The sequence below is a fragment of the Suncus etruscus genome, chromosome 1 (assembly GCF_024139225.1).
Source record: "Suncus etruscus isolate mSunEtr1 chromosome 1, mSunEtr1.pri.cur, whole genome shotgun sequence".
NCBI lineage: Eukaryota > Metazoa > Chordata > Mammalia > Eulipotyphla > Soricidae > Suncus > Suncus etruscus.
In genome coordinates this window covers 75,476,730-75,548,818 of record NC_064848.1, presented here as the reverse complement: position 1 = coordinate 75,548,818, position 72,089 = coordinate 75,476,730, and positions in this window count along the sequence as shown.

The following is a 72,089-nucleotide window of genomic DNA, read 5'->3' as shown; positions in this document are numbered from 1 at the left end:
ATAATACCTACTAAAGGTTTAACCAAAGGTATAAAGGTATAAGTTTTATTTACCAAAATAGAGTTCTCTTCCTCAATGAAGTATGACTCTTTAACATAATAAAGATGATATATTCAACGAGTGATAATTTAAACATGGTTAAATATAACTAAATTTTGACACTTAAAAAATAATTCACAATAATTACATATACATATGTATGCACATATTACAAACCAAAGAATATATGGTTGTTAGAGCTATTAACAGCTATTTTTAAATATAACATAAAGTATAACTTTTTCTATTTCAGGATGTTTACCAGGTATATTTATATATACTAAGAACAAATTAGCTTCTGCCATCCATTTTTATATCCACACTTTAGGCCCCCAAGTAGAAGGCAATGCTAAGTCAAACAACATCAGAAGAGTACAACATCTCAAGTATATGAGTTTCTTTCAAACTTATCTGGTAAGGTGTGGGGGACACAATTTGTAGAATTTCTTGATGTCCATAGTATATATTCCCAGATACAAATTTAGTACTTCCAAATCATTTAGTTACTGTAAGTAATAGTTCAGAATACTTCAATGTCAATTCTTGTGAGCCAGTAGAAAATGACAGGAGCCATACAGAATACAGAACGGCATTTTATCAAACTATGTATGGAACGGTCTGGGGTATCCAAAATATAGACCATATCCCTACTTATTATTGTATCAGTTATATTTTTCACTATAGATGGAGGAAATACACTTTTAGTTGAATTTCGATCTTTTCCTGTACTGACTTATATGACGTTTATAATCTCTCATGGTGCTGGAGACATGGGTTCCAATCAACATCTTGCAAGATTGAACAACCAACAGTACACTGCAAAGAATAGTTTAATGTCATAGAACTTTCATAGGACTGATAAAATAGCAGCCTACTGCATAGTTTATTATAGGGTCAGCATCTTTTTACTCTGAATACTTCAAATTTATGATGGGTTTATTGGGAAGTAATGTCATTGAAAACTGAGGAAAAAACTGTAGTAAATTTTAAGAAGACAAATTGAAGGAGCACCAGGTCAGAATTAAAAGTACTTTTGGCAAACTCATTGAGGAGGATATTTGTTACATGAAGTGCCATTTGTTTGCTAAAATATAATACTATGTACATGATTCTAAAAGATACTTAGAATGAAGTTATTGCTATATAGAACGATAATTTATGAATGTTCTGTGGCATACAGTGATTCTAGAAGCAGAAGACAACTTAAGTGACTTCAAACATGGTGAAATACATATTTTAAAATCCCATCAGAATGTACAAAAATAAGTAGTTTTGCATCATTTTTTCACATCATGAGCTCACAAATTCATTGTGTTATAATAATCTATTAATTCTCATACTCCCATATTATGGGAAACAACTGAAGAAAAATAGATTTATTTAGATGTAGTGACAAGGAATTTGACTAATTAGCAAAGACAATAACATTAATATGTAAGAATTGCAATCTAAAAAGACTTTAGAATAAGGTGAGGAGGAACTCTCCATGATGGTTATATAGCAAAAATGTGTGTAAACTTTGAAATTTTCACTAAGAACTTTACAGGGGTATAATTATTAGGTCTTATACTAGGTTTAAATTTTAATTCTATATTTCAGATTTATTATGGAAAGAAAATAATCTATTAATTACAATAAAAAGGGGCTCAGTAATACCCATAGGATAGTTAGCAGAGTGACATTCAGTGGTATAATCATAATAAAGCATTTCATGTTGAGAATCAGCAATATAATACTGGTGTACATATACTCAATGCTTGAACTCAGGGTTAAGCAAAGTATGCTCATTGGGAACATTTGTACAAGTGATACTAGTTTAAGAATGTTTTGATTTTCTTTTATTTTAATATATTTTGTTTTGTGGCCACACTACATTGTGCTTAGAATTTACCTGTGGCCCTAAACTCAGGGATCAGTACAAATGGAGCTTGAGGTTTGCTGTTCTATGCTGGGATCAACTCTGTGCTGACAGTATTCAAAGCAAGTACCCTACTCATTGTACTTTCTTTTAGCCTAAAAACAAAGTCCTTGGTTGATTAATGTAACTGTCTTGTTAAAAGAAAGATGTTTAGTTTAACACAAAAGAATCAAATTACTTACTAGGATATCACAGGTGTAAATCTTTAGATGAAACTAAGGAGAAAGATTTTCACTATTACTGTTTTTTGTATTTTTTTTTTTAGCCTTCTGTCTTGTTTTCAGGCCTAGGTAGTTTACATATTTATTTTAAATGTGTTTTGTTTCATAACTCTGAATTAGATACAGGAGGAAGAGAAAATAAAGAGTACCCAATCTGCTGTCTTAAAGCAGGAATCCCTTCAAAGTTTTTAAGCTATCTCAGTCAAGTGAAAACTTTCTGTACACAGGCACATAGACTTATTAGTGATCAAAGGCCAGATCACTCAGTGCAGGGGCGTGCTCCTTAGCGGGGACTGTTATAGAAAAACCACAGTGTTTGTTAGCTGTATTGAAGAGTCACGTTCTAGGAGATTGCTTAAGGTTTTATTTCCACCAAGCTCCCAAACAGGAAAGGCAGTTTCCATTCCCTTGTCCAATTAGGACAGGGTGAAAAATTCCAGTTTTAGAGATGCACAGGAAATAATTCACACAGTGAAGAGGTACAAGAATACGTTCAGGAAATCCAGTTCTCAAGCAAGGAATTCAAACCACCCAAGATTTCTGCTCCTAAGATGGAGTGCAGCTCAGTGGAAGAAGACCGAAGAATGAGCCATGATTACTGTTTTGAAATTGTAAATCATTAGAAATTGTTCCACCCAAGGAAAGAAATATCACTTATTAGACATTTTAGATTGTGTATCTTTTTTATGTGCTTCCAAAGAGAATTTGTAAAAGAAATATGCTTTACCATGACATACTAAGTTTGTAATTATTAGAAAATCTTAAATTCATGAGCATAAATGAATAAATATATCAGCACTATGAAGCATTTGATAAGAAATTTTAAAATTATTTCAAATGTCTGTTACATGGCAAAATGTAAGTCAATAGTTCTAATTTAATTATAAATGGGCTTTTGAGTAATTTTAATGTCGTATTAAAATTGAAATATAACAATCATAAATGAATATTTTTGTGGTGACTAAAAATAAGACTTTTAAAAATAGAGTTATATATATTATTCACAATCTGCAGAGATATTGAAAAAGTGGTTGGATATTTGTTTGTTTGTTTGTTTAGGACCACATTCAGTGATTCTTAGGGCTTACTTCTAACTCTTTACTAGAGATTGCTTCTGGGAAACTTGTAAGATCATATAGATCAAACCTTTGCAACTACATACAAGACTAGTGCCCTCCCTAGCTTCTGTGCTGTTATTGAGCCAGCCCCAGAATAAACTATTTGTTTTATTGAATTAAATATATTAATTGAAGTTATTTATTATTTCTAAATTAAGCTATTTTAACTATAAGTTTAGTTAAACTATATAACTATAACTATAGTTCTGATAAATATTAGTGAAGGTCTTATAATTTTTATATTTAAGTGCTATTTTGAGCAGATGAGTGACAGATAATTCTGTATGTGTGTCACTATGTAGCTAATCATAATTTTTCATTATTAAATTCATTTTATAGGCTACAGTGATAAAGTTACTTGGAGTCTTTGGCACATTGGTGGTGAATAACCCAATAGTTTACACCAAATCTATATTCACAGTATTAGAAAAATATAATTCAAACTATCATACCTAATTTGTGTAAAACTAAGTGATTAAAGTTTATAATTAGTAGACATACATTGGAAATGTAGTGCATATTTTTCTATCATTTTAAGATCATTAGAAAAATTCCAGTTCTGATATTATGGACTTCATTTGTTGGCAGAACATATATTACAAAGTCAAATAATGAGAAAGGGCTCACTCTAGTACTAGGCTTCAGGCTTGAATGAAAAGTGTAGTTTTGTACAACTTTTGTACAGTTTTACTATACAGGAAAAGAAAATGCAAGAATCTGATCTCAACTATAATTTCAGATTTGTAGATTTCCTCTTTTTTACACTGGAATTTAGCTTTCTTTAACTGGAACTTGAGTGTCATTTTAGTCTTAGTTTTTTAAAGACACCCTCATTAAAACAATGAAGACTGCTTAAAACTCTACTACAGAAGTTTATAGTTTGTCGTACTTTTCCCTTTCCTTTGCAGTATGTAACATAATTTAAATTAGTAAAGTATAGTTTAAAAAATGAAAAATGTTTTAAAATTAATTTAATTTAATTTAATTAATTTTAAATTTTACTTTTACATTAATTTTAAAAGTTAAAAAATGAAATGCAATTTATTTAGTGTGATTATTAATTTATTTCCTATGGCTGAATAGACATTGATGATTGATGGATGAATAGAGATATGGGTATAGGGGTAGAAAGACAGACCCATGAAGGTATACTATGAAAACTAGAGGAAGTTTGAAATCATAAAGTTTGCTGCCTTTTGGATTCAATTGGAGTGTATAATGTAATTTCAAGTAACATGAAGAGAAATACCTAGACTACTGTTATTTATGGTATGTAGAGTAATAATTCCAGGGAATTGAAGTATCAACATATCAAATTCTTTGTCCTAGATAACAAAACTAGAGTGGCAAGTGATGGTGATGCTATGGAAGAAAGGAAGAAGTTAAGCTCTCACTGTTTGGAGATGGCATGATAATATATTTAGAAAATTCTAAAGACTGAGCCCAAAACCTTTTAGAAACAATAGATTCATATAGCAAAGTGGCAGGATACAAAATTAATACACAAAAATAAATGGCCTTCTTCTATACCAAGTATGATAGAGAAGAAATGGACTTTAAAAAATCCCATTCACATTAGTGTCACACAAACTCAAATATCTTGGAGTCAACTTAACTAAAGTGGTGAAAGACCTATACAAAGAAAACTACAAAAACCTGCTTCAAGAAATGAGAGGACACAGGAAATGGAGCATAAAATTTCATAGTTTATTTATAAAGTAGTGCTTTAATCAACATAAAACTGGTCAGTTTACTACCAGTTTAAGGGAACAATTGTCTTACACAGTAGATATACATATTATTTATTTATTTGTTTGTTTTTTTTTGTTTTAGGGCCACACCTGACACTGCATTCAGAATTTACTGTTGGCAGGCTTGGAGGACCATATGGGATGCCGAGTAGTCCCAGGTCAGCTGCATGCAATACAAACGCCCAACTGCTGTGCTTTCACTCCAGCCCCAGTAGATATACATATTTTGATGGTTCAACTGAACAAATAAGCTTCCTTAAAAATAATTAAATAATTGTTGGCAGTTGTAAACTTCAATGTTGAATATTATTACTCCAGGATATTAAAGCCCTATATTATTATCACATTAATTCTAGACATAAAAATTATAAATAATGAAAAAATGCACAATTTTAACTTTTTACAATTTCTTCATTTTAATTTGCAATATTTTGAGTCAATGTCCAATATAATCCAATAATCATAAAACTATGTGTCTGAATTCTAAACTTTTTCTTTTTATCTGGCTTATTTAATAAATAGTTCAAAATTTAAAATCACAAATAAATTAGTTTTTTAGCATCACCAATTGTAATAGACTAAATGAATTAAAAGTAGAGGAAGGCCCGGAGAGATAGCACAGCAGTGTTTGCCTTGCAAGAAGCCGATCCAGGACCTAAGGTGGTTGGTTCGAATCCTGGTGTCCCATATGGTCCCCTGTGCCTGCCAGGAGCTATTTCTGAGCAGCCAGCCAGGAGTAACCCCTGAGCACTGCCGGGTGTGACCCAAAAACAAAAACAAAAAACAAACAAACAAAAAAAAAGTAGAGGGAAATATAAGGAAGAAAATTAAATAAGAAAGGAAAAAATGAACAAATAACAGGTAAATGAGTGGGAAGGAATATGTAAAGAAAAAATTGCAAGAAATATGGAATAAGAGAAAATAGAAGGAAAAAGTCTAAAGCAAAGGAGCAAGAAGTGTAGAAAGAAGGAATAAATTAAAGAAGTGAGGATGAATAAAAAGCTTCAAATTATTTATCATGATGATCCATATAAATATTATTATGCTTAGTTATATTTTATTTTATTTTAATTTTTTTGTTTTTGGGTCACACCCTGTGACACTCAGCGGTGACTCCTGGCTATGTGCTCAGAAATAGCTCCTGGATTCGGAGACCATATGGAATGCTGAGGATCAAACCAAGGTCTGTCCTGGGTCAGCTGCGTACAAAGCAAACACCCTACCACTGCGCTATCATTTTAGCCCTGTTAGTATTATTTTATTTTTATCTAAGACTAAATAAAATTTAGCCAGCCTTTAGTTTTTGATAGGTGTATTATATGTTTTATGCAATGTAAACAAAATTATTTTCTTTTTACTTTCTTAGAAAAGAGATGTAATGAGGTCTGTGCATTCCGTTATACTCTGTAGTATGTCCTGTGTGTACCATTACAAGTGAAAGTCAATTATTTTAGGAGGAAACAAAGAATCTCCTGTGTATGATATGCTATTTGGTCTCTGAATGTATTGAGAATAAGATAATATGTGGTTTATGCATCCTTTATATGAAATACAATCTATCACAGACATCAATAACTTTTCTTCAACTCTGTTTTGTGACAGCCCAAGTACCACAGGCTCATAAACAAGCAAACTGTATTGGATGAATATATGAATAGATAGCACTGACCTTTGCTGAGTAACTAACAACTAGATCTCAATTTGCCTTAGGAATACAAAAAGATATGCATTTTATTTTTAAATGTATTCATCATAGGTGTAAATAAATTGTCTTGTCTATAAACCTTCTGTATTTGCTACCTGGAGGCCTGACCAATATTGCTACCAGGGGTCCTGACCAATAGCACAGCACATAGGGCATTTACCTTGCAAGCAACTGATCTGAGTTTGATTACCAGCATCCCATATGGTCCCCTGAGCCTGCCAGGAGTAATTTCTGAGCACAGAGCCATGAGTACCTCCTAAGCATTGCCAGGTGTGGCAAAAAAAAAAAAATCAGTGTCTGGATAGATAGTTAAGTAGATAGGGCATTTTCCTGTCACGAGACAGATCTGGGTTATATCTCTGCCATTCATGTGGTCCCCAAACACCACCAGGAGTAATATCTGAGTGTAAAATCAGGAGTAACCTCTGAACATCACTCTGAAAAGCAAAGAAAAACAAATGAACAAACAAAATGGCAAAAACATTACAATATAAAATAATATGATCACCAGAATATGAATATAATGGCATGACTATGAAATGCTTTCAGGATACCAGTGTTTATAGTGAATTTATTTAAATATAGAGCTCCATTGTGGAAAATGATAAGAGGACTGTTTTGTTATATTAGTTATGTTTGTTCAAGAATAGTCGGGAAAATGGAGTGGCATGAATTACTGGTATGTTAGAAATGTTTTATTTGGTGAACAAACTGAAAAGCAATTCATATACTGTTGCTTATTTTTCAACTTACAAGAAATCTAAATTGAAACCATTGACTCTACTTACTAGAACTAAAATATATCACTACAATAGGCTTAATTAATTAATGTCTAATGAATAACAGGTTGATGAGAAAAGTATTTCTAATTTTCAATTAAGTGATGCCTAAAGAGGGAGCTTTGTCAATTTAATTCCTATTTTACAGAAGATAGTTAACAAAGATCATAATTTTAGACATTAGGGTGTACCTCTTAGCTCCCACACTGAAGAAAACATAATTGACCCATGACCCTGCCTGTTGTGCTCTAAAATGCAGCTCTTCATTTGGATTTTGTCAAGGCCCCGGTTTTTATTTGATTCTCTCAGCGATGGCTAAAAACAGAAGGGGTGGAATGCTAGAAGCAAGTCTGTTGCTGGGAGACACAAAATATTTCTGATTGTACCAAAACTCTGTGGTAACTGCAACAAACTTGCTTTGTGACTGCAGCACAATCTCGGATGCTCCTATCACTTTCCCTTTCCTCCTTCAGCCATGTCTGCCTAGAGTATATGCTAATAGCTCTCTTAATTCTTAAGCACCCTCTTCTTTTTCCTTTTAAACATATTCTCATTAATAATTCTTTCACTTTAAATGGTGTCTTAGTCCCTGCTTCCTAATAGCCTGCATTGTTAAATAAGATATTTCACATATTTTTAAATTATCCTTGTACATTAAACCACATGTGGTACAAACTGTAACTGTCAGAAACCAACAATGCTGTTGCTCTCAGAATTATTTTGTCTTTTTGTTTAATTCCTGTTGCTTTATTCTGCCACTGATCAAAGAAAAGCTAAACAGTAGTGTGTTTACTCAAAAGACAGGTATCAATTTTTATGTAATTTAATAATAACTAGGACCTTGACGACTCTGATGCTACAGCAATTTGGAATAATAACAGACTATAATTTTTTACTTTTGAACTCAGTTATGATAAAAAATTCACAGAACAATCATATTGCTTTTTTTTAAAAGTATGAAAGTCTAAAAGGATCAAATATGGCAGAGCTCATTACAGCATATCTAAATGATCAGTATGTAGGAAAAACTATACAGCAATCTTGATCCAAACAATTTTAGCTGGGTCATAAATTATTATAGGCCCCTGCCATCATTTTATGCACTTTAAAATATTTTCTTATTGACAGTATTGATACACATATTATAATTTATTTACTACTTAATTTGTTGTTCCATGCTGGATAAATGATCTGAATCATACTATTTAAATAGTAATATTTGTATCTGTAAACAGTTACTTTAATTTGAATGATTCTTATTTTGTTAGCTCAAAACAAGATAATAGAAATATGATGAATTAGTAAGAAATCATTGCTTCTTCTTTGTTTTGGCTACATATTGGGAAGAGATAAAAATACTGAAGATAACCAATCATTGAAATTATCTTACTTTGTTTTAATGTCAGCTATTTGTGGAACTGTATTTCTGTGAGGATAAAAAGTCATATACTTATCTTACCTGACACAGAAGTCCATTTATTCATGCATTAATTAATTACTCAAAATACTAATTTGCTAAGAGCTCTAGTGAAGATTAAAACTCATCACTATGTACAAACGTATACATATATACACACATTATACACATATATATATATATATATATATATATATATATATTATAGTAGTCACCCAGAGTTTACCATTCCTAGAGAAGAGTACTGAATTGGCAACTAAAATTGCAAAACTTTAAACAGAAAGGATAAATACAACTTTCAATTATCCCAGTCATTTTAGCAGTCATAAAATATAGTAGCAATACATAATCAAATGTAGTATATTTTATCAGTTAAGATAGGTTTTCAGGGTCTAGAGAGATAGCACAGCAGTAAGGCATTTTTGCCTTGCATGCAGAAGGATGGTGGTTCAAATCCCGGCATCCCATATGGTCCTCCGAGCCTGCCGGGGGTTGATTTCTGAGTGTAGAGCCAGGAGAGCCCCTGAGAGATGCCGGGTATGACCCAAAACCAAAAACAAACAATCAAACAAACAAAAAATATAGTTTATTTTACAAAAATTCCAGTTATGGCAAAGGTACATAATTTTGAATGCACTGATTGTACTCCTTGGGATAAATTTTAAAAAATGCTTCAAAATTTAAGAGGTAGAATTCATTTCTATCTGCTAAATTGGATGCTACTTGATTCATTTGTTGCTTAAAAAAATAAATGGACATAAGATCTTTAAGGTTTACTCAATCAGGAGTACCATAAGCATTGTAGCATTCAAATGGGAGTCCCTTAAGTATCTTCTAAAATCCAAGTAATTGATTAACTACAAGTGCAATTCTCCTGTTCATCACCTCAAGCTCCATTTATCTGTACATCTAGAGGATGTAAAACAGGGTTTGACAACAAACATGTTATTGGTTTTAGAAAGAGAAATTAAGACATAGCAAAAAAATTTAATAACTTAATCTGAATGTGATATCCAGGTTACAAAGAGAGGAGAGGGACAGGTTCTGGGGACCCAGCATACAAAGGTAGCATAGAAAGTTTGAAGAACTCAATTTTCTCTTTTATTGATCCCCAAAACATAAAAGCTAACAGACGGGTTTTTCTGAAACCTCAGTTTAAGTTATGGACACCATGGAGGAAGGAAGGCAAAGGGGCAGAACAGGTGAATCATTCCCACCTTCCAACCTTCCTTAATATCCCAAGGCTGCAAATGCATCCTACCTCAAATCCCCAGAGGTGGAACCAGAACTCAGTAGCTATAGAAACTATCATTCATAGAAAATACACATGCATGGCTAGTGTTATAACTGCATAAACAAAAATAATCAGCAGAGATAAAAAATTAACAGCATATACTTGTAAGTGGGCTCTGCAGTTTAGCAGTAATACAATACCATGCAGAGCTGCAGAACCCTCTGGACTACAAATTACCCAAGGATCATACTATCCTGGGAGCAAAATAAATTTTCAATAACAAGGAATTTATATATCTTAAGTGCTATCCTATTTTAATGGCCCCACAACTAAGTTGTGTTAGTGGACATTTTATTCAGATACAAAATCAATAAACTTTAGCATAATAGAAAATTAATAAACAGTGCCCTGATTGACAAATTCATAATTAGATTAGACATAAACTTAGATGAGACAAATTTAATTGTCATTAATAGAGTGATCAAAAGTATCATAATACATATTATTTTCAAGAATATTTAGGGTTAGAATATGATTTGAAACAAATAGAATTGTGAATACAACTTGTTGATATTAATTTTTTTTATTTTTAATGTAATTTTTATTTTGATCATAGTGGCTTACATATTGTTGACAATAATATTTTAGGTACATGTTAACTTAATATCAGGGGGATTTCCATCACCAAATTGTTCTCCCTACACATCCGTTTCCATCCTACCTTCCATGTCTTCCTCCCTCACCCCCAGGGCTGCGAGAATACTGGTCTCCTCTGTGCCTAACTTGCTACTTAGTGGTCTTACACCTGTTTGGTCTTGGAAGCTCCCTTATTTTCTCCTGTAACTGGGAGGCGGGACTAGATAGATAAAGTTACACGGTTTTGTTTGAAGAAGAGAAAAGTAATAAACTGGGGTATAAATCAAATACCCCGAATTTAGGCGGAGTCCTTCTAGGCTCTCATAATGGGTTTGAGAGACGAAGGGGAAAAAGGTGAATCACTCTAACAGTACAAAAAGAAGTGTCAAATAAAATATCCAGTGAGCACTCCAACAATAAAGGTAAGCACCACATAAAAGCCATGATCTTGAAATAAAAACATGGCAGAGCACATTAAGAAAGAAAAGAAAGGAAGAAAATAAATATATAAATATAAATGGAGACAACAACTTCAATAACCACATAAAACAATGAAATCGACAAAAACTAGATAGATAAATAAAAAAAAGAAAAATTATTTTGTCCTATTTTTCCCTCCTGCACAGGCACAGTAAATATTGGGGTCATTCGAAAAAGAATTCCCTTGGCCTAAGAGCTACAGGGTTTCTCCACCCTTGGAGTATATTGTCATGGGATTAACTATAGACTCCGTAGAGGTTCATTTACTCTCCCCTTGGTGCTTTCGTGCTGTTTGGAAGACTTCTGCTCCATCCTGGGTGATAAAGTCAGACCTCTGTATCTAAAGACCTTGGTATCTACACAAGTCAAGGGGTGGAACTTATGATGAAGTCTTTCTTTGTGGTTCTAGAAGTTCTGCTCCCTCAGTGTCATTTTAATCTGTCTTCTGTGGCTGGTGGTCTTGGTCTTTGCGTTGATCCTAGAATATTTCCAGAAGACCCATTCCATTGCAATTGTCTCAGACAGACCTTTGGAACTGGAGATCATGGTTGTTGTGCAGGCCATAGCTCAAACTCTAGACTAGGGCTTTATTATTGGTCTCAGGATACATAGAGTCCAGTCATGGTTCTATCAGCCAGTCACCTGTAGGTCGCAATCTTGGCTTTTGGGCAGACCAAAGTCTGTCTGACAAGTCTTCTGATTTTGTCTTATAGTTAGCTGGTGAGGTAGGATAACCTGCTCTTAAGTCAAGTTGTTCCCATTTTCCTCGTTGTCAGGTTATCATTTTAGAGCTGGCACTTGATGGTGTCCCAGCAGTATTAAGGATGTCCCAGATAGGATTTGTTTCCTGTAGCCATCGTGAAGAAATGTGTCATTTCTATGTCTAGGATCCAGGGTTCAAGGCTTGACGAATGATATCAAATCACCTGGGTCTAAGTTGGGTCCACGTGACATATTTTCAGGGTGGAAGATGTCCCTGTATTGTAAACAAGTATGAGTTTTTATCCCTAGTAGATAAGAGCTCATTTTTATATGTAAGATTTTCCCTTTATTTAGTGTGCCTTTGCAGGGGGAAATGGTGCTACATTATATTGCTGGTGCATTTGGTGATGGAAAGAGAAGAAAATAGGTCACACTCCCAAAAAATATAAAAATAGAAATAAAACTATATATGCTCACATAAATATATAAAAATGAAATAACAAGGTAATTAAAGGAACAAAATGATGCAATAGACTATCTTACATTTGGGGGGAAGCAGGTAAAGAGGTACTGTGTACAGGTCTTATACTTATGATGGAAGTATAGGTTTCCCCATTGTCTTTTGGGATTTTCTTGTGGTGTGTGGGGTTTCTGAGCACCTTTTCATCACTCACCCTGACCTTCTTCAGATTGGTAAGAGAATCGCGGCAGGAAAGTCTTGGGAAAAGTTCTTGCTTTTGGGGTACTTTTAAAGCTAAGTTCGTTTTCAAGTAACAGGCCATATTAAGGAGAGTTGGTTAGGAGGGATGCGCAGCATGAGTCAGCAGGGGAGTTGGTTGGCTCTTCTTGCTGGGGATCAGGTGTGGGTTTGACTGGGTGTTCCTTCACTTGGGTGCTGGGTACTAGTTCGTTGGGGTAGAAGGCTAGTCTTGATGCCTAATGGATTAAGAACTGAGGGTGAAGAGTTTTAATAAGGTGGGGAATCTGGATGGAGTTGGGGGTGCAGGGATAGTCAGATATCCAAAGGGGGGAAAGAGGAAAATATATAGAAGGGGCAGGAAAGAAGAAAAGAGAAAATACATTAAAAAGAAAAGGAGAAAAGAAGAAAAAGAAGAAAGTAGTGAGAAGAGAGGAGAGAAGAGCAAGGGAATTCTAGTTTGTTTGAATGTGTTCGATGAGTAGGGACTGTAGTATAAGTCTGTAGGTTACTGTTGCTGCTTCGGTGGTCTGACTCATCATGTGCTTCAAGTCCTAAAAGAAGGTATAACCTAGAGATAAAGTGCATGTTAAAGAGTTTTCTTGGGACATTTTCATAGTGCCAGCCAGGTATGGTATCTCGTGTGACTGAGTCCCGAAATACCATGTTAGTTTCTCCATCCTTTGTATCCAAGAATGCCTGTAGACAGAAAAGCTGAGAGGTTATTTTAAATATAGTAAGATTAAGGCATTAAGACATATTGTTATGAGATGTTTCAGTCGGAGTCATTGATTTCCCATGGTATTCTTTACCTGTATTTCTGTATAAGATCCCTAATGGGATATTATGGGCCTTTGTGGTAGAAGGCTGATTACATTCCTATTCAGTCTATGCTGCTGTTTCTGCTGTTACTGGTTTCTTTGTGGTATAATGTTCAGTCAAAGGTTTGTGTTGTTCTTTCATATGTTTTGGCCACTACTTTCCGGTATTTGTTGACTGTTACAGTGTTTGGAGTTTCTGCCCTGTTAAACCCTGTTATTTTATTGTTGAGTATTAGTTGTATATAGGGTGTATGTTCTACATGCTTCAGAATAGTGCTATCATTATGTATTTATCTTTCGTCTTCTGATTTTGTTTAACATAATATGTTCTAGATCCAGCCACGTTGTTGCAAGGTCTGTGATTGTACCATTTCTGACTGCCATGTAGTATTTCATTGTGTATAGATACCACATCTTAATGATTCATTCATCTGTTGTTGGACATCGAGGCTGGTTCCAAGACTTGGTTATTATACTGAGTGCTGCAATAAATAGTGGGGTGCACACATACTTTGGGATGAATGTCCTTCCGACTTGGGGGTAGATACCTAGGAGAGCAATTGCTGGGTCAAAAAGCAGCTCAATTCTCAGTTCCTTGAACACTCTCCAGACTGTTCTCCATAAAGGTTGGACTAGGGGGCATTCCCACCAGCAGTGGATGAGAGTGCTTTTCGTACCGCATCTCCGCCAACAGAGACTGTTCCCATTGTTTTTAATGTGAGCCATTCTCTCTGGTGTGAGGTGGTACCTCATTGTTGTTTTGATTTGAATTTCTCTGATGATAAGTGAAGGTGAGCATGTTTTCATGTGTTTATTGGCCATCTTTCTGTCTTCTTCAGAGAAGTGTCTATTCATTTCGTCTTCCGATTTTTTTAATGACTTTATTAGGTTTTGTGGGGCTCAGCTTTCTGAGTGCTTTGTATATTCTGGATATCAGCCCTTTATCTGATATGTTGAGTGAAAAGAATTTTTTCCCAGTCAGTTAACTGTCTTCTTGTGTTAAGGAGGGTTTCTTTTTCCATGCAGAAGCTTTTTAGTTTGATGTAGTCCCATTTGTTTACGTTTGACACTAAAGTTCTTGCCATTGGTGCTCCATTCTTGAAGACCTTTTTGTTATATAGGTCTTCGAGTGTTCTGCCTAATTTATTCTTTATAAACTTTATAGATTCAGGTCTGATTTCAAGGTCTTTGATCAATTTTTAGTTGACTTTTTTTATAAGGACTAAGGTATGGGTCAATTTTCAGTTTCTTACATGTGGTTTTCCAGTTGTACCAACACCATTTGTTGAAGAGACTTTCTTTGTTCCATTTCAAGTCCTTGGCTCTTTTGTCAAGTATTAGTTGACTGTATATCTGGGGGTGTATGTCTGGAAATTCTATTCTAACCCACTGGTCTAAGGTACTGTCTCTGTACCAGTACCATACTGTTTTGATCACTATGGCTTTATAATATAGTTTCAAGTTAGGTAAAGAGATGCCACCCAGCTTCTTGTTTTTCAATATGTGTGTGGCTAACCTGGGTCTTTTGTGGTTCCAGATGAATTTTATGATTGGTTGTTCTAGTACTTTAAAGAATGATGTCTGAATTTGGATTGGTATTACATTAAATCTATATAGTAGTTTTGGTAGGATAGTCATTTTGACTATGTTGATTCTACCTACCCATGAGCATGGGATGTTCTTCCATTTCCTTAGATCCTCTTCAATTTCTTTCTGGAGTGTTTTGAAGTTTCCCTGGTATAGGTCCTTCACTTCCCTTGTAAGATTAATTCCTAGGTACTTTATATTTTTTTGATACTATTTTAAATGGCGTTGTATTTTTGATCTTTCTCTCCTCAACTTCATTATTTGTATAGAGATATGCTACTGTATTTTGTGTATTGACTTTGTAGCCAGCCACTTCACTGTATTGGTTAATTGTTTCTAGGAGTTTTACTGTGGACTCTAGGATTTTCGATGTATATCATCATATCGTCTACAAAACAAGATAGTTTTAATTCCTTTTTCTCAACTCGGATTTCTTTAATTCCCATCTCTTGTCTGATTGCTATTGCTAGGACTTCTAATACTATGTTGAATAAGAGTGGAGAGAGTGGGCAACCTTGCCTAGTTTCTGACTTTAGTAGAAATGCTCCTAGTTTTTCGCCATTAAGGATAATGTTGGCTGTGGGCTTTTCATAGATAGCTGTAACTTGAAAAAGGTTCCTTCTGATCTTAATTTGCTGAGTGTCTTCAACGTGAAAAGGGGTTGAATTTTGTCAAACGCCTTCTCTGCATCGACTAATAAATATGATCATGTAATTTTTGTCTTTCTTGTTGTTGATGTGATATATGATGTTGATTGATTTGTGTATGTTGAACCAACCTTGCCTTCCTGGGATGAAGCCCACTTGGTCATGATGTATGATCTTTTTGATATAGTGCTGGATTCGGTTTGATAAAATTTTGTTTAGAATTTTTGCATCTTTGTTCATTAGTGAGATTGTTCTGTAATTTTCTTTCTTGGTGATGTCCTTGCCACCTTTGGGATTGAGTGTGATATTAGCTTCATAAAAGGAGTTGGGAAGGATTCCTGTTTCTTCGATGGTTTGGAAGAGCCTGTGGAAAAGTGGTAGTAAGTCTTCTCGGAATGTTTGATAGAATTCGCCTGTAAATCCATCTGGACCTGGACTTTTGTTCTTTGGGAGTTTCTTGATTACATCTTTAATTTTCTCTGAAGTTATTGATCTGTTTAGGCTTTCTAGGTCTTCCTTATCCAGTCTCAGAATGGTATTTTTCCAGGAATCTGTCAATTTCTACTGGGTTCTCTAGCCTAACTGAGTATAGTTGTTCATAATATGATCTCATGATATGTTGTATATTTTGGGGTTCTGTTGTAATCTCTCCCCTTTCATTTGTGATCCTACTGATTTGGGTGTTTTCCCTTTTTTGTTGAGTTTTGCCAGTGGTTTGTTTATCTTGTTTATATTTTCAAAAAACCAACTCCTGGTCTCATTTATTTTTTGTATTATTTTCTTAGTTTCTATGTTGTTTATTTCTGCTCTGGTTTTTATTATTTCTTGCCTTCTGGCTATGGTTGAATTTCTTTGCTATTGTTCCAATTCCTTGAGGTGATCCTTTAAACTGTTGATTTTGTCATTTTCCTGTTTCTTGACATAAACCTGTATTGCTAATAGTTTCCCCTAATTACTGCTTTTGCTGTGTCCCAAAGATTTTGACAGGTTGTCTCTTCATTATCATTTGTCTCAAGGAATCTTTTTATTTCTTCCGTGATTTGCTTTTTGATCAGCTGTTGTTGAGCAGCATGTTGTTTAATCTCCAGTTATTAGTTTTTCTCTATTGCTTCTTCTTGTAGTCAATTTTGACCTCTGTTTCATAGTGATTTAAAGGGTGCTTCTAATGATCTTTACATTTGTGGTATTATATAGGTTAGTTTTGTATCCTAGGACATGGTCTATTCTGGAGAAGGTTCCATGTCGACTTGAGAAGAATATGTATTCTGCTTTCTGGGGATGGAGGTTCCTATAAAAGTCTATTAGCCCCAGATCTTCTAATTTTTCATTTAGGTCTCTTATTTCTCTGCTGTTTTTCTGTTTGGTGGATCTATCTAGTGCTGATAGAGGAGTATTGAAATCTCCTACAATTATCATATTTCCCTTCATGTGTTTCTCCAGGCTTGTGATCAGTTGTCTCACATATTTTGCTGGTTCTACATTAGGTGCATAAATATTGACTAGGGTTAATATTTCTTGGTCTAGTGTTCCCCTGATCAGTATGTAATGTGCCTGTTTGTCCCTGATCACTTTATTGAGGTTGAATGGAATTTGGTCTGATATAAGAATGGCTGTCCCTGCTCTTTTTTGTTTTCTATTAGCCTGAATAATTAATTTCTATCTTTTTATTCTAAGCCTGTGTTTGTCCTGTGGTTGTAGGTTTGTTTCCTGCAGGCAGCAGAAGTCGGTTTATGTTTTCTAATCCAATTCTCAACTACCTGTCTCTTAATGGGAGAGTTTAGCCCGTTAACATTTAGGAAGATTATTGACAGAGATGACTGTTGTGCAGTTGTGTTGTGTAGGGTGATTGTTGTTACAACATTCTCAAACAAAAACGATCTTGCAATGTTTTGCAATGTCCCTTCCTTTGTATTTGAGGGTTTTTTTCTCCCTTATTGTTTTAAGATCATCTTTCTCTTTGATTTTTGTCATTTGCATTACTATATGATTTGATTGGTTTATTAGGGTCTATTTTGTTAGGGACTCTCTTCACTTCCTTGATTTTCACTTTTCTTTCCAGAGGGTGGAAAAGTTTTCTGTTATTATGTCTCTGACTACTTGTTCTTCCCCTTTCCCTATTTCCTTCCCTTCTGTTATACCCATATTTCTTAGGTTATTTATTTTGTCCTTGTTTATTAGATACTGGACTTCGAGTTCTTCAATATGCTTCTCCATCTGTGTGATCATGCTCATTTGGCTTGTTATGGTGTCTTTTAACTCCTTTATTTTCCTTTGTATGGAATCTTTCATATTCTTTGACAGTTCTTCTTTAATTTGGCTGATTTGTTCCTTCATGGATTTCTCGTATTCGGTGGCTAGCGTTTCCTTCAATTTTTTTTTATCAATTCTTGCATTTCCTTTCTCATGGCTGCTTTTGGGTCTTCTTACAATGGATCTTTGCATTTTGGTGTTCTTAGAAACTTGCTAGGGTTTGTCTCCGTGTCTCCATATGTTAGAGTTCTCCTTCATTTACCCATATTTCTTTACATTTATTGGTGTGGCTTGTAGTGCAGTGCCTTCTGAATTCAGCCTGCTTTGACCCCCTGTGATATGGGAATGGGTCTCCTCCCTGAACATGGTTCTAGAGGGGTCTGTTGGGTGAGCTCGCTGATGTTCTGCTCCTCCTGTGCTCTCTAAGTGGCTTGATCCATTGCTTTTCCCTTTTGTTGCCAGCTAGTGCAGTTCCGCTCCTGGTCACTATATTGGAGGGTGCTGTTGGGCCTAGCTCCTTCGCCCCCCTCTCCCCTACCTGGGAATCACCTCTGCCACTTCCTTCAGTGGGTCTAGTCTATTCTCTTTCCCTATTCTTACCAGCCAGTGCAGTTCCGCTCCTGGCCAAAATGGTTGAGGGCACTGTTGGGCCTAGCCCTCTGTCCTCCCTCCCCTATCTGGAAGTCAATGGAGTTCCACCCCACTCAGGGCCTCAGCCAAAGGAATTCCCTCAGCCAAACTCACCTGGATGCTGCCCTCAGCCCTTGGAGAGTCCCAGGTCCACTCTGGGGCTCAGGGGGGTAGGCTGCTCTAGGTCACCCAAAGGTCCAGGTGGCAGGCCCAATCTCACCCAGTCTAATGGTCCTAGCCTGTCCCTGCAGCAGAGTGAGTCAGGTGCAGGTTTCTCCTCATCCCTCCTACACTCCACTCGGGCTTGGCGACTCTGGAGAGGGACGCTCAAGGTGGCAGTGGGATGAGGGTCTCGGGTGCCCACGCGGGGAGTGGGGCACTCACCAGGTCCGCTCTCTGCTTGGGCCTGGGGTCCCTGGGGCAGGGCACTTGGAGTGGCAGTGAGCACGGGTTTAGGGTGCCCACGTGGGAAGTGGGACACTCACCCGGTCTGCTCTGTGCTTGGGCCTGGGGTCCCTGGGGCGGGGTGCTCGGGGTGGCCTGTTGATATTAAATTTTTATCAAGTAACTTTAGAGTCTCAATTATATAAAATGAGAAACATAAGAAATAAACTGAAGAAATCTCTGAAAGTACAAATATGTAGAAACTAAACAATGTGCAATTGAATCAACTATTAATTCAATATAAAATTAAAGTAGAAATAAAAGTATACCTTAAGAAAAATAAAGTAAGACTTGTCAGAATTATGTAACAGAGCAAAAGTGGTACTAGGAAAAGTTTTATAGATCTACCTAAGTGAAATGATAATTCACATATTTTTATGTCATTGTTTACATATTTATTCTTTCATTTTGAGGTGCTCAGGGTTTATTCTAAGGTCCAAAATCTGTGCTAAGCAGTTTGCTCCTTGCATGTAAGTCAAGCACTTTTATGTTTATATTCTCTCATAATTAGTTGTTTATTTTTGTTTGTTTGTTTTTGGGTCACACTCAATGATGCACAGGGGTTACTCCTGGTTATTAGCTCAGAAATTGCTCCTGGCTTGGGGGACCATATGAGACACCTGGGAATCAAACTGCGGTCTGTCCTAGGCTAGTGCAGACGGCAACACCTTACTGCTTGCACCACTCTCCAGCCCCTAGTTGTCATTATTTTATCTGAAGGATGTCATTTAAGTAAAAAAAAATAGGTAATTAAAACTTAAAGATAATAAGAAGAGAAATTTGTATTATACTTTAAATGAATAGAGTTAAAATAATGTTAATGTCTGTGATTTTGATATGCAAAATTTCTCTACCTTCAATGCACTAAACTGTCCAAGGACCATTACACGGTCCTATATTATTTATAGGCCGCCTATTCCTTGGCCACCTACAGCCCTCTTTCCTCATTACTGGTGAATCTCATTTTTTACAAAGGACATTATTATCTATTTATTATTATATTTTACAAAGAAAAGTTTCAAAGACACCTATTAAATTGTTATTTCAATAAAAAGATCTGAGGAGGTTCTTGGGGTCTCCTAGAACTACTGCTTGTGCTCAGGAGCTTCTAGAAGTGCACCCTGTGATGTTTGTGTAAGCAATTGGTGCTAGGGTTTGTTGGTTGCATGCAACGCATGCACCTTTAAATATGTATTGTTTCTCTGGCCTGAAAGTAATGTATCTTAATATTTGTTGATATCTTAATATTTGTTGTAAATATTGTTTCACAATAATTAAAGTTGATTAATGATTTTACATAAATGAGGTATTTTTTGAGTTCTCAGTATGTGACACATTAAAAAGTGATTCCATTAACAATTGTACCTCAGAAAAAAAAGTACCTAGGAGTCAGTCAACTTAACTAAAGAGGTGAAAAACATATACAAAGAAAACTATAAAAGACTGCATTAAGAACCAAAAGGGACACAAGGAAATTGAAACATATATCCTGATCATGGATCTGGAGAGTTAATATGATTAAAATGGTAATACTTCCCAAAGCATTGTACAGATTAAATGCAGTCTCTATGAGAATACCCATAACTTTTTTTTCCAAAGAAGTTCCTGAATTTTATATTAAGCAATAAAAATCCATAAATGGTAAAGCAATCCTTGGCAAAAAAAGATGGGAAGCATCACTTTCCCCAACTTCAAATTGTTCTATAAAGCAGTAGTCACTGAAGCAGCATAGGTTTAGAATAAAACAGACCCTCAGATCAATGTAATATGATTGAATATTTGAGATGGACCCACATATTATCTATCAATTAATCTTTGATAAAGAGAGAGAGAGAGAGAAATACCTGCCTCGGAGGGAAACAAGGGGGACAGGGGGAGAAAAAGGGAGGGAAACATAAGACATTGGTGGTGGAAGATGGACACTAGTAAAGAGTGGTATACATTGTATGACTAAAACTCAATCATGCTCAAATAATGTAATATATAAAAGAGAAAGAACAAATAAAAGATGAAAGAAAAATTAAGAAGAAATAAATGGCAGATGACATTCTCACATCTCCTAGGCATTCTTACATTGTACAAATATTATATATAATTAAAATATAAAAATATGTATAATTCACAGTGGGTATCTTGTAGTGATAGCACAACTAAATATAATAGCACAACTAATTTATAACTGATAGTAAGTAGTACCTTAAATTGTGTATCTATTTTCTTTATCACTAGACTTCAGCTAATAACCCATATGATATTCAGTAAATGCACACATAGCTGGGTGATATATATGAACCACTTTGTAAATTTTAAGTTCTATTAGATTGTAGTTATTTTATTATTTTCTCTTCTCAGAATTTTTTAAATAAGGGAGAATAAAAGAAAAAGATTAAAATGAGAAGGAAGAAACAGAGACAGAAACTGAATTATATGTTGGTACTCTGGTCACAGAGGAGATAATAAAAGTTGAGGCTGGCTTTGTAAACTATGTAAGCAAGCCACATTAAAAGAAAGTCATAAGTAGAGGAAATTGCCTCAAAAATGCCTTACATATGGGGAATATGCAAAAATATATTGACCGATAAATATCAGGCCATACTATCTAAAGGGCAGTGAGGTAAAGAGGAGTAAATGTAACTATAGCATTGATTCTGAGATGATCCGCAATCCAACTTGTAAAGGTAAACCACTATCAGATTGTACAATGGGTAGTGGTTTATGAATGATATGGCTGATTTTTTCTGAACAATATAAAGCTACATATAAATCAGTAATTACTAATGAAGATCTCATAAACAGCACTGCATATGTGTATGGAAGAAGAGACAAATTTATTACATTTATTAAAGAAGAAAAAATACGTTGAGAAATATGGTAGAAGATTTTATATAAAAAATAAGTAAGGGAAGGACTGGAGCAGTGACGCAAGCTGTAGGGCATTTGCCTTGCATGCGCTGACCCAGGACAGACCATGGTTCCTTCCCCTAGCATCCCATATGGTTCCCTCAAGGCAGGAGCGATTTCTGAGTGCATAGCCAAGAGTAACCCCTGAGATTCATCGAGTGTGGCCCCAAAACAAAAAAAAGTAAGTAGGGATATGATTTTCTTTTTCTTTTTATCTACATAGCTATATTTAGCTTTCATCTAGTTAAAGAGTTAATACTACTAAACCATCAAAGAATCTTTGAGGGCTTCCTGACTTTAATCCATTACATAAAAAATTACATTGAACTGAAATTATAAAATTTATTGCTAAGGCATCATTTTCATAAAAACATTTCTTATAAAATTTTATCACTGAAGGCAAGGTCATTCTGAATATCCATTATAAGTTTCACTTGTCAGTGCTTTATAGAATATTTCAAATAAAAGAAATTTATTTTTTATTATATGCCAAAACAAATTTTTGCTGTTGTTGCTGTTGTTGTTTTGGTTTGGATTTTGGGCCACATCTGTACTCATGTGCTCAAGGATCTCTGCTGGTGGGCACAGGTACTATAGGTAATACTGAAGATTGAACCTGGGTTGGCCACTGTACTATTTGACACCAACAAACATTTTGATTGGACTTTTAATAAATACTGAAACATACTCTGTTAAACATCAAAATTGGATTAAAAAACCTTTGGAAAATTCTCAAAACAAAGTTGTAGAGTTTGATAAAAACACTACCACACAGAAACCCCATTAATTTTATTCAAGAACATTATTAAAGATAAAAATTACTTAATCAAACTTATTTCCTTAACCACTCATATATTAATACCTATAGTAGGCAAATATATTCTCAAGCAGTATTTACCAAACTCAGTTTTGCTTTAATCATAATTCTCACTCTGACCAGACCCCCAAGCATTTCCAGCAATTAGAGGAAGGGTAACAATAGATGATATATGGATGACTTTTTTTTATTAGAAAGTAAAAAAAAATATGTAACAGAACACCAATAGTAGAAATAAAAATAATCTCATTATTGTTTTGACAACACCCAGCCATTTTAGGCACTACTCCAAGCTTAATTTTTGGGGCACTAAGCCTGGACTTTCTGCATACAAGGAATGAAAGTCTGTTAAAAATTAAATAAAGGAGGGTACAGAATGCTAGTACAGTAGACATTGTCTTGCATGCAACCAACTGGGGTTGTATACTCAGCAACAAATATGGTCCTCTATCCAGCCCACCAGGAATGACTCCAAAGTGTAGATCCAGGAGTAAACCCTGAGCAAAGCCAACTGTGGACCCAAACCCAAAATAAATAAATAAGTGATTGGAAGATTGAAACTTAGATATTCTTCCTACTCTGAAACCTCCATAATACATAAATCACAATTAGAAAGTTAACAATGAGACTTTGTACCATAAGAAATCATGAACAATTTCCTGAAATAAGTTTCTGATCTTATTTTAATTTTTGAATATGCCAATAGTGTGTTAAAAAAACCTCTGTGTGCCAAAGTTTTAATTCAATCATAATTTCAAACCAAGAACCATTAAAATGAGAAAATAAATGAATTATATTTGATTAAATCTATGATTTTAGAAAAACAAGCTGCCCTTATAATTGTTTGCTGAGTTTATTCAGGTGGGTTAGCTTGTGAAATCCTACATGTAGTATGAATGTTGTGATGATAAATAGGTGCCTATAAACATACTTTATTCTCTAAAACAGGTGATATGTAAACATAAGCTATTACTTATCCCTGTCAATAGAAGAAAGAAGAGAATGAGATATTTGTTGTTCATTTCTTTTGTTATGCCTTTCCTCCTCAGACAAATACTAAGGAAACCATAAAAATAAATTTATCCACAAAATGAATCATTCATAGGGTTCATTTTCATTGTATCCATAGTTTTCTATCTCAATACACTCTACAAGGCAAATAAAACAAAAAGTGTACCTGTGCAATTGCATTCTTCAATTTTCTCTACCTTATGATGCAGTAAATTTAGAATATATTATAAAATTTGTTCTTTCATCAACTAAAATAACTTAAAGAACTGATATCTGACAAAGTAATTTTTTTTTTTGGTTTTTGGATTTGGGGTCACACCCAGCAATGCTCAGTGGTTACTCCTGGCTCTACACTCAGAAATTGCTCCTGGCAGGCTCAGGGGACCATATGGGATGCCAGGATTCAAACCAACATCACTCTGCATGCAAGACAAAAGCCCTACCTTCATGCCTCAAAGTAATGATTGTAATAACTAAAATTAGCTAATATTTAGTGATATAGAAGTAACATTATTTGAACTTAAAATAATTTGCTGCTCATGTTCATTGTATTTAGATTCTTAAACTACACATCAAATTTATTTATTTATTTATTTATTTATTTATTTATTTATTTATTTATTTATTTATTTATTTTGGTTTTTGGGCCACACCTGATGATGCTCAGGGGTTACTCCTGGCTATGCGCTCAGAAGTTGCTCCTGGCTTGGGGGACCATATGGGACACCGGGGATCGAACCGAGGTCCATCCAAGGCTAGCGCAGGCAAGGCAGGCACCTTACCTTTAGCGCCACCGCCCGGCGCCTAAATTTATTTTTATAAATTGAAATTATATATGTATTTTTAAAGCTGTCATTAATGTGTATCAATGTTTTTTTTACATAAGAATGATTTTTCATGATTTCACCATTTCATTGATAGATTTTTTTTTTTTTTTGTAGGAGTGGTGGTGAACACACCGAGCATGGACAGGACTTAATTCAGGCTCTTGCTCATGTACCATTTCCAGGGCTATCCCTAACATTACTGGACCAACCACGTTGAATGACTGAATGATTCAGTGTCAGGGTCCAAAGGTGTGGTGCTGGAACATGAGGACAATCTGAGTAGTGCTAGAGGGCCAGGGTTCCCCACCCAGAGGTGCTAGAGGACAGTGAAATATTGGTATTGAACAGTGTTGACTTTCAGATCTCTGCATACTTATTTCTAGGCAACAAACAATAAGCTTATATACTTTAAAATATTTTGTATATGTTTAGCAATTTAAATTGTATAATCCTATTCTTCCATCAAAACATGGTATATTATATCCTAACACTTACATGATAAAATGTTATAATAGTGTATGCAATGTATCAAAACAGTGATATCTATGTTATTCTTAACTCTAGATTATTATAAATGAGTACCAAGAAAAAATAAATTCAGAGAGAAAATAAAATATTTGGACAGGGGAAATAAGAAGAGTCAGGGCGAAGAAAATAAGAAAAATGTTCAGGGTCTTCAGGCTCATATGTGGTGTAGAGGTAAGGACTATGAATATATGTAAACAACAAAGCCAAAACTGTAAATAGGATACCCCAATACAAAAAGCAAAATTTACCATTTAAGGCAGCAGGCTGGTGAAAGAAAGAGAACCTGGGTGAAAGGAAGTTGACACTGGTGTTAGTAGTATTGGTGTTGGAACATTGTATGCTGAAACCTTATTAATAGAATTTTAAAATAATGTGATATATAATTATGCAAATGTTATATAAAACATAATATTCTTTTTTAATTTTTTATTTAAACAACTATATTACACACATGATTGTGTATGGGTTTCAGTCATGTAAAGAACACCACCCATTACCAGTACAACATTCCCAACACCAATATCCCAATTCTCCCTCCTCCCCACCCAACCCCCGCCTGTACTCTAGATGGGCTTTCTATTTTCCTCGTACATTCTCATTATTAGGATAGTTCAAAACGTAGTTATATTTCTCTCCCTAAACTCATCCCTGTGTGTGGTGAGCTTCATGAGGTGAGCTGTAACTTCCAACTCTTTTCTCTTTTGTGTCTGAAAGATATTATTGCAAGAATGTCTTTCATTTTTCTTAAAACCCATAGATGAGTGAGACCATTCTGTGTCTTTCTCTCTCTTTCTCTGACTTATTTCACTCAGCATAATAGATTACATATACATCCATGTATAGGAAAATGTCATGACTTCATTTCTCCTGACAGCTGCATAATATTCCATTGTGTATTAGCCATTCATCTGTTGAAGGGTATCTTGGCTGTTTCCAGAGTCTTGCTATGGTAAATAGTGCTGCAATGAATATAGGTGTAAGGAAGGGGTTTTTGTATTGTATTTTTGTGTTCCTAGGGTATATTCCTAGGAGTGGTATAGCTGGGTAGTAAGAGAGCTCGATTTCCAGTTTTTGGAGGAATCTCCATATTGCTTTCCATAAAGGTTGAACTAGGCGGCATTCCCACCAGCAGTGGATAAGAGTTCCTTTCGCTCCATATCCCTGCAAACACTGCATGTTTTCATTCTTTTTGATGTGTACCAATCTCTGGGGTGTGAGGTGGTACCTCATAGTTGTTTTGATTTGCATCTCCCTGATGATTATTGATGTGGAGCATTTTTTCATGTGTCTTTTTGGCCATTTGTATTTCTTCTTTGTCAAAGTGTCTGCCCATTTCTTCTCCACATTTTTTGATGGGATTAAATGTTTTTTTCTAGTAAATTTCTGTCAGTGCCTTGTATATTTTGGAGATTAGCCCCTTATCTGATGGGTAATTGGGTAAATAGTTTCTCCCACTCAGTGGGGGGCTCTTGTATCCTGGGCGCTATTTCTTTTGAGGTGCAGAAGCTTCTCAGTTTCATATATTCACATCTGTTAATCTCTGCTTTCACTTGTTTGGAGAGTGCAGTTTCCTCTTTGAAGATGCCTGTAGTCTCAATGTCCTGGAGTGTTTTACCTACGTGTTGTTCTATGTATCTTATGGTTTCAGGTCTGATATCGAGGTGTTTTATCCATTTGGATTTAACCTTCGTACATGATGTTAGCTGGGGGTCTAAGTTCAATATTTTTCAAGTGGCTAGCCAGTTCTGCCAACACCACTTGTTGAAGAGGCTTTCCCTGCTCCATTTAGGATTTCCTGATCCTCTATCAAAAATTAGGTGATTGTATGTCTGGGGAACATTTTCTGAGGATTCAAGCCTATTCCACTGATCTGAGAACCTGTCCTTATTCCAATGCCATGCTGTTTTGATAACTATTGCTTTGTAGTAAAGTTTAAAGTTGGGGAAAGTAATTCCTCCCATATTCTTTTTCCCAATGATTGCTTTAGCTATTCCAGAGTGTTTATTGTTCCAAACGAATTTCAAAAGTGCCTGATCCACTTCTTTGAAGAATGTCATGGGTATCTTTAGAGGGATCACATTAAATCTGTACAATGTTTTGGGGAGTATTGCCATTTTGATGATGTTAATTCTGCCAATCCATGAGCAGGGTATATGCTTACATTTCCACATGTCCTCTCTTATTTCTTAGAGCAGAGTTTTATAGTTTTCTTTGTATAAGTCCTTCACATTTTTAGTCAAGTTGATTCCAAGATATTTGAGTTTGTGTGGCACTATTGTGTATAGGATTGTTTTCTTAATGTCCATTTCTTCCTTATTATTATTGGTGTATAGAAAGGCCATTGAATTTTGTGTGTTAATTTTATAGCCTGCCACACTCTATATGAGTCTATTGTTTCTAGAAGCTTTTTCGTAGAGACTTTAGGGTTTTTTTTATGTAGAGTATCATGTCATCTGCAAACAGTGAAAGCTTAACTTCTTCTTTTCTTATCTGGATTCCCTTGATATCTTTTTCTTGCCTAATCACTATTGCAAATACTTACAGTGCTATGTTGAATTGGAGTGGTGAGAGAGGATAGCCTTGTCTTGTGCCAGAATTTAGAGGAAAGGCTTTCAGTTTTTCTCCATTGAGGACAATATTTGCCTCTTGCTTGTGGTATATGGCCTTAACTATCTTGAGAAAAGTTCCTTCCATTCCCATCTTGCTGAGAGTTTTGATCAAAATGGGTATTGGACCTTATCAAATGCTTTCTCTGCATCTATTGATATGATCATGTGATTTCTATTTTTCTTGTTGATGTTCTGTATTATGTTGATAGATTTATGGATATAAAGCCATCCTTGCATTCCTGGAATGAAACCTACTTGATCTTAGTGGATGATCTTCTTAATTAGGCATCTGATCCTATATACCAGGATTTTGTTGAGGATCTTTACATCTGCATTCATCAGTGATATTGGTTTGTAATTTTCTTTTTTCGTAGTATCTTTGTTTAGTTTAGGTATCAAGGTGATGTTGGCTTCATAAAAGCTATTTGGAAGTGTTCCTGTTTATTTCAATTTTATGAAAGAGTCTTGCCAGGATTGATAGAAGTTTCTCTTGAAAGGTTTGAAAGAATTCATTAGTAAATACATCTGAGCCTGGACTTTTGTTTTTGGGCAGACATTTGATTACTGTCTTAATTTCCTCAATAGTGATGGGTGTGTTTAGATATGTTTAGATATGCTATAGCCTCTTCATTTAACCGTGGAACTGTCTTAATTTCCTCAATAGTGATGGGTGTGTTTAGATATGCTATAGCCTCTTCATTTAACCGTGGAATATTATAAGAGTTCAAAAATGTATCTATTTCTTCCAGGTTTTCATTATTAGTGGCATAGAGTTTCTCAAAGTAGTTTCTGATTACCCTTTGGATCGCTACCATATCAGTAGTGATCTCTCCTTTTTCATTCCTAATATGAGTTATCAAGTTTCTCTCTCTCTGTCTCTCTCTCTGTCTCTCTCCCTCTTTGTTAGTTTTGCCAGTGGTCTATCAATCTTGTTCATTTTTTTAAAGAACCAACTTCTGCTTTCATTGATCTTTTTGGATTATTTTTTGGGTTTCCACTTCATTGGTTTTTGCTCTCAGCTTTGTTATTTCCTTCTGTCTCTCTATTTTTGGGTCCTTTTGTTGAATACTTTCTAATTCTATGAGCTGCGTCATTAAGCTATTTAGGTATGCCCCTACTTTCCTGATGTGTGCTTGCAAAGCTATAAATTTTCCTCTCGGTACTGCTTTTGCTGTGTCCCATAAGTTCTGATAGTTTGTGTATCCATTGTCATTTGTTTCTAGGAAGGTTTTGATTTCCTCTTTGATTTCATCTCAGACCCACTGGTTATTCAGTATTAGGCTGTTTAACTTCCAGGTATTAAAGTTTTTCTCTGTGTCGCTTTTGTAGTTCATGTAGTATAATGTAGTTCATGTAGTATAATTTCATGGCCTTCTGGTCAGCGAACGTAGCCTGAAAAATTTCTATCATCTTGATATTATGGAGGTATGTTTTATGTGCTTGCATGTAGTCTATCCTGGAGAATGTCCCATGTACATTAGAGAAGAATGTGTATCCAGGCTTCTGGGGGTGAAGTGTCCTGTGTGTATCTACTAGGCCTCTTTTTTCCATTTCTCTTTTCAGGTCTAGTATATTCTTGTTGGGTTTCAGTCTGGTTGACCTGTCAAGTGTTGACAATGCCATGTTGAGGTCTCCCACAATTATTGTTTTGTTATTGATATTATTTTTCAGATTTGTCCACAATTTAATTAAATATTTTGCTGGCCCATCATTCGGTGCATATATGTTTAGAAGCATGATTTCTCCCTGCTATATGTATCCCTTGATTAATACAATATGTCCATCTTTGTCCCTTACAAATTTCCTAAGTATAAAGTTTGCATCATCTGATATTAGTATGGCCACTCAAGCTTTTTTATGGGTGTTGTTTGCTTTGATGATTTTCCTCCAGCCTTTTATTTTGAGTCTATGTTTGTTCTGACTATTTAAGTGCGTTTCTTATAGGCAGCAGAAGTTGGATGTGTTTTTTTTTTTTATCTATTTAGCCACTCTGTGTCTCTTAACTGGTACATTTAGTCCATTGACATTGAGAGAAAGAATTGTCTTGGGAATTTGTGCCATCTTTATATCGAAGTTTGGTGTGTCTGTTGGTCAGTATTTTCTTAAAGTAGGCCATTAAGTTTTTCTTTTAAAAATAATTTTGGCTGGGAAGCAAAGCGAAGCAGCCGTGCTCCTCTGGCTCCATCCTTTCTAGGCTTGTAAACTCACCTCCAGGGAAGGCTCTAGGGAAGGCAAGCCGTCAGCAGATGAGCCACACACAGGATGAAATCAGGTCAAAAATGAAGCACAGCACAGAATACAGGCAGGTAAGGGTGCTGGCATCTGAGTTCCAGAAGAGTTCCAAAACATAATATTCTGTTTTCAGTTCTTGATGACATTACTTAGAATGATCAATGTTTATACTGAATTATCACCCTTAGTTCTTTTTAAGTAGTACAAAATTTTTATTTTTTTAAATACTTCACTGGTGCTAGTATTGGTGTTAGTACATTGTATGCTGAGACTTAACAATATTTATTTTTTAAACCTTTATTTAAGCACCATAATTACAAACATGATTGTAATTGGATTTCATTCATAAACAGAACACCCACCTTAACCTGTGCAACATTCCATCCACCGATGCCCCATCTCCCCTACCCAGCGCCTGTATTCGAGACAGGCATTCTACTTCTCTCATTCATTAACATTGTCATACTAGTTGTTACTGTAGTTATTTCCCTAACAGAATTCACCACTCTATGTGGTGAACTTCATATTGGGAGCCGGTTATTCTGACTCTTAACTCTATTGTTTCTGGAAGTATTATAATAATGACTTTACTTTTTTAAAAGAAAACATGGATGAGTGAGACTATTCTGTTTCTATCTCCCTCTGACTTATATCACTCAGCATAATAGATTCCATGTACATCCATGTATAGAAAAGTTTCATGACTTCTTTTCTCCTGGTGACTACAGAATATTCCATTGTGTATATGGTGCAGTCCTAGTAATTCATAAACAGTTATGAGATTTTTAGCAACTTTAATGGAGATGGAAGGTATCATGATGATTGTAAAAGACAGCAATGAAAGAAGATTACAGAATGATCTCATTTATCTATATTAGATCTCACTCATGAACTTAGTCATCTGATATTTCAGATGGTAGAATAAAATCTTCAGTGCCAAAAAATGAGGGTACAAAATATACTGCCAGGAAATGTCAGTGGGGACATAAATGGAGGTAATCAAGACATGGATAGTGCTTAGGGATGAAACATATACTAAATTCATAACTGGAAGTCAAGAAATAATAGGTGGTTTGGTTAGGGGAAGAAATATTGAACTGGAGGTGACATGGAGTTGTTGGGTAGATTATACAAACTTTAAAATAAAGATATGTGGAACCAAACATTATCATAATTTTATTACCTATATTACAATAACAAAAATTTAAAAATATTTTCATGTAGCTTTAAATATATGTATACTTAAGTATTCATGTAGTTTGTTTAATATTTTTCTTTTCCTTACAACACATACCCCTCCAAAATTTTCAATGACCTCTGATATCTTATAAAATAATATCTGACAATATATCACTAATTATAAACTATCATCTTAAGATAGATTAGACAGTTATGATATAACATATAACATATGCATAACAGTTATATGCAGTTCTTAAATTTTTATTTTTTGAATCACTGTATTATATTAGTCATTGAATACATCATTATATTATCATTTTCTGTCACTTATAGTAATTGAAGTTTTTATTTTTATAAAATACATTTCTGCATATCTTTGTAAAAATATGCATTCGTTGGGCCGGAGAGATAGCATGGAGGTAAGGCGTTTGCCTTTCATGCAGAAGGTCATCCGTTCAAATCCCGGCATCCCATGTGGTCCCCCATGCCTGCCAGGAGCAATTTCTGAGCATGAAGCCAGGAGCAACCCCTGAGCACTGCCGGGTGTGACCCAAAAACCACAAAAAAAAACATATGCATTCGTATTCCCTGATCTAGCATTTCAGTATGTCATCTGTGTGTCTGTATGAAGTACATGCATCATCTGAACATTTGTTACAAATGCACCATCTATGGATTTGGTATGAATTAATACCTCAATCTTAATTTAAAGACTGTTCTATGTCACCACCATGAGAGCAACTTTATATTGATAAATTTTTTCTCTCCATTTATACTATTTTACAGTCCTAGAGAGGCATATTAATAGGTTGTTCTTAATATATTCACCAAAACAGCAAAGGTATTTTCTTTATTCTGTTCATTTTTAAAAGTGGAATAGACTTTTAGTAACTTCACTTACATCCAATTTCTGTGAGGTGAATAAGGAATTGCTATTTCCCTGTGGTTTGCCTTCATTAATTGGTTTTTGTTTAGAGTCTATAGTGATGCTAAATGCAAAGCAGCTTTTATTCATTTAAGTGTTACTTTGTTACACGTTATCCTAGTCACACCCTATGTTAGTGTGACTTTATCACATTTGTACATTGTTTTATTCATTTCCTTAAATGCTAATTTAGAAAATTTTAGTCATATTGTGATAAGTTGTTTGTGATGATTTTAATAAAAATAGTTTATAAAGTAATATATAATGTTTTTAAAGTAAGATATAATATTCAGAAAATATTATGTCATAAGCAAATATTTTCTGATATGTGATGAGGAAATATATTACTGTAATATGTAGACAAGTTAAAATATATTTTGTAATATAAACATATAAGATTTACCAAATATAGAAACACTTCTAGAATTTACTTTTTTTTCATGTATTGTTATCCAATTGAGAAATGGGCCTTTTAGTGAAAAGAGTAAATAAAATTAATCTTAGTTACAGTTACTTTTTGTTGCAAGGAGATAACACTTACAGGCATTTCACTTAGTACCAACCTTAAATCAAGTAAATGTGTTATAGTTAAAAATACTTAGATCTGTTTTAGAAACAACACAGTAACAGACTTCTTGAATTACATATAAGGTAAAATTAGATAATGTATATATCTTATTACAAATTATTTTTATTTCAAAAATATTAGTTGTGAATCAAAGACACAAAGATAGGGTTTGCTAAAGTGAAAAAATACTTTTAATCAATGACAGTGTTTTATTCTTTAATCACCCTTCAGAAAGATTTGCTATTATAAAATTATTCACCATGATTTTCTTAACTTAAAACATAAAATACTATCTTGGATGATGAAATTAACTAGGTACAGCAGGTTACTCATTAAAAATATTAATCTTTGGGGCCGGGCGGTGGCGCTGGAGGTAAGGTGCCTGCCTCGCCTGCGCTAGCCTAGGACGGACCGCGGTTCGATCGTCCCATATGGTCCCCCAAGAAGCCAGGAGCAACTTCTGAGCGCATAGCCAGGAGTAACCCCTGAGCGTCACAGGGTGTGGCCCAAAAACCAAAAAAAAAAAATTAATCTTTACTATTAGTAAGTATATAGAAGTCTGGGATATCATGCACATAGAAAAGCAGGCTATGCCAATGATTGAGAAACCAAGGGGGTTCTCCTGTCCTAGAATATTGCAACATTCTAATCTTTTCTGTTTTCTTTTTTTTCTTTTTTAATAATATCTTTATTTAAACACCTTGATTACAGACATGATTGTGATTAGGTTTCAGTTATATAAAGAGCACCCCCCCTTCACCAGTGCAACATTACCACTACCAATGTCCCAAATCTTCCTCCACCCCCCCACATGTACTCTAGATAGGCTTTCCAGTTCTCTCATTCATTCACATGGTTATGATAGTTCTCAGTGTAGTTATTTCTCTAACTGCACTCACCACTCTTTGTAGTGAGCTTCATGAAGTGAGGTGGAAGTTCCAGCCCTCCTCTCTTTGTCTCTGAGGATTGTTGCAAAAATATCTTTCATTTTTCTTAAAAACCATAAATGAGTGAGACTATTCTGTCTATCTCTTTTCCTCTGACTTATTTCACTTAGCATGATAGATTCCATGTACACCCATGTATATGAAAATTTCATGACTTCATCTCTCCTGACAGCTGCATATTATTCCATTGTGTATATGTACTACAGTTTATTTAGCCATTTATCTCTTGAAGGGCATCTTGGTTGTTTCCAGAGTCTTGCTATGGTAAATAGTGCTGCAATAAATATAGGTGTGAGGAAGGAATTTTTGTATTGTATTCTTGTGTTCCTAGGGTATATCCCTAAGAATTATATAGCTGAATCGAATGGGAGCCCAATTTTCATTTTTTGGAGGAATCTTCATATTGCTTCCCATAAAGGTTGGATTAGAGGGCATTCCCACCAGCAGTGGATAAGAGTTCCTTTCTCTTCACATCCCCGCCAGCACTAATTGTTCTCATTCTTTGTGATGTGTGCCAATCTCTGGGTGTGAGATGGTATCCCATCCTTGTTTTGATTTGCATCTCCCTGATGATTAGTGATGAGAAGCATTTTTTTCATGCCTTTTGGCCATTTGTATTTCTTTTTTTATCAAAGTGTCTGTCCATTCCTTCTCCCCATTTTTGATGGGATTCTGCCTTATCTTTGTCATTGATTCAAGTTCAATATTTTTTGTTTCATATAGTTGTATGAATAGATAACTAGTAAAGTCAGAAACAACAGAGAACCATTAATAAAATAGTTAACTAAGATAAATATTAAAATGTTTGATTTTCTCTGACAAATAATGTAAAATGCATTGCTAGTAACTCCCTTTGTATTTGTATGGGGAAAATGTCCTACTTGCTAAACTATGGCTATGGTCCCATTCTGCAAACTTTGTATTCTTTTCGTGTTAGCATCTGTGACCCCATTATACCACCACTACAAAAGCTAGGATAACAAAAGGAATATGATTGCTTAAGTAATTTTAGTTACAATTATTTGGCTACATTTTAGTTTCTTTGTATTAAATAAATATTGTTTGATATAAGAACAGATTCTAAATGATGCTCCAAGTATTCTTTCTTTCTTTTTTTGTTTGTTTTTTTTGGGCCACACCTGTTTGATGCTCAGTGGTTACTCCTGGCTAAGCGCTCAGAATTTGACCCTGGCTTGGGGGGATCATATGGGATGCCGGGGGATCGAACCGCGGTCCTTCCTTGGCTAGCGCTTGCAAGGCAGACACCCTACCTCTAGCACCACCTCGCCGGCCCCTCCAAGTGTTCTTTTTAGCAAATTCACCATGATAGATGACTTGGTCTTACTTTAAGAATCTCCTTTTAATGCAGAAAGGAATTTGACTTATCACTAAACTAGGAATATTTAGTATAAAATTTCAAAATGCATGCCTTAATAAACACTAAAATTATCTTAATATATATTACAGCTTAAAATTTTTGCATATTCTTAATAGTTTGACTGTTATGTTTTTTTTTGTCTCTTTTTATTTTGTGGTGATGGCATATACAGTGCTATAGGCATATTCCTGGCTCTGTGCTCAAGGATCACTTTTGGTTTTCAGGAAACCATATGGAATGTTGCAGGTCAAATTTGAGTCAGCCATATGAAAAGTAAGTTTTTTATATGCTGCATTTTCTCTCAAGCTCCTCTTATTTATTTTCTTACTTTAATATATTTTAGAATGCAGTTTTAAATTGCTCCACACTGCTTTATTTGATGATTATTCATAGAAATGATCAAATTCAAGAAAATTTGAGCATTACCTGATACCATCAAAAGAAGTTCTTATTATTATTTTTCTTTTTTATACTGGTCTCCTCCATCATGCTTTTGTAAATTCTCAGGCCACTGGATGGCTTCATTGGTATTTGAGGATATCAGGGCACACCCAACAGTAATTTAGGGTGCCATACAGTATTGAGAATTAAAATTAGAGGCTCAAAATGCCAGACTTCTATTTAATCACTTTGAGCTATATTCCTAATCAAGTATATTTCTTAAGTCAAGGACAATGTCCAAAGTTGAAACAAAATCCACTTACATATGCCATAAATCCACTAATTGGGCAGTTAATTCTAAAAACATGTCAAAGGAAAATTTACTATTTGTGTGAAAAGAATGAGTTCCAAGATAGAATTAATTCAAATTGTAAAATTGTCATAAAGTTAGGCTAAGTATTCATAAAGAAGTGGTTAGACCAGTGATCATTTTTAAAACCAATTTTAACAGAAAAGAGTGTATTGGCAAGGAGTAATTTTAATAACATCACTAAATTAGCAGATATATCTTTAATATTCAGTATATAGAGACAAAAATGAAATACTTTGCTTTGTACAAGGGACAGAAAGTGATATTTTCTAGAGTTTAATTGAAAGACAGATGTTCCAGTATAAAGACAGATATCTAATCATTTTATAGGAGGTGCTCACCCTAAGAAGTTTATTGGAGCATATGGAAACAATGGAGATATTTGTTAACACCTATGTGCTAATTATTGCAAGAGTGCAGACTTTACATCAGGACATTTTAAATTTTTTAAATTGATTCCATCATAAAACCAACACAAAAGCATTGCTTTATAGTGAGCTCTCAGATTCTAGAAACAAGAGAGAAATAATAACTTATTTGGCAGGGTTGGTGATGTCAATACCCAGCAGTGCTGTGGATGTACTTTTAATTCTGTGCTTAGGAATTATTACAGGCAATGCTTGGGGGATGGATGGGAGTCAGAGGAGCATATGTGACAAAGTGTCACATATGCATCAGTGTCAGCAGTGTACAAGGCAAGCACCACAATCCCTGTATTATCTTTCCAATCTTTGAAAAATCTTTTTGGATTTTGATAAAAATATAAAATAAACATGAGGTATTAGCTGTTAGCTATAATAACTTTCAGTTTTTTTACGTGAAGGATTATCCTATTAACTTTAAATTTATCTGGATTCTGCAATCAAATATACTGAATTAAAAAGGAGGTTCTGGTTTTGCTGCCAATTGTCTACTTTGTAATTTACCGTTTCATTTCTATTGATTAATATTGAAATGAAACCTGCAGCTATGAGATTCATGAAAGGCCTATACATCTCTAAATAAAACTTATAGACATTTTCTTTTTCTTTTTTTTTAAGGCACACCAGCAGCTCTCTGGGGTTATTCCTGGTTTTGCTCTAAGAAATCTCTTCTGGCAAACTCAGGAGTTTATATGGAATGTCTGGAATAAAATCCAGGTTAGCCATGTTCAAAGCAAACACCCTACCCATTTTGCTATTGCTCTGGCCCCAACCTATAAACATTCTTTAGTTCTAAATCTGTTTCTGAAACATCATACTCACTAATCAATCAGGAAGTTTTCCTAGAATAAACTTCATTCAATCCACTTGACTTAGCTTACTCATACATTTTTAAGAATAGAACTACAGAAGAAGTAGTTTCCAAAATATATGAATAGAATTGAGACAGAGTTCATTGCTGAAACAAGAAACGAGGCCCCTAAAAATGAAGGAGTGTCCATCAATAGAGATAATTTCTAAATATTTAAGTAGAGATAAAGTGGTAGACTGACCTAGATTTGATTCTCAGAACATCACATGCCACCTCCCCTCAAGTTCCAGAAGAATGATCTCTGAGCACAGGAATAGATGTTCTTAGCACAGATGTGTGTGGCTCAAAATTTAAAAATAAATAATAATTGAAAATACGACCTTTGGCATAAAAACAGTATAAAATATAGTATTATACACTTACCTTGTACATAGCACACTTGGGTCCAATCCCCAAAACCCCACATGACCACCTGGCTTAAAGATGTGCCAGGAGTGATCTTTGCCTATATAGTCTAGGAGCAAGTAAACCCTGAGTACAGACTGAGGTAGCCAAAAATAAAATCAAAACTACCTCCATACACACAAAAACACACACACACACACACACACACAGTCTCTATTATTTCATTGAAAATATGTTTGAATATCTTTTCAAGTGATTTTTTCCAATATATATCATCCATTGTGTTTCTTGTTTATTAAAGGTGAAAATTGCTCAATGTTGACAAGATTTCCTGAAAAATTTCTCAAGTGTGTTTTATAGGCCTTCTTCAATACCTTGTTAAAAGAGAATACTTGAGGACCTTGGTTCGATCCCTGGCTTCCCATATGATTTCCCAAGCCAAGAGCAATTTCTGAGTGCATAGCCAGGAGTAACCCCTGAACATCACTGGGTGTGTTCCAAAATAAAAAAAAGAAAACACTTGAAAAAAAATAAATGAGTGAAATGGAAGTAAATAGGAAAAATTAACAGTTAAGTTATATATTTATTTTTCACCTGTTTTTTCAAGTTATGTATTAATACTGAGTAAATTGGGTTCATATGTATCTATTTAAATGGTTGCATGTGTATAGGTAGGACTTGAGTATCTGTTTGTATATATAGTACAGCTTGTAGTTTATAAAAGCGTTATGACATACCTTGGCCTTTGAGAGGCTGACATAAATTGTAGAAATTTTACTGAAAAATTTTGGGCAATACCAATAATTAGTTTTTATGAACCAATAGCCTGAATTTTATTTAATAAATTCTGTATTTCACAAACAATAAAGCTTAAAAATTTATCAATATATGTGAGTTAATAAAATATAAAGGCTAAGATAATATTTGTTCATTATTTCCTATTTTTTAATTTTAATTATGTTAAGTATAGCCTAAGGGGAGAGCAATAGACTCCCTCATGCCACTACAGATTTTTCTGATAATCTAAACACTGCTAAGTAGTATTTGAAAACATTTAAACTGATATGTATATTTAGTAAGTAATATCTGAGATCAGCTAATTTGTTAGGAAACACAGAAGATTAGTCTAGGGGATAGAAGATATTTGTCTCTGAGGAAATATTAGCTACAAAATGAAATTAGGGAATCAAACCTTGATTTTAATTGAATCTGAAATAAGAGCCCGCAGCTTTAAAAAGAATAGAAAGCTTTATAGAGAATAAATAATATGTTATCGAGTATGATTTAGAAATCTTGTTGAGAGTTTATTTAAGTCACATAAATGCATCTTTTTTGTATTGTTGTATAATTTCAAAAAAATCCAAGACTCTTTTTAACTTAAAAAAATGATAATTTGAAAATAAACTATATAGCTATTTTGAGCAAGTACATCTTGCTAAATATACTTGAACAATACTGTTTTTTTCCTCAAAATACCTAACTTTTAGTTTTTAGGCTTTCCACTTAAATATATGCATACATTAAATAAAAATACTTTTATACATTTTTCATTGCTGTAATTACTAGATATTAAAATTTAATAGTTCAGACTTTAAAGTTAGTCCTTCTAAAGAGATGCCAGTCTTATATATTTAAATTGAATTTGAATTGTTAAAACTTGCGACCACTAGTTGATTTAACCTGCTCTGTTAGTGTTGTTGTAATTTTTTCAAGTTGTTTTATGTGACCTACATTAAAGGCAATGGAACAATGAAGTATAATATGTTTAGTACAAAAATATTACATAACATTTGAAAGAATACAAGAGCTAATATATGTCAGGTACAGTAGCTAAAATTGCTATAGTATATATTAAAATAAGTTAGAGCGATAGTACAGTAATAGGGCATTTGCCTTCACATGGCTGACTCAGGGCGGACTTGAGTTTGATACTCAGCATATAGTCCCCCGAGCCAGGAGCTATTTCTGAATGCATAGCCAAGAGTAGCCCCTAAGAGTCACTAGGTATGGCCCAAAATCTAAACAAAAATATTAAAATAGAAAAATAGTTTCAGTCATTTAGCAACATTAAGTGAGAATCAATCAGAGGATCTTTTAAAATACAGAACTTTGAAATATAGTAAAAACTTGTTTTAAGTCTCCAATTTGAGAAGTAACGTGTTACATAACAGTAGTCAGAACATAACTCAGTAAATATGTAGTAAATGCACATTACAATTATATTACTATCTCTTTTCTAGTAAATTCAATACATATAATACAGCTAGTTCATACATTAACATATAATCCTGGCAGAAAGGTGACTTCAACTGAGTTTATATGACTAGAATAGAATTTTCAGATTTTATGGGTGGTTTATTTCTGAAATTATGGGAATGATCTGTCATTTATGATATATTTTCTAAAATTTATCTATATTTTAGTTGTTTTCAATAGATTAAAATTTAGTTCTCTTATGTAGCTAAAACTTTTATATTTGCAATGCCACTATGCATATGGTTACATTTATAATTTATATGATGATGTGTAATGTCTGAGACTTTAGATAAGAAAAATTAAACTTTTATATCCTGTCAGTTATCATATATTTATAGATATATATTCACAGAAGTAAAGGATAGGCACCAAAAGAAAAGCACACAGTGAGAAAATTCTTGAGCTGAAGATATAAAAATAGCATTGGGAGGGGCCACAGAAAACAAAAACTAATGTTTCTTTGCAATGCAACTTTATTTCAGAATATTTGCTTTATTCATGTCACACTGGGCATGATCACTTATGTGAAATTAAATAGTTTAAACCCAGAGAGTAGATTTTATGTGATAACTTGATAGAAAATTTAGAAGCAAATAAATAATATCAGCAATTTTTTCTTGTGGCACAGATGCTTGGGACGTAATTCTCCTCAAGCTTTATTTCCTGTAATTTATGCCTAAATTGGTTATCAATTATTATATATGATTAATTATTCCACATATAAGGAATAGGCACAAAAGAGTACTAGTGTTTAAAAAAAATCACATCTCTTCTGGTATCCAGAACACAGTTGCTAGTCAGGCAAGCAGGTCTCACCCTGAGGGACAGAATAAAAGAAGGGCCCCTGCCTCTCCACCGGCAACTGAAACTCTGTCACCAGCCAGGAGAGCTTGCCCTGACCTGAGGGACAAAACCAGAAGCTTTGCTCTATGGCCATGCACTTTTCCTAGTCAATAAACCCCAGCATGGCACATAGAAAAATGCCATTCAGCAAGTGTGACAATGGGGAAACAGTGCAGACTTCCACCATGCTTAAAGAATATAGATCATAACTCTGATGACAGAACAAGTACCAATCACCTGTTTAGCCTCTCAAAGTCTTTAAAGGAGAAATATGGAGGATGCTCATGAACTCAAAGAAAGTATGAAATGAACTGAATGAATCACAACAGAGATTTAGGAAGTTATGAACATAAACTCCAAACTGAAATAACAGGTCTGAAAACCTTGGTAGGCAAAATGAAAAACACACTGGAATGTTTCATTAGCAGAGTAAAAGCTGCTGAGGACAGAATAAGTGAGCTGGAAGATGAACTGCATAACAACTCCATCAAACAGAAGAGGTTGGAAAAGAGCCTCCAAACAAATAATCAGACAATAGAAAAAGTACTCAAAAATGTGAACACAGGAATATAGAATTCTGGGATAAATTTCATAAAAAACAACATAAGAATTAATGGATTTCCAGGGATTCAGGAAAAAAATCCCATGAAAAACTAATAGTCAAAGACATAATTATAGAGAAACTCAGCTAAAGAGTGCATGCAACCAAATCCTGTATATCTGAAGAGTTCAGTTAAAAATATCCTAAGAAAAGCACATCAAGGTACATCATAGTCATAATGATGAATACTACAGATAGAAAATTGAAAAAAGTAAGGTAAAAAAGAGATATCTATACAAATATGCAACATTAAGATTTATGTCGGATTATCACAATCAGCACTTAAAGCCTGAATATAGAGGTGGGATATAGTGAAAAACTTCAAAACAATGATGTTTTGCCAAGCATACTTCACCCAGCCATACTTATTCATATTTGAAGGAAAGACAAACAGCTTTATGGATAAGCAACATATCAGAACATTACAGACTCAAATCCAATCTTAAAAGAACTTTAAGGTAAGGCAGACCCAACAAACACCTTAAACTCATAGCAAAAGATGACACCTAATCCCATGACAATTATTTCCCTCAACGTCTAAGGACTAATTGCACCAATTTTTAGACACAGAATGGGAAAAATGTAACAAGAAATTAAATTTAGCATTTTGCTCTCTACAAGAAACACACATATATAATCAGAGCAAATGTAGATTCAAAATCAAAGGCTAGAGAACAATTGTTCGAGAAAACAGCTCTCTTAAGAAGGCTGGGTAGCCATACTAATATCAGAAAATTCAAAATTCAGACTTAAAAAGGTTATAAAGACAGAGAAGGAAATTTCTTACTAATCAATGGATGTGTACACCAAGAAGAAATTACACTTCTAAATGCACTCAATTATGATCAAGCAAAATTATTTAAAACAACTGCTAATAAACTTGAGAAAGACATCAGTAAAACTACAATAATACTGAAAGATTATTTCAGTATTATATAACAGATTATATATATAATAATATATTATATTATAAACAGATTATATAACACTGTCTTGTCACCCATGCTCACTCATTTTAGCTTCTCAACTAAGCTAAAACTTAGCCATATATACTGGCTCTGAAGGACGTAATAGAAGATAGTGTATCATATAGTGTATATATGTTTATATACATACATACAGGGTTCTTTATCCCCAGATAACTGGATACACATTCTTTATCAATGCATATAGTTTATTCTCCAGGACAGACTACATGCTGACCATAAAACATACCTCCATAATATCAAGTGGATAAAAATTGTCACTGCAATCTTCTCAGTCCATAAAACACTGAAAACAGAGTGGAATTACAGACATGGAAATTACAGACATTATCTTTAAAACCTGGAAATTAAACAGTTCACTGTTGAACAACCAATGGGTCATTGACATAATCAAGGACAAAATCAAGCAATTTCAAGAAACAAATGAAAATGAAGACATGAATTATCAGAATTTGTGGAACACAGCAAAAGTGGTAGTTGGAGGGAAATTCATAGCTTTACATGCATTCATCAGAAAAGAATACATAAATAACTTAATACATAAATACATAAATGACATTGTCACAGCTAAAAATAATTGGTAAACCACCGACAAAATAGCCAAAAGTAAAAAAGGCAAAGGAGATAATAAAAGCAAAAATTAATTAATTAATTACAGCAGAAATTAATGAACTCGACACCACAAAACAATCCAAAAGATAAATGAAAGCAAGAGCTGGTAGTCTTAAAAAATACACACACAAGATTGATAAAATATTAGCAAGACTTACAAAAAAAGGGAGAGAGAAATTTAATAAGTAGAATCAGAAATGAAAAGTGTGAAGAAGGTACAGACTCACAGAAATTCAAAACGTAATCAGAGACTAGTTTGAGAATATCAATGTCACAAAACCTGATAACCTTGAAGAAATGAATACATTTTTTGGGCTCCTACAACCTTCCAAAGTTGAACCAAGATATGGAATACCTGAACAGACCTCAATTTCCCTTGAAAGGTTAATTAACTGTCTTCCCAAAAACAAAAGCCCAGGTAAAGATGGATTTAATAGTGAATTCTTTCAAACTATTAAAGAGTATCTACTGCCACTCCTCACCAAGCTCTTCCAGAAAATTTAAAGAACATAAACACTCCCAAATAGTTCCCATAAAAACAAAATCACTCTGAAAACGAAAACAGCTAAAATATTACACACAAAAAAGGAGAATGAGGGGCCTGAGCAGTGGCATAAGTGGTAAGGCATCTGCCTTGCACACACTAGCCTAGGATTGACCGCTGTTTGATCCCCTGGTGTCCCATATTGTTCCCCAAGCCAGGAATGATTTCTGAGCATACAGCCAGGAGTAACCCCTGAGTATCACCAGATGTGGCTTAAAAACCAAATGCATAAATAAATAAGAGAGAGAATTATAAGCCCAACATTTATGAACATACTGATGAACATAGATGCAAAGATGCTCAACAAAATACTAGTATAAATATTCCAACAATTCATAAAGAAGCTTATACACAACAACCAGAATTTATTCAGGATGTATTATCATATCAATAGATGCAGAGAAATCTTTGGACAATGCCCAACACCCATTCATGATAAAAATTTACAAGATGGAAATTGGAAAAACTTTTCTAAATATTCTCAAAGCCATTTTACAAAATCATTGCAAGAAATATTCTGAATGGGAAAAAATAAAAGCTTTTTAATAAGATCTAGCACCAGGCAAGTTTGCCTCCTTTTCCCCATTTTTATTCAATAGAGTAATGGAAGTACTTTTCATATCAATTAGGCAATTAAAAGACATCAATGGCATCCACATAGTAAAGAAAGAATTGAAGATCTCATTGTTTGTAGAAGACAAAATACTGTATATAGAAGATCCTAAAAACTCCACAAAAAACTTTTAGAAAAAGAGACTTGTCTAATAAAGTGGCAGGTTACAAAAATAATAAACAAAAATCTGTGATTCTTCTATACACAAATAATTAAAGAAAAGAATATATATTTAAAAATCCCATTCACAAATGTGCCTCAGAAAATCAAGTATCTTGGAGATGTGAAAGACCTATATAAAGAAAACTACAAAATGCTTCTTCAAGATATAAAAGACAACCTAAGGAAATGGAGAGATATACTCTTCTCATTAGGAGGATTAACATCATAAAATATCAATACTCTTATAGCATTATAAAAGTATAATTCAATACCTATAAAAAGTCTCATAATATTTTTCGGGGGCCGGAGAGGTGACGCTAGAGGTAAGGTGTCTGCCTTGCAGCACTATTTACAATAGCCAGAGATTAAAAACTACCCAGCTATCTGACAACAGTTGGGTGGCTAAAGTAACTGGTATATATACATAATGCCATTAGGCACAATAAAGTCATGACATTAGTTTATACTTGGATGGACTTATACATGATGACTATTATGTTAAGAAAATGAGTACAGGGAAACGAATGAGCTCATTCATTTGTGTGATATAATAAAACAAGAGATAGTATAATAATAAAACTCAGAGATCAGAAGTTTCAGACCAAGATAGAAAACTCACCACAAAAAGCAATAAGTTTAGCTAGAGTAGAGAAGGGTATACTAGGACAAAGATAGTATACCTTATCACTCTGGACAAGAACTTATCACTGAAAGTAGAGAATCTAACATATGAGGCACCACTTCATTAACAATAGTAAAAATCACATTGTCTAAAAAGATAGAGAGGGAGAAGCAGGGAGAGAGGGAAAAGAGAGAGAAAAGCAATTTTCTTGCCCTAGAGCAAGGCAGTGATGGGAAGTGGGAGTGTAAGGAAATGGGAGACACCAGTGATGGTGATGGTGTTGAGAAAGATGCACTGGTGAAGGATGGTGTACATTCATTTCTTAAATCCAACAATGAACATTCTCGTAACCATGATGTATAAATAATACTTAGGGGCCAGAGCGATGGTGCAACAGTGGGCACTTACCTTGCACGTGGCTGCCCTAGGATGGACAGTGGTTCCATCTCTCTGCGTCCCATATAGTTCCCCCAAACCAGAAGCGATTTCTGAGTGCTGAGCCAGGAGTAACCCCTGAGCATCACAGGTATGGCTCCCCAAACAAAATATTAATAATAATAATAATAATGCACTTAAAAGATAAGCTTGGGGCCAAAGTGATAGCACAGGTGTAGGGTGTTTGCCTTGCACTAAGCCAACCCAGGAAAGACCTTTGTTCAATTCCCAGCATCCCATATGGTCTCAGGATCCAGGAGTGATTTCTGAGCTCATAGATAAGAGTAATACCTGAGTATCACAGGGTGTGTCCCTAGACATGGAAAAAAATATAAGTAACTTTAGTCTCTATTATCATTCTATGACACATCCATGACATATAGTGCATCATTTGGTGTATTGAACAAAATATGACATAAATCTCATAGATTTAATCAAAAGTTTCCAAACTTAATTTGGTCTACTTTCTTTATGAGGAAAAACATATTACAGTATCCACAATTTGTCCTACCAGAAACCTATTTTGCTTAATTGACAAAACAGAAAGCACTTCTTAATTGCAAAGAGACTATGATTGTCCCTGACCTGGATTCTTCCAGGACACCCTGAGGTTCTATATTGCCCACTTTAGAAGACACTGATTTTCAGATACTGAGTTTGGATTGTGGAGCTGTAAATTTTCTTATGAGTTTCTATACTTCAAAGAGACACCTTCTACTGTTAGTTTTGAGAATATTAAATTTAGTAAAGTAGTTAAATTTTCAAATGATTAATAATGATTTACTGAAATAATGGTATTATATTAACATTCTTTCTCATATCTAAGATATATTTTAAGTCACAAAGTATCTGGAAATCTCAATTTTCCAATCCATGTTACTTTAAATTTAATATTAAGTTATACTGCAAGAGCACTGAAAAACAAAAATAATCTTTTCCCTCAACCCTTTATAATCATAACTTGACCTCTACTCAGCTTTATCCCAAAATAAATTTCTCACAAAATTCATTGCTATACATCATTTCTTCCAATTTCTCTAGTTCAGGTATGACACTTCAGTAATTATCTGTCATCCACTATGATCTATTTTTGCTTGTGGATAGAAGGACCACTTTACAGACAGCCCTTAGCAATATATTTTGATAGTTTCGATATGCCTGGCAACATTCTAGATACTGAAAATATAGACATAAATAAAAAAATAAAATTTATACAAATCCTGAGAAATAAAAATTTAGACAAAGATACAAATAAGGTGCCAATTGTATACTTCTTTATAAACTGTTGTCAAGCAATTTGTATAGATACTATAGGGACTAGGGACATACAGAAAAGGTATTTAAATGAAACTACTGTGGAAAGGATGAAGGAGCCCTTAGGAGTTCTGAAAGCTTCCTAGTGGAAATTATATTTAAGTCAAGGTCTGAAGTATGAATAGCAATTAGCCAGATGGAAAAACTCATAAAAATACATAAACATAGGAAATAACATATTTGGATGCCTGGAAGTAGGAGAAAACATAAGATTATAGAGGAACTGAATACAATTTTTTATAGTTTGTAGCATTGTGTATGTGATATTTAGTCAGGGAAATATAAAGGTAAATGGAAACCGAATTGAAATTATTTTTATAAAAATAAAAAAGTCACTAGCATTGCAATAAAATGTCCTAATGCTTAAAGACTCATACACATTGCAAGTCTTCAAATTTTAACTCAAATTAAAGTATGACTTTTTTTGTTTTGCTTGCTTCTTAACACTATTTTCTAAGGCAGACCTATTTTAACTTTGCAGAAGGCAGAGCTTGGAAAAAGAAATACCCAGATGTTCATGTAAAAGAAAAACAAAGAGTAAAACATTGGAAAGTGCCCTCTGTTAACACAACATACTATTTTCTCTTTATGTAGTGATATCTAATTTCTCAGTATAGGTAACAGTAAGAAAAGAAAAATGCTTTATTTCAGGGTTTACTGTCTACTGAAATCATTCATTTTCTAATAGTTCAAGGACCAAAAATTTTCCATTTTATAGAAAACATTTTTGAACAATATATATTATTAAATCATTTATAAGGAATATCTTGCTGACTTATTTATTAGAAAATTCCCTTTCATTACTTTTCAACTGCTAGATAAGTTATGCAACTAAATAAACATTTAGACAGTGCTTCTCTGTCAAAAGAATCTTGCATTTGGTGGGTAGCTTTAGCCTTCCTTATTTTGTCTACTTCTTTTTGAGATGATTATATAATTTTAATTATAATTTTACATAAATTTTGTTGTTTCTATAACACAAAAATTATATTTTTAAAAAGTAATTTTTTATTTAAACAAAGTGGTTTCAAAGTTTTTCTTAGTTGGGTTTTAGTCATAGAATATACATCCCTCTTCACCAATGCAACTTTCTTGACATCAATGTCCCCCAACTTCCTACTCCCCACACCCTGACAGTCTTTAGGACATGCATTCTATTTCTCCCTCTCACTCTCACTATTATTTCATGTTAGTGTCAGTGAAGATATTTCTCTAACTTTGCTAACCACTTTTTGGGGCAAGCTTCATGTCATGGGCTGGTTTTTCTGGCCACCTCTCTATTGTCTATAGGTATTATAACCATACTGTCTTTTATTTTTCTTATATCCCACAGATAAGTGAGGAAAATTTTCTTTATTATGGCCTAAAGTGATAGTAAAATGGCAGGATGCTCTCATTGCATATGGCTAACAGTGGTTCACTCTCTGGCATTCCAAAGTTCTACTGAATTCAACCAGGAGTAATTCCTAAGTAGAGAGTCAGGTATTGTCACTGAATATGCCAGATATAACCCAAAACTTAAACAAAGATTATCTTTGTCATAGTCTGAAAAATTTGGAAAAGTATCTTCAGTACTTGTTTTAGAATATTGTTATTTTTAAGGATAATAGATACATTAATATATGGATTAAAAATTTTATTATAATACTGCGACTTATCAAGTTGTTCATAATTTAGTCATTGCAGGCATAATATGTTCACCCAAAAATCCTAATAGCACTGAGATCTTCCCTTCACCACTGTCCCCAATTTTCTACCTGCCACCGTTGCCTGTCCTTTGACAGGCAAAAACAAATTTACTTCACATTTCTTTTTTACAATACAAGGGCAAAAGGAATTATCAAAACATAGGTTAAGAGTATATTTGATATGTTTGTTATATCTCTTCATGATGTTATTAAAGTCAGTATCAAGGATTTATTGGTGCTAGTTGAGTCTTTTGCATTGCTCAGACTCACAAACTCGGTAAATTACTATGAAACTTTCCAATAAGATTTTCTGTGATACTATTGAGCTGACACTACTATAAAAATTTGAGGTTTCACACAGCTGTTTGCTGTCCATGATTTATAGATCTGAAAGAAATTTGGTGGCTTTGAAGTTTGGTAAGTTTCAGAGATGGGTCATTTCTCTTAAAGGGTTAGGTATATGGAACTGGACAGCTGTGGTTCTTATAGAAACGGAAATCTATCCACACCCATTCTGAGAAAGCTGCAAAGGTATCAAACTGAACCAGACTACCTAGAGAATCTCAGTGTTACTATTCTTGTTTTATAACTGTTGTGTATGTAAATATTTTGGGGGATTACTATGTTGCTCACCCTAATCTGATTAGGTGATTGTGCCCTACCCTAGGGTGTGACCTGGCATTCTGCCCCCACCCTAGGGTAGGACCTGATTCTGCTTCCACCATTGGTTGGTATCTGATCCCACCATTGGGTGGGACCTGACTCTGGACTATAAGAGCAAGGGTCTGTGGAAGGCGAGGGGCTTTTTGCTGGCTGGAACTGAATCGGAGTCTTTGGACTTCAGTTTTGTCCATCCGAATAAAGCAAATATTTCCACGAGCCTGATTGTCTGCGAGCTGTTTACCCGCCGTTTCACCTCAGAACCGTGGGCTAGACAGGGTGGCAGACACGTGCTCCGAGCTGGAAGAAAAGGGCCTCATTCTCCATCCCTCCATCAGTCAACCTCTTCAGGGGCTGTCCTGCTACAATAACTACTATGTCTTTTCATGTAAGAATAACATTATTTAATTTTGCAGTTTAAATTACTAGAAAGGCATAATGTTCATGAATTTACTTCCTTTTGTGATACTTAAATAAATTTAGTTTTATGGATTCAAATTTATTTCACATTCATAGATATGAAATTAGAACATGATATGTCATTCCACTATTTTTAAATTTTTTATTTTGATCATAGTGGCTTACATGTCTTTCACAGTAGTATTTTAGGTACATATTAACATTGAATCAGGAGAATACCCACCACCTAATTTGTCCTCCCCGTTCCCCGTTCCCTTTCTGCAACCCATATTCCCCACCATTACCCCCTGGGCTGCTAGAGTACGTGGTCCCCTCTTTGTCTAGCTTACTATCAGTGATCATACATCTGTTTGGTCCTGGTTCCCTCCCTTGTTTCTTCCTCTATTTGAGAGGCTAAGCTAGATAAATCGAGCTATGTGGTTTTGTTTGAGGTAACAAAAAGCAACAAAATGGGCGAAGAATAAGAAAAAAAATTTTAAAAATTAAAATATGCTGAAAATGGGCGGCGTCCTTCTAATGGCTATCAACCGCAGTTTGAGAGAGGACATGAAAAAGGTAATTGAAACACCATAACAATACAAAAATAAGTCAGAAGACTTTTTAGAATAATTATCTTCTGAATAAGACAAATTCATAGACATTAAAAATAATTTTAAACTCTGTGAAAGCCAATAAAGCAAAGCCTTTCATCTTAAAAACATTAATAATTCATGGTCAGTGTGGACTTATCTTTTGTACTTTCTGTCACCTCTCTATTTTTTGTGCTTTCCATCACCTATGTTTTCACTTATGTTTCATTTATTTTTCAACTTCTCATTACTTTAGAAAAAAATAATCTCTAAGAGTTCACTATTTCAAGTTCTCTCCCTGAAGATTTAGCAATACCCATGATTTCAGAAAAGGAGATCAGAGATCACTTCCCAAAGTAGTCACAAGACCAGTAATTTAAGTAGAACACTTTTCTCCCCTAAAATAGCTGTGAGGCAGTGCACTTTAGTAAGAAAACACCAGGCAAGTTGTCAAGGGACATGAGCTCATATTTCAGGTCAAGAATAATAGAATTTGTTTCTTTGTCTCAATCTGCTTTTTTTTTTCCCTGCTTAACCCTGCATTTTTTTTGTAGAGGAAGATATTTTTGGCTGTTAAAATAGACGTCAAAATGACTTAGAAATATTTACAAATATTGCAGCTTCTATAGAAGCTCATATATATTTGAGCACATAGATGCTGAATGCCTAATACTGTGTTGTTGTTATTATTATTAACTTAATAACTTCTAGAATATTTCTATTTTTTTTTGTTATTTGTCTTTTCTGTTTTTGTTTGTTTGTCTTTGCAACACATGGGGGTACTCAGGGTTTGCTCCTGGCTCTGTACTCAAGGATCACTCTGCAGTGCATGAGAGAACATATATGATGCTGGGAATGGAAATCTGGTTGGCTGGGTGCAAAGACAAGCATCTGACACACTGTTCAAATTACTTATTTTTTATTGCTAAGAGATGAGAAATTCAAGTTCTGTTTTTCAAACTAATCAGCCATGGAAACTGAGGCCTATGGTTGATAAATATTCTGTGTTTATTTGCAACATGTTTAAATGCATTCTTTCATCTGATTTAAGTAGAAACGGAATTTTTTAAAAAAAGAAATCATTTTAATAAAAATAAGAGACATCAACTTAGGATAGCTGAAGAGCCAATTTAGAATGCAGACAAAAACACAGAGATACACACAAAAAAAATCAGTCCATAGGAAACCAGAGACTTTAGCAGCAGGTTATTTTTCTGTCACTGTTTTTCTTAAAAAAAATGGATGTGGTTATTTCCCTAACTTCACTAACCTCACTAACCACACTGACAACTATCATGACAACCTTATTGAGTGAAAGATGTAGAATGCCTGTTTCAAAAATAGGCAAGGGTTAGGAAGGAGGGAGGGGTGGCATTGGTGGTGGGAATGTTGCACTAGTAAAGGGGAGTGTTCTGTTTACGACTGAAACCAAACTATAATCATGCTATAATCATGGTCTTTAATACTTTATATAAAAATGGATGTGGTGGCTACTATTGTTGCTACATCCTGAATCCATATTTTTGCCTTATGAATAGCTTTTAATTTGAAGTCTTAAAATTAAAGATTAATCTGAGTCTGAGTGACTCTTGGAGGCCTTCTGCTGAATTTATGATGGTGGAATCTATTAAATACTTATTGTTTTTCAACAAAGCAGCATTCCTATTATGGAGTGTAATTACCTTCTGAAAATATATAGTGGTTGTTTTTTTCTGTTGCTAGTGATATATCAGGTTTCAAACTACAAAAGAATTTAAATGGCATGTTTGTAGATCACTTAATGACATTCATATAACAACTGTAAATCAATTTAAATTATAAGCTGTATAATAGGAATTATATATTTTATATCAATAAAGATAACACTATTATGACTGATATTCTTAGAGTAATAAATGATGTTCATCAAACTTTCCTTGTTGAATAAGTAATACTATTGTTTTCCTCATGCATTAGTATTTCCCTTAATAATGATGTTTACATTATGTTAGACTAAATATAAAAATTATATTTGTTGGGGCCAAAGAGATATCATGGAGGTAGGGTGCTTGCCTTGCATGCAGAAGGACAGTGTTTTTGGTTTTTCAGGCCACACTGTTTGATGCTCAGGGGTTACTCCTGGCTAAGCGCTCAGAAATTGCCCCAGACTTGGGGGACAATATGGGATGCCGGGGTATAGAACTGTGGTCCTTCCTTGGCTAGCATTTGCAAGGCAGACACGTTACCTCTAGCGTCACCTCTCCGGCCCCAAGGACGGTGGTTTTAATCACGGAATCCCATATGATCCCCAGAGTCTGCCAGGAGCGATTTCTGAGCATAGAGCCAAAAGTAACCTCTGAGCACTACTGAGTGTGAAGCAAAAATAAAAAAAATATATATTTGTACATAGATAAATACCTACATTTTATAAGAAATATAACTTGTAATTGTTACTGCTAATCATTATATCATGATATATTGTGTGTATAAGAAAAAATATTATGTGGGAAGAAGTAGGCTTTTAATAGAGATAAAAAGGAACTTTTGGTGTTACTATTATTATAGAAATGGAAAGAAAATAGATAAAGGGATCATTAGAATAGAATAAAAGAGAAGCAGGGACACAGATTTGGCCTCAATAATGGAACTAATATGTGTCCCAGACATACAATCAATTAATCTTTGATAAAGAGGCAAGAAACAGGCCAGAGCAGTGGCGCTTGATAGCCTAGGACAGACCGCAGGACATCCAATATGGTCCCCCAAGTCAGGAGCAATTTCTGAGCGCATAGTAAGTAATAATCACTGAGCATCACTGGGTGTGGTGAAAAACAGAACAAACAAACAAAAGAAAAAAGAGGCAAGAAATGAAAAAATAAAGCAAGGAAAGTCTCTTCAACAGTGGTGCTGGAACAATTGGTCAGCCACATGCAAAAAAAGTGAACTCAGACCTCCATCTAACACCATGCACAAAGGTCAAATCCAAATGGATTTATATCAGAAGGGGAACCATACGGTATATAGAAGAATACGTAGACAAAACACTCCGTGACATTGAGACTAAAGCATCTTCAGAAATTAAACAACACTGTCCACTGTGGAAGCAGAGATGAACAGATGGGACTATATTAAGCTGAGATACTTCTGAACCTCAAAAGAAATAGTGACTAGAATACAAAGGCCACCCACAGAATGGGAGAAACTATTCACCCAGTACCCATTAGATAAGGGGATAATTAATATCTAAGGTTACTGACAGAACTTCATAAGAAAAAAAATCAAGCCCCATCAAAAAATGGGGAGAGAATATGAACAGGCAATTTTTTAAAGAATACAAATGGCCAAAAGACATGAAAAAATGCTTCATATCACTAATCATCAGGGAAATTAAAATCAAAACAACAGTGAAGTATCATGTCATGCCACAGTGTCTGACACACATCACAAAGAATAAGAACGATCATTTGATCATTGCTGTGTGGATGTAGGGAGAAAGTAACTTTCATTCACTGCTGGTGGGAATGCCAGTTAGTCCAGCCCTTTTGGAAAACAATATGAAGATTCCCCCGACACACAAAAAATCTGAAAATTGAGCTGCCATAAGATCCAGCCATACCACTTCTAGGTGTACCCTAGAAAAACAAAAACAATATACAAAAATGCTTTTTTTTTCTTCTTTATTTGAACATCTTGATTACATAAATGATTGTGATTAGGTTTTAGTCATGTAAAGAACACCCCCCACTTTACCAGTGCAACATTCCCACCACCAATGTCCCCAATCTCCCTCCATCCCACCACACCTCCACCTGTGCTCCAGACAGGCTGTCCAGTTCCCTCATTCATTCACTTGATTATGGTAGTTCTCTGTGTAGTTATTTCTATAGCTGTACTCACCACTCTTTGTGGTGAGCTTCATGGAGTGAGCTGGTGTTCCAGCCCTCCTCTCATTGTCTCTGAGGATTGTTGCAAAAATGACTTTTATTTTTTCTTAAAACCCATAGATGAGTGAGACTATTCTGCATCTCTCTCTCTCTCCCTCTGAGTTATTTCACTCAGCTTGATAGATTCCATGTACATCTAAGTATAGAAAAATTTCATGACTTCATCTCTCCTGACGGCTGCATAATATTCCATTGTGTATATGTACCACAGTTTCATTAGCCATTCGTCTGTTGAAGGGCATCTTGGTTGTTTCCAGAGCCTGGCTATTGTGAATAGCACTGCAATGAATATAGGTGTGAGGAAGGAGTTTTTGTATTGTATTTTTGTGTTCCTAGGGTATATCCCTAGGAGTAAAATAGCTGGGTCAAATGAGAGCTCAATTTTCAGTTTTTGGAGGAATCTCCATATCGCTTTCCATAGAGGTTGGACTAGACTGCATTCCCACCAGCAGTGGATAAGAGTTCCTTTCTCTTCACATCCCCACCAGCACTGATTGTTCTCATTCTTTGTGATGTGCCAATGTCTGCGGTGTGAGGTGATAGCTCATCATTGTTTTGATTTGCATCTCCCTGATGATTAGTGATGAGGAGAATTTTTTCATGTGCCCTTTGGCCACTTGTATTTCTTTTTTTATCAAAGTGTCTGTTCATTTATTCTCCCCATTTTTTTTATAGGATTAGATTTTTTTTTTAAATTTCTGTCAGTGCCCTGTATATTTTGGATATTAGCCCCTTATCTGAAGGGTGTTGGGTGAATAGTTTCTCCCACTCAGTGGGTGACTCTTGTATCCTGGGCACTATTTCTTTTGAGGTGCAGAAGCTTCTCAGTTTAATGTATTCCCATCTGTTGATCTCTGCTTCCACTTGTTTGGAAAGTGCAGTTTCCTCCTTAAAGAGACCTTTAGTCTCAATATCCTGGAGTGTTCTACCGACGTGTTGTTCTATATACCATCTGATATCAAGGTCTTTAATCCATTTGGATTTTACCTTTGTACATGATGTTAACTGGGGGTCTATGTTCACTTTTTTGCAAGTGGCTAACCAGTTCTGTCAGCATCAATGGCCTTTTTATACACCAATAATGATAGGGAAGAGATGGAAGGCAGGAAGGCAATCCCATTCACAATAGTGCCACACAAACTCAAATATCTTGGAGTCAACTTGACCAAAGATGTGAAGGACCTATACAAAGAAAACTATAAAGCTCTACTCCAAGAAATAAGAGAGGACAAATGGAAATGGAAACACATACCCTGCTCATGGATTGGCAGGATTAACATCATTAAAATGGCATACTCACCAAAGCATTATACAGATTTAATTCAATCTCCTTAAAAATACCCATGACATTCTTCAAAGAGGTGGATCAAACACTTATGAAGTTCATCTGGAACAATAAACACCCTTGAATAGCTAAAGCACTCCTAGGGAAAAGGAAAATGGGAGGCATTACTTTCCTCAACGTTAAACTTTACTACAAAGCAATAGTTATCAAAACAGCATGGTATTGGAATAAGGACAGACCCTCAGATCAGTGGAATAGGCTTGAGTTCTCAGAGAATGTTCCCCAGATATACAATTACCTAATTTTTGACAGAGGAGCAAGAAATCCTAAGTGGAGCAGGAAAAATATCTTCAAAAATACTTTCTTTACACCTATATTCTTTGCAGCACTATTTACAATATCTAGAATCTTGAACAACCCAGATGCTGACAACAATTGAGTGACTAAAGAAATTTTGCTACATATACACAATGGAATACTATGTAACCATCAGAAAAAAATGAAGTCATGAATATTTCTTATATATGGATGGACATGGAAACTATTATTCAAAGTAAAATAAGTCAAAAATTGAGAGAAAGGCAGAGATTAACCTCCTTATTTGTGGGATTTAAGAAAAATAAAAGACATTGTAATAATACATAGACAATAGGGATAAGGACTGGAAGGACTGGCCTACCGTATAAAGCTTACCAAAAAGAATGGTGAGTTCAGTTTCAGAAATAACTACACTGACAACTATTATGACAATAGTAGTTAGTGAGTGAAAGAAATAGAATGCCTGCCTTGAATACAGGCAGGGGTTGGGGGAGGAGAGAAATGGGGGTCTTTGGTGGTGGGACTGTTGCACTGGTGAAGGGGTGTTCTTTATTATAACTGAAACCTCACTACAAAGATGTTTGTAATAATTTTGCTTAAATATATTAATTAAAAATAAATATATACAAGTATACAAAAATAAAAATAATGGAACTCAAAGGAAAAATCTATTTTCTTATGTTCTGAAATCAACAAATATTTTTAATTTTATTTGTTTTCCTAATATTTCTAGGTGCTCAATATTGCTAAACTTTGTGGTATGATTTTATTGTGTAATAGCAAAGCTTTAATTTCAGAAAACTTCCAGTAAAAAATGAATGAGCTAAATTACACATAATTCAATGTAAAATTTTCCTTATTTTCTATTATCAGTATTTATGAAGTAATTGTTCCTGATATAATGTTGTTAACTATAAACTCTCAAATATTGCACTTCTAAATCTCTAAAAATATTGTTAGCAGCAAATATCTTCCTGTTGTCTCAAGAGAAAATCAGTAAATTCCCAAAGAAATTACTTTTAATTATTAAACAACCTAATATTAAATATATAGTAAATGTGTAGTACTTATTAGATGAGTTTTGTAACTAGGGGTCTTCTTAAGTGAAGAACGATAATAAAAAATAGGTTATAATATTTTGCCAAGGTTAATCAGTGTACTCTCCATCCATCTTACAGAAAAAGGAATTATGAATAATTATTTTCCATGTGATATTTAGACAGAAATTATATCCTTTATTGATATTTTAGTACAATTAGATGCAAAAATTAAATATATTTTATTATCTTTAATTCTTAGATTAAAAAAAAAGTAGAATATCCTGTTAACATTTTTGTTTATTTATTTTGGGCCACAGCTGGTGACGCTCAGGGGTTACTCCTGGCTATGCGCTCAGAAATCTCTCCTGGCTTGGGCGACCATGTGGGATGCCGGAATCGAACCAAGGTCCATCTTAGATCAGCTGCCTGCAAGGCAAGCACCCTACTACTGCGCTATCGCTTCACTCCCCCTTAACATTTTTTAACATGAAACCAAAATATCATCCTTTGAAGATAGGTAAAAAAAAATGAAAAAAAAAGAAACATTTCTTATATAACATCCCGAGTCTTTCTAGAAATCCCAAAATAATTTAAAATATGTGACAACTCTTGATAATATGAACAAACTATAAAAGTAAAATAATAAAAATCATGTTAAAAATACTGAAATTTAGGGCTGGAGAGATAGCATGGAGGTAGAGCATTTGCCTTGCATGCAGAAGTACGGTGGTTCAAATCCTGACATCCCATATCCCAAGCTTGCCAGGAGCGAATTATGAGCATAGAGCCAGGAGTAACCCCTGAGCACTGCCGGATGTGAACTAACCTCCCCCCAATATTTAAATTTACATCATGTAATATTCTGTCAATATACAACTTATAAAAATATAGCAATAAGTATTGGCATATAAAAAGTAACATTTTCTTTTTTATGTATACAATTTTTATTCTAGTTTACCTTTATTTAAAATAAGACTTAGCTAAGTAACAGAAAAAATATTCTCCATATTAAAGGAAATACATTTACATTCTACTTAGAGTTATATATGAAGTACAAGAACACTAAACAATCTCATTTTAAAGAAGTTATAAATAGTTAGAATAGTTGAAAGTAATAATTATACATTTCATATTGGAAAAATTAGTAGACATATTTCTGTACCGAACTTTGATAGACTGAATTCTATTTGCATGTCAGAAATCATATTATTCTGTCACTTTCATAAAGCTACATAAATATACTCTCTCATAATTTTCTATAAGCATAATAAGGAATACTTGTTTCTCCATTCTAAAACTTATTTGAATAGTCACTTAGAAGAGTTATAGTGGGGCCGGCAAGGTGGCGCTAGAGGTAAGGTGTCTGTCTTGCAAGCGCAAGCCAAGGAAGGACCGCGGTTCGATCCCCCGACGTCCCATATTGTACCCTCAAGTCAGGGGCAATTTCTGAGCACTTAGCCAGGAGTAACCCCTAGGCATCAAACGGGTGTGGCCGAAACCCCCCTAAAAAAGAAGAGTTATAGTAAATTCATCACATTAGTACTATATTTAGACTATTTTGTATTTTTCCAAAGGAGTTGAATGAAAATCTCAAAATGGCTTTCAAAGTATTATCTTCACTACTAGTAGCTATCATAAATGATAAGAATTGGTATTTTCATTAGAACTTGTATAACTAATAGCATCATCCATTAACAGTATATGCAGAAACTTTGTTCATTAAACAGTTCATTTCCCAAATTTTATGCTTCATAGAAGCTGTTTTCTGCTGAATAGATCCTGTCAATTCAGCATGTAACTTGTTATAGATATTCTGGGTGTTGACTTGTCATAAAAATCTCTATTATTGCAAATATATTACAGATAATAAATTAATAAATTGACCATTATTTTATATAATTTTTCACAAAGAATCCTATTGAATGCTGTTTTTCTTTACAAAAGAATAAAGCACTGACTCAATAATTTTTTAATAAATATTAACCTTAGAATATTCATAACAGGGGCCGGGTGGTGGCGCTGGAGGTAAGGTGCCTGCCTTACCTGCGCTAGCCTAGGAGACGGACCGTGGTTTGATCCCCCGGCGTCCCATATGGTCCCCCAAGCCAGGAGCGACTTCTGAGCGCATAGCCAGGAGTAACCCCTGAGCGTTACCGGGTGTGGCCCAAAAACCAAAAAAAAAAAAAAGAATATTCATAACATTAACAGTTTGAAAGATAACTAACTGCAGGACATTGTGAGGACAAAATATTATAAACACTGAAATTTGATGTTTGACTATAGGACAGCTGCAATTTCTAATATTATTTAAATTTTTTGCTATATTATGGGTAAATTTAATATTCCTTAACATTTAGCATTATTAACTTTAACAATATTAATTTAACATCCATTAACATAACTCTATAACATTTATATATTTTTAATGTTTTCTAATTAGAAGAGTACGTTTCCCTAAACATTTAATATGACATTTTCTGCTGACTAGAAAAAAATCTAAGGTGGTAAGTAGAACACTATTTGATGATGTAATAAGGGTTTTATGTATTTATATTTGGCATAAAAGATAGTGAACTCCTCTCACAATTTAAACAATAAAGCAATTATCTTGTTAAACAATATTAGTAGGGGGCCGAAGAGATAGCATGGAGGTAGGGCATCTGCCTTGCATGCATAAGGTCGGTGGTTCGAATCCCATATGGCATCCCATATGGTCCTCCAAGCCAGCCAGGAGCTATTTCTGAGTGCTGCTGGGTGTGACCCCCCCAAAAAAACAAAACAAATCAAAGCAAAAAATATTAGTATTTTAATCATTATATTCCATTATAAAACTTAAGGACTTTTAGAAATTTAATAAGATAACATACAATTTAACGCAAAAATAGATTTTCGGCCCCTTTGCGCGGCTTGGGTCGGCACCTCCCCCCAGGGGCTCCAGCGTGCAGGAGGGAGGCATGAGTGAGGAGAGACCTGAGTGAATTTCAGCCCCTTTGCGCGGCTTGGGTCGGCACCTCCCCCCAGGGGCTCTGGTGTGCAGGAGGGAGGCGTGAGTGAGGAGAAGCGTGAGTGAATTTCGGCCCCTTTGCACGGCTTGGGTCGGCACCTCCCCCCAGGGGCTCCGGCGTGCAGGAGGAAGGCTTGAGTGAGGAGAGGCCTGAGTGAATTTCAGTCCCTTTGCGCAGATTGGGCTGCCCCCCCCCGGGACCCCTGCGTACCAGCCGGAGAGGGTCCAGTGATTCCCTTCCCCCAGGTAGGTGCCTAGAAAGGCAAGTTGAGCTACCCGAATAGACGGGAGAGATAGGGCCAGCCATCTGGACTCGCAGGTGACCTAGAACAGTCCACCGCCCTGGACGCTGGAGTGGACCAGGGACTCCCCAAGGGTGAGGACAGAACCCAAAGTGTTGGACTGAGGGAACCCTTCAAGGGAGACGTGGAGGGGGCGGAGCCCCAGTGACTCCCAGAGAAAGGAGAGGGGATTGAGAGCTAGGCTCAACAGCACCAGTAACCATTGTGGCCAGGAGTGAAACTGCACCGCTGACACAAATAAGGAGCAGAAAGGGACAAGACCCACAGCAGGAAGGCTGCACTCTAGGTAGCAAAGGGGAGGAGAAAGGGCTAGGCTCAACAAACTCACCCAACAGGCCCCTCTAGAAACACCTTCAGGAAGGGGACCAAAGCAGGCCAAAATTAGAAGCCACAGCACTCCAAAATACACCATTAAATACAAAGAACAATGTGTAAAGCAAGGAAATCGCTAATAACTGGAGACACCATGACAAACCCTATCAAATTTCCAAGTCCACCAAAGCGCACAGATCCACGGGAAGAAGACCTAAAAGCGGTCATGAGGAAGGAAATGCAAGAATTACTAAAAGAATTAAAAGAAACCCTAACAACCGAATATAAAAAATCCATGGACGAACGAATCAGCCAAATTAAAGAAGAAATGTCAAAGAACATGAGAGAGTCCATACAAAAAGAAGTGAAGGAATTAAAAGACAAGGTAACAAGCCTTACGAGCAGAAACACAGAGTTGGAGAAGCACATAGAAGAACTCGAAGGAAAACTGCAATCAAAAAATGATCAAGAAACCAACAAAGAAATAAAAGGCAAAGCACTGGAAGGAAAAGTCCAGTACCTAATGAACAAGGACAAAAGAAACAATCTAAGAATTGTGGGTATACCAGAAGGGGAGGAAATAGGGAAGGGGGTAGAACAGGTAGTCAGGGAGATAATAACAGAGAATTTTCCCACCCTCTGGAAAGACAATTCAGGACAAATCCAAGAAGTCAAGAGAGTCCCTAATAAAGTAGACCCCAATAAACCCACACCAAGACACATAATAATCCAAATGGCAAAAAACAAAGAGAAAGAGGAACTCCTGAAAGCAATAAGGGAGAAAAAAAACCTCAAGTACAAAGGAAAGGACATAAGAATCAAACCAGATCTCCCATTTGAAATAATTCAAGCAAGAAGACAGTGGAATGACATATTTAAACGACTGAATGAAAGAAATTTCCAACCCAGGGTCCAATACCCAGCAAAACTATCATTCATATGGGAGGGCAGACTAAAAACATTCTCAAACATGAATGAACTTGAACTATTTGTGCAAACTAAGCCGATCCTAAGCGACTTACTCAGAGAAGAATTACACAATCCAAACCCCGATTGTAACAACAACCACTCCACACAATACAACTGCACAACAGTCCTCTCTATCAATAATTTCCCTAAAAGTAAACGGACTAAACTCTCCAATTAAAAGACACATAGTAGAGAACTGGGTTAGGAAAAATAAACCGGACTTCTGCTGTCTGCAAGAAACACACCTACAGCTACAGGATAAGCACAGGCTTAGAATAAAAGGATGGAAAGTAATTATTCAGGCCAATGGAAAACAAAAAAGAGCAGGGACAGCCATTCTTATATCAGACCAAATTGTATTCAACCTCAAGAAAGTGATCAGAGACAAAGAGGGTCACTACTTACTGGTCAGGGGAACATTAAATCAAGAAACACTAACCCTGGTCAATATCTATGCACCTAATGTAGAGTCACCAAAATATGTGAGGCAACTACTGGCAAACCTGGAGAAACACATGAAGGGAATTGTGATAATAGTAGGGGACCTCAATACTCCACTATCACCACTGGACAGATCCTCCAAGCAGAAAAATAGCAAAGAAATAAGAGCTCTAAATGAAAAATTAGAAGATTTAGGGCTAACAGACTTATATAGAGGCCTCCATCCCCAGAAAGCAGAATACACATTCTTCTCAAACCCACATGGAACCTTCTCCAGAATAGACCATGTCTTAGGATACAAAGCCAACCTATGTAAGATCACAAAGGTAAGGATCATTAGAAGTACCATTTCAGATCACTATGCAACAGAGCTTAAAATTGATGTCAAGATGAAGCAATGGAGGAAAACTAATACCTGGAGACTAAACAACATGCTGCTCAACAACAGCTGGATCAAAGAACAACTCAAGGAAGAAATAAAAAGATTCCTTGAGACAAATGACAATGAAGAGACAACATGTCAAAATCTATGGGACACAGCAAAAGCAGTAATTAGGGGGAAACTCATAGCAATACAGGCTTATGTCAAGAAACAGGAAAACAACAAAACCAACAGTTTAAAAGATCACCTCAAAGAATTGGAACAACAGCAACAGAGAAATCCAACCACAACCAGAAGGCAAGAAATAATAAAAACCAGAGCAGAAATAAACAACATCGAAACTAAGAAAACAATACAAAAAATCAATGAGACCAGGAGTTGGTTTTTCGAAAAAATAAACAAGATAGACAAACCATTGGCAAGACTCACCAAAAAAAAGAGGGAAAACACCCAAATCACTAGGATCACAAATGAAAGGGGAGAGATTACAACAGAACCCCAAGAAATACAACATATCATGAGATCATATTATGAACAACTATACTCAAGTAGGCTAGAGAACCCAGTAGAAATCGACAGATTCTTGGACAAACAACCTCCTCCAAGACTGGAAAAGGAAGATCTAGAAAGTCTAAACAGACCAATCACTTCAGAGGAAATTGAAGAGGTAATTAAAAAACTCCCTAAGAACAAATGCCCAGGCCCAGATGGATTTACAGGTGAATTCTATCAAACATTTAAAGAAGACCTATTACCACTGTTCCAAAGGCTTTTCCAAACCATAGAAAAAACAGGAATCCTCCCCAACTCCTTTTATGAGGCTAATATCACACTCATTCCCAAAGATGGCAAAGACACCGCCAAAAAAGAAAACTACAGACCAATCTCACTAATGAACATAGATGCAAAGATACTCAACAAAATCTTAGCAAACCGAATCCAACACTTCATCAAAAAGATCATACATCACGACCAAGTGGGTTTCATACCAGGAATGCAAGGTTGGTTCAACATCCGCAAATCAATAAACATGATACATCACATCAACAACATGAAAGACAAAAACCACATGATCATATCAATCGATGCCGAGAAGGCGTTTGACAAAATCCAACATCCTTTCATGTTGAAGACACTCAGCAAAATAGGGTTAGAAGGAACCTTCCTCAAGATAGTTACAGCTATTTATGAAAAGCCTACAGCCAACATTATACTTAATGGCGAGAAACTAGAAGCATTCCCACTAAGGTCAGGAACTAGGCAAGGCTGTCCACTCTCTCCACTCTTATTCAATATAACTTTAGAAGTCCTAGCAATAGCAATCCGACAAGAGAAGGGAATCAAAGGAATTCAAGTAGGGAAAGATGAACACAAGCTAGCTCTATTTGCCGACGATATGATGATATACATCAAAAACCCTAAAGAGTCCACAGTAAAACTCCTAGAAACAATCAACCAATACAGCAAAGTGGCTGGATACAAAGTCAATACACAAAAGACAGTAGCGTTTCTATATACAAACAATGAAGTTGAGGAGAGAGAGATTAAAAATACAATCCCATTTAAGATAGTATCAAAAAATATCAAGTATCTAGGAATAAACCTTACAAGAGAAGTGAAAGACCTATACCAGGGAAACTTCAAAACACTTCAGAAAGAAATTGAAGAAGATCTAAAGAAATGGAAGAACATCCCATGCTCATGGATAGGTAGAATTAACATAGTCAAAATGACTATCTTACCCAAACTTCTATATAGATTTAATGCAATCCCTATCCAAATTCAGACACAATTCTTTAAAGAAATAGAACAATCAATCACAAAATTCATCTGGAACCACAAAAGACCCAGGATAGCCAAACACATACTGAAAAACAAGAAGCTGGGAGGCATCTCCTTACCTAACTTGAAACTATACTATAAAGCCATAGTAATTAAAACAACATGGTACTGGAACAGAGACAGGAACTCAGACCAGTGGATCAGAACAGAATTCTCAGACATAACCCCCCAGATATACAGCCAACTAATATTTGATAAAAGAGGCAAGAATCTGAAATGGAACAAAGAAAGCCTATTCAACAAATGGTGTTGGTACAACTGGAAAACCACATGTACGAAAGTGAAAATTGACCCATACCTCACTCCTTATACAAAAGTCAACTCAAAATGGATCAAAGACCTTGAAATCAGACCTGAATCTATAAAGTTTATCGAGAATAAAATAGGCAGAACACTCGAAGACCTATATATCAAAAAGGTCTTTGAGAACGGATCACCAATGATAAGAACGTTAGCATCAAATATAAACAAATGGGACTACATCAAACTAAAAAGCTTCTGCATGGCAAAAGAAACCCTACTTAACGCAAGAAGACAGCTAACAGAATGGGAAAAAATCTTTTCACTTGACATATCAGATAAAGGGCTGATATCTAGAACATACAAAGCACTCAGAAAGCTGAGCCCCTCAAAACCAAATAAAGCCATAGAAAAATGGGGAGATGAAATGAATAGACACTTCTCTGAGGAAGACAGAAGGATGGCCAACAAACACATGAAAACATGCTCACCTTCACTCATCATCAGGGAGATCCAAATCAAGACAACAATGAGATACCATCTTACACCAGTGAGGTTGGCTCATATCAAAAATAATGAAAACAACCTTTGTTGGCGAGGATGCGGTATGAAAGGAACTCTCATCCACTGCTGGTGGGAATGCCCCCTAGTCCAACATCTATGGAGAAAAGTCTGGAGAGTGCTCAAAGAACTCAGAATTGAACTGCCATTTGACCCAGCAATTGCTCTACTAGGCATATACCCACAAGATGGAAGGACATTCATTCCAAAATATATATGCACCCCACTATTTATTGCAGCACTCAGTATAATAGCCAAATCTTGGAACCAACCTCGATGTCCAACAACAGATGAATGGATCATTAAGATGTGGTACATATACACAATGGAATATTACATGGCAGTCAGGAACGATACAATCACAGACTTTGCAGCAACATGGATGGACCTAGATCATGTTATGTTAAACGAAGTAAGTCAGAAGACAAAAGATAAACACAGAATGGTAGCACTATTCTGAAACACCTAGAACACATTGTTTATACACAACTAAATCCTATCAAATAACAGGGTAGAAACTCCGAACACTGTAATAGTCAGCATAGACGTGGGAGCAGTGTCCAAAATACATGAAAAAGGAACAACGCAAACTCTTGACTACACATTATACCACAAAGAAAACAGCAACAACAGAAACGGCAGCATAGAGAGAACAGGTATGTAATCAGACTTCTACAACAAAGGTCCACAATAATCCCTTAGAGTTCATATACAGGAACACAAGTATAGAACACCAAGGGAAATCACGGACTACAATGGCAACATACCATAACACTACCTTTTAATGCCTTTATCTTACTATACTTTAAATAACCTCTCAGCTTTTCTGCCCACAGGTGCCCTTGGATACAAACGGCGGACAAACTAAGGTGGCAACTCGTGATACCACACGGGATACCATACCTTGCTTGCACTACGAGATGGCCACAAGAAAACTCTTTAACATACACTTTATCTCTAGGTAATACCTTCATTTAGGAATTGAAGCACGTGTCCAGTCAGACCACTGAAGCAGTACCTGAGACGTACAGACTTAAACTACAGGCTCTATTCTTCGAACACATTCAATCAAACCAGCATTCCCTTGCTATTCTCTCCCCTCTTCTCACTACTTTTTTTTTCTCTTTTTCTTTTTCTTCTTCTATTCTGCTCATTACTTTTCTCCCTTTCTCCCCCCCCCTTTTCTCTCTAAGGTATTTTCTCTTTTCTCTCCCTTCAAACCCTTCCCATACACCTTCCCTTTTCCCCCCTCCGGAAATCCAACTATCCCCTCACCCCTCAATCCCATCCAGATCTCCCACCATATTAAAACTCTTCACCCCCAGTCCTTATTCTATTAGGCATCAAGATCGACCTCCTACCCAACGAACCAGTACCCAGCACCCAGGCGAGAGGACACCCAGATAAACCCACACCTCGTCTCCTGAAAGAAAAGACAGCCAACTCCCCTATGGACTCATGCTGCGAGGCCCTCCCGACCAAATCCCCCTAATGCGAACTGCTCCTTGAAACTGGGCCTAGATCCAAAAGTATCCCCAATGCAAGAACTCTTCCAAGACCTCCCTGCCGCAAATATTTACCAATCTGAAGAAGGTCAGGGGGTGGGTTAGGAAGATGCATGGGAACCCACACACCACAAGAAAAACCCAAAAGATAATGGGAAAAACTGTACTTCCAACATAGGCATAAGACCTGTAATACACCACCTCTTTACCTGCCCCCTCCCAAATGTAAGGTAGTCTTTTGCACCACTTTGGTCCCATAAAAATTTTGCTAACTCATTTTATTTCTTTTCTTTTTTTTTAAATTTATTTATTTATCTTTTTTTAAATGTTTGTCCTTCATATATATTTGTGAGCACATACAGTTTCAATCCCCCCCCCTTTTTTTTTCTTTGTTTTTTGGTATGTGACCTGTGACTGTTATCCCATCAGTCCACCCACGAATATACAGACATTATAATGTAGCACCACTTCCCCCTACAAAGGCACACTAAGTAAAGGGGAAATTTTACATTTAAAAAAAATAAAAGAGAGCTCTTATCTACTAGAGATAGGAACTCATAGTTATTTAAAATATAGGGATATCTCCTGCCTTGAAAATATGTCATGTGGAATCAAATTAGACCTCAGGTGATTAGATACCATTCATCCAGCCTTGAACCCTGGATCCCCGATATAGAAACGGCACAGCTCTTCACAACAGCTGCAGGAAACAAACTCCATCCAGGACGGCCTTAATACGACGAGACCAACAACAAGGCCCAGCTCTAACATGATATCCTGACAACGGGGAAAATGCGACCATCTTGACCTTAGAGCAGATTAGCCTACCTTACCAACTAACGACAAGACAAAACCAGAAGTCTTGGCTCCCTTTGGTAGGACAAAAACCCAAGATCGGGATTTACAGATGACTGGCTGCTTGATCCACGACCAGATTGTATACATCTTGGGACCAATAAATAAGCCCTAGTTTAGGGTTTGAACTATGACCTGCACAAGAATCATGATCCCCAGCCCCAAAGATCCGGCAGAGACAATTGTAATGGAATGGGGCTTTTGGGGAGCACAAAGAAAGACGCTATCCTAGGTGCCACCCTAGGCTCAGTGCAAAGACCAAGATCATCAACCACAGAAGATGGATTAAAATGACACTGAGGTAACAGAACCTCTAGAACCACAAAGACTGACTTCATCATAAGTCCCACCTCAGGATCTGTACAGATACTGAGACCTCTAAACACAGAGCAGAAGTCTTCCACACACCAAAGGAAAAAAAAAAAAAAAAAACACCACCGGGAAAGTAAAGGATCCTGAGCAATGTCTAGAGTTGATCCCATGACAGTATGTTCCAAGGACGGAGAAATCCCATATCTCTTAGGCCAAGTGAATTCTTTTTCGAATGACCCTAATATTTACTGTGCCAGTGCAGGAGGGAAAAACAAAAATACAAAAAGCACAAAACCATGGCTATTTTTTTGATATAAATATATATATTACCTTCATTTATTATTGTTATTATTATTTTTGATTTACCATTCTATTTTGGTCGATTTCTCTGTTTGGGTGTGATTATTGAAAGTGTAGTCCCCAATTATACTTATTTTTTTTTCTCTTCCTTTCTTCTCTTTCGTTATGTGCTATGCCATGTTTCTTAATTCAAGACCATGGCATGATTTTTGTTTGTCTGTTTTTGTTTTGTTTTTTTTTCTACTTGTTTGTTTGTTTGTTTTGTCTGCTCTGTGTGGTGCTTATCGATATAGCTGGAGCCCTCACTGGATATTTGACACTTCTTTTGGTACTAGTGGAGTGTTTCACCTACTTTTTCTCCATCTCCCAGATTGATGATGAGAGCCTTTAGAAGGACTCCGCCCATTTTCGGGGTATTAGACTCTTACCCCAGTTTATTACTTTTTTCTCCTTCAAACAAAACCACGCAACTTGAACTAGCTAGTCCTGACTCCAGTTAGAGGGGGAAATAAGGGAGGCATCAAGACCAAACAGGTGCAAGACTACTAAGTAGTGGGTTAGATACAGAGGGGACCACATATTCTAGCCGCCCTGGGGTGAGGGAAAAGGAAAAGGGAGGTAGGATAGAAACGGAGGCGTAGGGATGACAATTTGGAGATGGGAATCCCCCCTGATTTTATGTAAATATGTACCTAAAATATTATTGTCAACAATATGTAAGCCACTATGATCAGAATAAAAATTTATATTAAAAAATCGTGCTTAATAATAAAATATTTGGGCTGGAGAGATAACATGGAGGTAGAGCATTTACCTTGCATGCAGAAGGACGGTGTTTCAAATCTCGGCATCCCATATGGTCCTCTGAGCCTGCCAGGGGCTTTTTCTGAACGTAGAGCCAGGCGTAACCCCTGAGCACTGCAGGGTGTGACCCAAAAACAAAAAAAAACAAAAAAAATATTACTGACATACTGACATGTTTACAGTATGAAAATAACAGAACCTCTATCCAATTTCTGTTTGATTCCTCGTGTTGTTATATGAAAAGTTTTCTAGTGACTGATCACAAAACAATTTACTCGGTGTTCTCATTAATTTGTGAAGCCAAATTAAGAGAAAAGAGAGTAGTGAAAAGTTAAAAATCCTTTTCAATAGAACATATAGAATTCATATGGCTATAATTATTACATTATTATTCGAAAATAATTAATTTAGTTAGCCATGGATCCAAGCAACAATTAGTCAAAGTCAAACTTTGGAGCCATTTAGCTTATATACATACAAATGTATATAAAATAATTATAACTCTATTTATATAAAAATTTTAAGTACATAAAATAAAATTTGTCTTATTTAAAAGTGGTCTTAGCCTCCAACGTTAAGACTGCTTAAGTAGCATTCTCAGTAGCTACCAGTCTGAGTTTCTGCTTCTCTGTGCACGCATCTCTCTTAGAGGTCCTTTGATAATAGACCCTAAAAAAGATGTGATCTAGCTGAACACCTGCTCTGGCAAGATACATATCCCAAATCCTAGTGAAATAGCATGATGGACAACTTCATTTAAGTGAAGTTCAAATAATCCCCTGAGCAGTAACTTTTAAAAAAATCACAGAACTGAAGAAGTACATTAAAAATAGTCTCTGTGGCAACTATGGAGGTGCACTGTAGAATCTTCCTTCAAGGTGGTTCTTGTTTAACATGTATCAGAAAAGAATGGAGTTGGTAGTGTCTTGTTGGAGAGACTTTAGGATGTCCTCAAGCTAGAAGCTGAAATTATATTTTAACAGGGTCATCCCAGTTAATAGCTAAACATGTGCTCCTGCCAAGTACTTGGAGTACTCTGGTCTGTCAACATTTTCTTTAATATGTGTTCTGATCTAGATATTGATCTGGAACTCTTCCTGCTTGTTTTATATAATACAATTTTTAAATGTTTCTGTAGGATTTTTGTCAGTGTCTAAAAAGGCTCACTTTGTGTTTCTCGTTTCTTTCATGATTTAGTAGATTCATAAGTCACTTATCCTACTTCCATTTCAGGAGAAGAAAGTGAACTTCCAGGTCCTTCTTAAAATTGGGTGTTCACTCTTGTTTCCTATATCTAATCATAATTGAAAGGCTTTAATCGTTGTTTCTTCTGTCTACTTGTTATCTTTACCAAACTAACTACTCTTTCTCTTTCTCGAGTGTCTAAAAAGGAATTTGACACTAGAATGTAGGTCAATAATTAGTTGAGTTACTCACTAGATGAATGGTTTACAGTTGAAGTGTTATAAAAATACCTAGGTGCTATAGAAATACTTCATAATAGCCTTGAAAGCAGTTCTTGTATTTATAAAAAACTAAGATAATTACTAAAACAATTATATGAAATAAAATTGAAGTATTATGGACTGTAGTATTTATTCCTTAGAATATGTCAATATAAATAATATTTGGTGTTGGACAAATTAAAAATAGTTTAATGGTATATGTATTTAAAGACTACACAGATATTTAGGTGCACATTTAAAAACAGTAGAAAAGTGAGAAACAGTGAGGCCAGAGCAATAGCACAGCAGAGGGCGTTTGCCTTACAAGCAGCTGACCAGGGACAGACCTGGGTTTGTTCCCCAGCGTCCCTTGTTTCCCCTAGTCAGGAGCAATTTCTGAGTGCATAGCCAGAAGTAACCCCTGAGGCCTCCCGGGTGTGGCCCCAAAAGCAAAAAAACAAACAAAAAGAACAGTAGAAAATATAAGGTTATTAATAAAAGCTAGTGGTTAATCATAGAACAATGTGTTTCTACTTTATTATTTATTTATTTATTTATTTATTTATTTATTTAAATCACCTTGATAGGGACCAGAGAGATAGCACAGCGGTAAGGCTTTTGCCTTGCATGCAGAAGGACGGTGGTTTGAATCCCGGCGTCCCATATGGTCCCCTGAATCTGCTGGGGGCGATTTCTGAGCATAAAGCCAGGAGTAGCCCCTGAGTGCTGCCGGGTGTGAACCCAAAACCAAAATAAATAAATAACCTTGATATTGATCAAGAACATTGATATAAAAGAAACCATTTACTTTATACTTTTAAAATTATTTTACTGTTTTTCCTCTTATTTAAATGCCAAGGTTACAAAGTTGTTCATGATTGAGTTTCAGTCTTTCAATGTATGCCACCCTTCATCTGTATACCAATGTCCCCAGTATCTTCCAACCGGCTATCCTGACTGCCTCTGGGATATTTCCTTCCTTCCTTCCTTCCTTCCTTCCTTCCTTCCTTCCTTCCTTCCTTCCTTCCTTCCTTCCTTCCTTCCTTCCTTCCTTCCTTCCTTCCTTCCTTCCTTCCTTCCTTCCTTCCTTCCTTCCTTCCTTCCTTCCTTCTTCCTTCCTGCCTTTCTTCTTTCTTCCTTTTTTCTTTTTCTTTTTTTCCTCCTCTTTTTCTTCATCTTCTCTTCTTTTTTCTTTTCTTCTTTATCTTCTCTCTATTTCTTCTCTTTTTCTTTCTCTTCCTTCCTCCTTCCCCTCTTTCTTTCTTCTTTCATTCCTTTCTTCTTTCTTCTTCCTACCTTCTTTCTTCCTCCTTCCTTCCTTTCTTTCTTTCCTTTTTCCTTCCTTCCTTCCTTCTTCCTTTCCTTCCTTCCTTCCTTCCTTCCTTCCTTCTCTTTCCTCCTTCTTTCTTTCTTTCTTTCTTTCTTTCTTTCTTCTTTCTTCTTCTTTCTTTCTTTTCTTTCTTTCTTTCTTTCTTTCTTCTTTCTTTCTTTCTTCTTCTTCCTTCCATCCTTCCTTCCTTCCTACCGTCTTTCTTTCATACTCTTTCTTTCTTTCTTTATTTCTTTCTTTTTCTTTCTTTCTCTCTTTCTTCTTTCTTTCTTCTTTCTTCTTTCTTTCTTTCTTTCTTTCTTCCTTCCTTCCTTCCTTCCTTCCTTCCTTCCTTCCTTCCTTTCCTTCTTTCTTTCTTTCTTTCTTTCTTCTTCTTCTTTCTTTCTTTTCTTTCTTTCTTTCTTTCTTCTTCTTTCTTTCTTTCTTCTTTCTTTCTTTTCTTCTTTCTTTCTCTTTTTCTTTCCATCTTTCCTGTCTTTTCTTTTCTTTTTTTTTGTTCTTTTGTTCTTTCATCCTTTATTCTTTCTTCTTTTTCTTTATCTTCCTTTTTAGATGCTGTGGTTTACAAAAAGGATACTTATCAGTTTATATCTGTTTACAACCCAGTTCTTGGCCAGAATGATATATTCCAACTATTATTTTATATTGGTTCCTTCTTTACACTAACTGCATTGCTTCACTACTTGAGGGGAATGTCCTACCAAGGACCAGTGCCAAGAACCTTTATTTCTATTGTCTTTGGATATGACTACCATACTGTCATTTTTTTAAATATCTGTCATTTCTTTATGAAGTTTTCTCATATGCTCTTGAATCTTATTAGATGTCCATTCCATGACTTCTTTGAACATCCTCCACATTTTCTCCCTAAAGTTCTCATTAGAGAGACTATATTTGGATAATATTACTTGTGTCCTCAGAACTTCTATCTTCATCAACTAAGTGTGGTGGGATTCTAAGTTGCCTTTCTATTGTGACATTTGCAGTGTGGTTGTATTTTTTATGACTGCATTGGGGTTTCTTCACTAGAAATTATGTGACTAGCCTGTGTTCTTGGGATCCTAAGTTCAAAATGGCCCCTTTGATCTCAAAATCTATACCCACAGTCTCCAAAACTGATTGTCTTTGCTCTTCTTGCCGTTTCAAGCCACAGATTTCTCTGTGTGTACAATACTTAGTTCAAAATGCAGGCTGGGCTCGAGCT